General features: G+C 34.3%; 8 protein-coding genes across 11 annotated transcripts in view; 3 read left to right on the forward strand and 5 right to left on the reverse strand.

Annotated features, from left to right (window-relative positions):
• Positions 1-2,418: 2,418 nt before the first annotated feature.
• On the reverse strand, positions 2,419-5,736 carry LOC116014074 (GDSL esterase/lipase At2g31540-like). The gene is made up of 3 exons (XM_031254062.1): positions 5,110-5,736; positions 4,584-4,839; positions 2,419-2,752 (listed from the first exon to the last, which is right to left on the reverse strand). Exons 1-3 carry the CDS (start codon positions 5,722-5,724, stop codon positions 2,547-2,549), a joined length of 1,077 nt encoding a protein of 358 aa, XP_031109922.1. The 5' UTR covers positions 5,725-5,736; the 3' UTR covers positions 2,419-2,546.
• A 4,427-nt stretch (positions 5,737-10,163) lies between these two features.
• Positions 10,164-11,989, reverse strand: LOC116013183 (tetraspanin-15-like). Its single transcript, XM_031252831.1, has 2 exons — positions 11,336-11,989; positions 10,164-10,472 (listed from the first exon to the last, which is right to left on the reverse strand). Exons 1-2 carry the CDS (start codon positions 11,987-11,989, stop codon positions 10,164-10,166), a joined length of 963 nt encoding a protein of 320 aa, XP_031108691.1.
• A 7,624-nt stretch (positions 11,990-19,613) lies between these two features.
• On the forward strand, positions 19,614-22,244 carry LOC116013893 (tetraspanin-8-like). Its single transcript, XM_031253855.1, has 2 exons — positions 19,614-20,318; positions 21,751-22,244. The coding sequence occupies exons 1-2, from the start codon at positions 19,818-19,820 to the stop codon at positions 22,051-22,053; spliced, it is 804 nt and encodes a 267-aa protein (XP_031109715.1). The 5' UTR covers positions 19,614-19,817; the 3' UTR covers positions 22,054-22,244.
• Positions 22,245-24,108: 1,864 nt separating this feature from the next.
• On the forward strand, positions 24,109-30,613 carry LOC116012609 (N-acetylglucosaminyl-phosphatidylinositol biosynthetic protein gpi1-like). 2 transcript variants are annotated; one of them, XM_031252187.1, is made up of 10 exons: positions 24,109-24,475; positions 25,023-25,223; positions 25,816-26,202; positions 26,298-26,435; positions 26,512-26,615; positions 26,707-26,928; positions 28,663-29,157; positions 29,329-29,738; positions 30,050-30,143; positions 30,249-30,613. In XM_031252187.1, the coding sequence occupies exons 2-10, from the start codon at positions 25,032-25,034 to the stop codon at positions 30,361-30,363; spliced, it is 2,157 nt and encodes a 718-aa protein (XP_031108047.1). In that variant the 5' UTR covers positions 24,109-24,475; positions 25,023-25,031; the 3' UTR covers positions 30,364-30,613. The 2 variants fall into 2 exon arrangements, with proteins under 2 accessions (XP_031108047.1, XP_031108048.1); XM_031252188.1 differs by lacking the exon at positions 26,707-26,928 and having other exon boundaries at positions 24,109-25,223.
• Positions 30,614-31,616: 1,003 nt separating this feature from the next.
• Positions 31,617-36,356, reverse strand: LOC116013954 (WAT1-related protein At4g30420). Its single transcript, XM_031253923.1, has 7 exons — positions 36,167-36,356; positions 35,541-35,609; positions 35,279-35,395; positions 34,750-34,990; positions 33,836-33,997; positions 33,029-33,177; positions 31,617-31,867 (listed from the first exon to the last, which is right to left on the reverse strand). Exons 1-7 carry the CDS (start codon positions 36,343-36,345, stop codon positions 31,693-31,695), a joined length of 1,092 nt encoding a protein of 363 aa, XP_031109783.1. The 5' UTR covers positions 36,346-36,356; the 3' UTR covers positions 31,617-31,692.
• Positions 36,357-42,763: 6,407 nt separating this feature from the next.
• LOC116014144 (actin-related protein 6) lies at positions 42,764-47,335 on the reverse strand. Of its 2 annotated transcripts, none has more exons than XM_031254148.1 (9): positions 47,000-47,335; positions 45,519-46,213; positions 44,438-44,669; positions 44,295-44,358; positions 43,932-44,016; positions 43,798-43,848; positions 43,629-43,691; positions 43,280-43,538; positions 42,764-43,190 (listed from the first exon to the last, which is right to left on the reverse strand). In XM_031254148.1, exons 2-8 carry the CDS (start codon positions 46,208-46,210, stop codon positions 43,409-43,411), a joined length of 1,317 nt encoding a protein of 438 aa, XP_031110008.1. In that variant the 5' UTR covers positions 46,211-46,213; positions 47,000-47,335; the 3' UTR covers positions 42,764-43,190; positions 43,280-43,408. The 2 variants fall into 2 exon arrangements, with proteins under 2 accessions (XP_031110008.1, XP_031110007.1); XM_031254147.1 differs by having other exon boundaries at positions 42,764-43,193.
• A 15,912-nt stretch (positions 47,336-63,247) lies between these two features.
• On the forward strand, positions 63,248-65,500 carry LOC116014257 (VAN3-binding protein). Its single transcript, XM_031254279.1, has 8 exons — positions 63,248-63,598; positions 63,671-63,742; positions 63,840-63,908; positions 63,986-64,334; positions 64,415-64,582; positions 64,822-64,871; positions 65,039-65,096; positions 65,205-65,500. The coding sequence occupies exons 1-8, from the start codon at positions 63,413-63,415 to the stop codon at positions 65,402-65,404; spliced, it is 1,152 nt and encodes a 383-aa protein (XP_031110139.1). The 5' UTR covers positions 63,248-63,412; the 3' UTR covers positions 65,405-65,500.
• A 4,919-nt stretch (positions 65,501-70,419) lies between these two features.
• Positions 70,420-71,088, reverse strand: part of LOC116013876 (probable E3 ubiquitin-protein ligase XBOS32) — a 5,951-nt gene continuing 5,282 nt past the window's right edge. For both annotated transcript variants that reach the window (XM_031253833.1, XM_031253834.1), the window contains exon 12: positions 70,420-71,088. This exon is cut by the window's right edge and continues 200 nt beyond it. In XM_031253833.1, the coding sequence (XP_031109693.1) occupies positions 70,771-71,088 (318 nt within the window). In that variant the 3' untranslated portion in view covers positions 70,420-70,770.

Consider the following 71,088-nt stretch of genomic DNA (forward strand, 5'->3'; position numbering starts at 1 on the left):
ATTAAGAAAATTTCATTTTAAAATCTACCAAACTTATACTTAGGGATGTCAATGGGGCGGGGGCGGGGAATGGGGTCCCCGTCCCCGTCCCCGAAATCCCTCCCCATTCCCCGAACTCGCCCCGTTCCCCGTCCCCGTGGGGATTTTTCGGGGACGGGGAATCCCCGCGGGGATTTTTTTAAATGATGTAAATTTAAAAAAAAACTAATATTATAAAAATAAAAAAACTAATCATTGAATCCTTAAACAAAGGTCAAATTCAACATACATAAATCAATAAAATTAAAATATCCAAACTCTAAAATTACTATAAATATCCAAAGTTTCAAACTTTCAAACAAAAATACATAATCATAAAATGCCCAAACACTTTAAATTGTTTCAAAGTCCAAATATAAGCACATAACAAAACAAAAGGATTTTAACTTTTAATTTCTTATATACTTTATATATAAATAATATAATAATATACAGGGAATCGGGGCGGGGAGCGGGGATCGGGGGGTCGGGCGGGGAATACCCTCCCCGTCCCCATCCCCGTTCCCCGCGGGGATTAGGAATTTTTCCCCACCCCCGCCCCCGTTCCCCGAAATAATTTCCCGAACTCGCCTCCGTCGGGGCGGCGATCGATTTTCCCCGTCGGGGGCGGGTTGAATTGTCATCCCTGCTTATATTAGCTCTTAATTAGAAATTTATAAACATTTAGAAATCTATATAAATACATACGTACCATATAGTTAGGGACTACGTACATTAGCCTATACAAAATTTAAAAAATTAAATTCTTTTAATTTCTAAATGCAATTACATTAATTATAATTATGTCAATATGAAATATAATTAAGAAAATAAAATTATAAAATATTCATAAATATTTTGAAATGTTCTTAAATACATACCTATGCTTATGTACTATATTAATCATACATAATTAAAATGCTAAATTTTTTTGAAAACAAATGCTAATTTAGTTATGTATTTCTAAATGTATCTTTATTATAAATATAGGAATATAAATTATAGTTAGAAAAACTATATTACAAAATTTGTCTAAATACATATTAATAAATATTATGTGCATATACAATGCATTATACAATCATATAAGAAAATACGTCCAGTTATGGGTTAAATCTAATCATACAAAATTTAAAATATACATCTTTTGACTTCTAAAGCTAATACCCTTAATTATTATTCACATTGGAAATTGTTTGAAGTATAGTATGTTATATAATATGTGCGAACGGAAGAGATAAGGAATGTCGAACCAGAGTGCTTTTAATATAGGTTGCGTTTGAGTAAGTATGAAAGAAGATTTATTCTGTGACGTGTTTATTTGTAACACTGCCTTAAAGGCATTATACGACCAGGGTATCGTAAGCTTTCGACAGACAAACACAGAATTTGAACCAGAATGATATGATTATGCTCAGACATTGTGCATGTATCAAAGAAGAAGACGAGATATATGTTGTTCGTGTGTTTTAGAACTGGAAAGGGTTGCTATTTATAGTAATGAATATAACAACCCCTACTTTATCAGCCACAAACTGAGCGTGAGAATCGCAAATAGGAAGGGAAATATGGACACGTTACAGCATGTTGCTACTTCATGTGGACAAGGTGGTCAAATGATGATCCACAAAATTAGGCTGAAAAATTAATGATGGAGGCTAAAAAATTAACCACACCACACACGTGTGCACTTGGTTCCCCTTTATTTCCTCTCCATAACTCTTCAAACCCATGAGAAAGTGTTAAGCTTTAAAAGGAAAGAAAGAATGAGATACACAAGCAATGTGGGACAAGTAAATAAAGGAAAACAAATACCTTTTTTATTTACTGTTTCCCAACATAGTATATATAAAAACAATTAAAAATAAATTTATTTAATTATGAAAATTTTGTTTATAAAGTAATCTAAATATGTACTCCCTCCGTCCCATTTTATGTGTCTGGTTCGGTTAACGAGGCTTGACTGAAACTATTTTTAATTCAAAATTTCATAATATTAAGTGTAGTATCAATGTACAAAATTTATATATTTAGAAACTACACTAAAAGTACTACTAAACACACAAAATCAAATTTAAAAATAAGTAAAAAAAATAATAAAGAAAATAAATAAAGAAGAAAGAGTTAGTTTGATCAATGAATAGTAAGTATGACTGATAAAATGGGACAGAGGCCGGGAGTACTTGATTAGGAATTATATTAGACCTGCTAAACTTTAATTTTAATTCTATATGTTATGAAAATACATACTTGACCAAATATATGGAAGTCCAACTATATTATTATATTTTGCATTTTAACATCTTTTCATTTTTTATAATTTTATTTGAATTTATGATATTATAATTTCTTCTATGCATCGCACGGGTAAAATAATAATAATAATAATAATAATAATAATAATAATAATAATAATAATAGGCTTAGAATTAATTGGCAAATTAAATAGGAATGATATATAACTATGTACAAGGGGGTAACAAGGATGCATAATTAACGAGTTGTAAACATGAATATGCAAAGATTGATCAACGGCTCTCATTGTCGGAGAGCTTGCGCAAGAGATCCTCAATCAAATACTCGGTGATTTGGAGGTACGCTGATTCGGTGAGATGAATGCTGTCGAAATATACGTACTCTGAAGGGTTTGTACACACATGGGAGTTGGTATTGCACAGTGGTCCCACTTCAACCAATCCACTTCCACAACACCCTTTCTTTGTTTCCACGAAACCTATATATACGTATAGTAATACAACTTGTCAAACCTCCTATGTTTTTTTTTAATTTATTTATAACGTATACGTAAATGTGTAATTTAACTGTCAGTTTAATAAATTCTTAGTTGAAACTTGAGATGAAATACATGTTTTAATTTAATTACAAATTAAAATTCATCTCATGTCAAAAGACAAAAGTCATGAGTCCAAATAGAATATTATGGGCCACAGTGTTGTTTGGAGCACACAACTATTGTCTGCAATCATTATTGTGTGGACCATGGTCCACACAGCTGTGTGGACCATACTATTAAATAATGCACATTTAATATAAAAATAATGTACATTCAGTATAAAAATAATGTACATTATATTCAGGGGATGTACATTATTTGTGTAATGAATGTACATTATTTTATAGTATATAAAAATAATGTACATTCAGTACAAAAATAATGTACATTTAGTACATTAAAAATGTACATTTGATTATGATCCACATAGCTGTGTGGAATAATTTGCCTATTGCTTGAACAAGGCAAATTGCATGGACCATGGTCTACACAACTGTGTGGACCAAAAATAAAAAGTACATTTTTATTATATTAAAAGTACATTATTTTTGTACTGTGCGTACATTATTTGGTAGTATATATCAAATAATGTATCTTCAGTACAAAAATAGTGTACTCTATGTACAAAAATAATGTATTTTTAATATATTAAAAATGCATTTTTTATTTATGGTCCATGCAATAATGATTGTATTAATAAATCATGATAGTATAGGTAGCTGAGATCATTCCTCAAATTTTAAGGATCATATTCTCATTTAATCCTACCATTATATATATCGTTCTAATAATTTATGTCCATTTAAATTACTTTAGAAAACATGTTATATTATTATTGCAACTATGTTGGGAGTAGGAAATGAGAAAGGATGGTGGTTAAATGCATGTAACAAGCGTGTGCACGCAATACATACTGTGAATGGCAAATTACATTGCAACATTTGTAACAGATCAAGTTTAGTTACAATTAAATGATTATGCTAAAAAAAAAGTATAATTTTAAATTTATAATTAATATATGATACCATGATTTTGAAAATGAAAGTTGTTCAATGTATGTATATCAATCTCCCAATAACTTGTACTACAGTATTTTTTTTTTTCTTTTCCTTTTGTTCTTCCATGTGTTCCAAGTGGTTTTCCATGTTTACCCTTATCAATTTTATTTATATATATATTTGTTGTCTAAATCTATTAACATATCAACAAAAATTACACTATCACTTAGCAAATAATAGAGGGACAAAAAATAGGCACAAAACAATTGAGGAATTAAATATATACATAATACATAACTCAAGGACCAAATATGTAATTTTCTTTTTTTAAAATTAACATATAATTTTTTGTCAAAGTTAAGTGATTGAATCTCTTTTATTTCTTTTAGTACTACTAACTCTATTACAATGTAATATTGGTTCATAACTACTTTCTCTGTTTATTGAAGCACAAAGAGTCAATACTGCTTCATCCACTAGACACTAGTACATGCACTAATGGAAAATGGAAACGAATGTATTCATCATCTACAAAAACTATTAATCATCTTTTAGTACACTCTAACCTACTAATAGTATTTGAGACTTCCTTAAAGAAAGTAACAGTGGTGTTATCAGACTACAATATATTACTGTTGTATTTATTTATTAGATGAGTTATGTATTATTCCTCCGTCCCATTTTATTTGTTGGTTTGACTAACTAGTCAAGATTGGAATTATTTTTAATTTAAATTTTCAATCTATCTGGGATGGAGAATGGGGTAGCTTTACCATTTTCTTGTGGATTATTGATGAGGTTAAGCAAAGGAGTGTAGGTATCGGCATACAAAAGCTTGCTCCCTGGAAGCGTTTCTTGCAGCGCCGCCAACATATGTTGAAGCTTTGCGTTATAAGATTGAGCATCGGAGTTCTCGTTTTCAACACAGTTTCTGAGCACCGGCGACTTTGCGGTCAACTGGATCGGAAGACACCCAATTGGAGGGACTCCACTCACAATAATCTTACGACACCCAACATCATACACCTCCTGCATGCATCGGATTTCATATTCAAATTATTCATTACAAAAAGTGTCAAATTGACCCCTTAAATCGGGTGGTGGATAGTGCAATTAGGTCTCCTAACTGAAAAAAGTTCCATTCAAACTTGATAAAATTGTTCAATTAAGTCCAAATTGATTTGTTTATCAGGTAAAATTTAATTAGACGTCTAATTGCACTAACCACCCGTTTCCTTATTCATTCAATTCAAATGCAAATATTATTTAGAAACAAAAGCGGAAATTAATTAGTCTGACCTTGACAAAAGCTTGGAGCTTCTCCAACAGGAAATCTTGGTACTTACCAATGCTAAATTCAAGCCTTCTAGTGGGCACATCATAGAAGTTAAGAACAAAGTCATTAGTACCGCCACTCACAATCACAAGACCACCTTTCACTATCCTCTCACCCTCTCTCTCCCCAACGCTCTTCTTCACCCTCTTTATATACTCCTTCAAATACTCCATCTGTTTCCTCATCGAGATGGCCCCGGAGAGAGCCGTGGTGAGGTCATCGAACCCCGAACCCGCCGACGCAAAGCTCACGCCGCTCCTCAGCTCCGCGTCGGATATGTTTGGTTGGAGATACGGAGGGACGCCCTTCTGTTTCAGCCCCAGCAACTGCGCCAACACGTCGGGGACAAGTTGGCCGTCCGAGAAACGCCCCGTGGGTATGCCGTTTGTGTAGTCTAGGCCGTATGGGGGATGGTTGGCTCTGAAGATTGTGGGGATGTAATTGTTGTTGCCTGTGTCCACTGTGGAGTCTCCGAACACAAGAATGGAGGTGAATGTTGGAATTGATGATGATTGGGTTTTAGCATAGTGAAAAAGCCCTACAAAAATAATGAAGAATGCTCTTATTATTCGTTCCATGGTAAAAGAAACATAAATTTTATTAATTAAACTCCATCTTTCAGTAGTGCATGGGCTTATATATATATATAGTTTGAGTATCTGAACTCATGAACATATGTGATGTGATGTGGTGACGAGTTGAGAAGAGTGCTAAGAAATGAGAAAAGTTTTGAGTGTAAAGTTACGGGAATGTGTAAGGAAAAGCAAATTAAAGCTCGTTTGGGATTCCTTGATTTTACTGGCTTAAAGTATTTCCAATAAGTGTAGTTTTTGAGAAACTTTTATAGATGTGAAAAAAAAATGTAAATTTTTGTGAGTGGGTTCGAGATTTGTGCTTCACCCGTTGTAAGGCACATATCTTATCCTTACGGTGGGACTCACTTCACTATCAAAAATCTAATATTTTCTCTCTCTTTACTCTCTCCACTCCACATGGACATTCAAACCTGTAAAAATCATTGTAAAATCATAGATGGAAATGCTCTTATTGTATTCAGAATTGTCGGAACCTGGAAACATGTGTCAGAGCTGAGGTTAAGCAGAGTGTAGTGGCCTCCAAGAATACTTGCTTGTGATTAAGAGTGTTTAGTAAAGATGTGGAATCATTGCCTAACTTTCTTTGTAAGGCAATCTGGGTACTATTCATGTTTTCTACTCATCCTATAGAATTTGTTTTACTTACAAGTTACTATCAGGAATTTATGTATGTTGTATCTATACATCAATCATCTTACAATGGAGTATGGTCCACACAGGACCATGTAATATGCTACAAATATGTATATTGTCAAATGAATCAATAGTATTATATAGTACAATTAAAAATGAGACTGAATAGTAGAGGCCTATAGCTTATACAGATATGCATATTGTCAAATAAATCTCTATTAAAATTAAAATAATATTATATTGTTGCTATAACAAACTTATTGTAGGTATAAAATGAAATTACATAGCAAATTTCATACATATATGTATATTGTCAAATGAGCATGTTTTAGAATGATTAAAATAATATTTTAGTGTTGCTATAACGAACATATTATGTCAAATATATGAAGTGCATTAAAATAGTATTTCAGCCTTACTAAAATGAAACTAGTGTGTGTGGAAAAAATGAAACAAAAATAGAGTTCACTTCACGATCCATATTGCTTCATGGGGCAAATTATGCTGTGGACCCAGGTCCACCTTGCAAGGTGGACCTGGGTCCAAAACTATGTCGTTTTTGTCTTCTTCTTCTTCTTTTTTTTTTTTAAAAAAAAATTAGTAAACATATTACTGAATATAGAGTTGTCAAAAAATGTGTGAGTGTAAAGGTTTCAAAGTGTGAATGTAGAGTATAGAAATCGTGAATGTAGATTTATGATTGTGTGAATGTAGAGTTGCCCAGAAATGTGTGAATGTGGAGGTTTCAAATTGTGAATATGGAGTATAGAAATCGTGAATGTAGAGTTATGCATGTGTGAATCTGTAATAGAGTTAAGAAGTTCTAGTAACTTGTAGCCCTGTAATGTGTGAATGTGGAGTTCTCAAGTTGTAAATGTGGAGTATAGGACCTGTGAATATAGAGTTTTGAATGTGTGAATGTAGAGTTTACAAATTGTGAATGTAGAGTATAGTGTATGTGAATGTAGAGTATAGTTACTAAACATATAATCCTATAATGTGTGAATGTGGAGTTTACAAATTGTGAATGTAGAGTATAGTGTATGTGAATGTAGGCACAGGTCCACCTTGCAAGGTGGACCTGGGTCCACGGCATACCCGCTTCATGGACCATGGTCCACTAAGAAATTTGCCTCTATACATAATACATTATTACTTTTGATGTTTTTGTTTTTTTTTTTGAAAGCAGTTTTTGTTTTTTTTTTTTGAAAGCAATTATTTTTGAAGTTATGATAACAAAAACAACATTAAATCATTCGGATTTGACCCAATAATACAAGATCTATTCAAAAAAAAAAAAAAAAAAATCAATTCAATTGGCCCACATAGAAGTTGGCCCTTTTCAAACCAAAACCCCAGTGTCTTACGATCTCATCATAACCTCCAATCTCGATTGCCACCACCGACATTCACATTCATAATCAGGATTAACATATAGGTCCTCGTTTAAGTCGATCCCTAATTTTATTGAATTCAATTGGATGATTCCAATTCAAATTCGAAACAAAAACAAACCTCCATGAGTTTGGGAGGGTAGTTGACTTAATTTTTTTTATGGTATTATAGGACTCACGTCTATCATAAATCAAGTAAGAACATAAAGAATGGATTAGAAATTAATAATAATAACATTGAACAAGAAGTTAGCTAGACCCAAAAGAATATGTACAATGACCCTAAATAACGGCTCAAGGAATAAATCAATAATAAATAAAGGAGCTCAAATAATGTGTTAGGACTAGTGTGAACTTGTAAAGAATCAAACCCCAATCTTTGAGTTGAAAGTATGAACAAGACACCACCAGATTAGGAATGATGTTGTACGTAGTGACTAAACCGTGGCCCTTTAATAGTATCAAGGCCCCCTCTCTTGTTGCCAAGTATGTTATCCATGTTTATTCTTCATTTCCTCCACCTGCGTGTCTCATCTTCCATGTCCATGTCATGCCCATTATATTCCTCCACTACCTCACATTCCTTCCTTGCCCAGTTACCCCCTCCTTCACCCCTTTTTGACGTACTCTCTTCACCACCTCTATTGCCAAGAGCGACACCAGTGTGCTAGGGGTGCTCAACCCTCGCTGGCCACACCTTGGCCCGGAAGTCTAGCGGGCACTCTCGTCGGTCAAATGCCACCCGATTGGTGGTCAGTCATGAATTTTATCCTTTGTTGTCAACGCCCTTCAACTGAATATCTATAGTACATATTATACATAAGATGTGAAGTAGCTTGATTGATTGGTACTTGTTCAATTACCTAACAAGCCACACCCCAACATGGAGATTCCAGCGAGCCCTTTCGTCGGTTGGCCGGTGGTCATGATCCCTTCTTGTGGACTTACCTACTTCTAAGCGCACCACCCCCCCCCCCATCTTGTGAGCTTACATACCCCACATTCCAAGCCCAATACCTCCCCCCTCCTTTTGGGCTAAGCTTGCTAATCTAATGGCCCCATGACCCCATCAATTTTCATAATCTAACTTGAAAAGGTCTTACCAGATAGAATAAAAGAGAATTTTTGTATAAACATTATTTACAAAGTAAAAATGTATTTACACTAGTAGAAAGGAGAATTCAAGTCTATTTTGACTCAATCCAAATTGAGAATGCACCCCATATAAAACATTACTTAAAAATAACCACTTTAAATTTTATTTATTTATTTTTTTTTTGCAAATTCTCAATCACTTAGCAATTAAAGTTGTCTTCCTTCATCTCCAATGCATGTTATGAGCCTTTAGAGGATGTATGTGTTGTACTTGTCTTGAATATTAATTATCCTGGTAAAATGACAATCTTGATCAAGATTACATATTTATAATTTTCAATCACCGTAACATCATTGTCCGTAAACAACCATCTCAAGGCCACATTTTTTCACATTTAATTTTTTCCAACCAAGTCATTGAAAATTGATGTTCCTATTTTAATTTTAATAAAACTCTCAACACTAATTCATCCAAAACTGTCATCTGAATTTCATTATTTATTTTGTTATAGTAAAAAATTAAATAAGATGAAGTTGATAGATGAATCTCCTATAATATATTTATTTGAACTCTAGGGGTTTATCCGCCCTCTAAATTTAGAGGAATGTTCGTAACTAAGCATTAGCCATGCAATTAAGACTATATTGTTGATGCATGTACACATCACCACCTAGCTAGCACCACATATATAGATTGTGCATGGCCTTGAATTGCTTAAAGAATGCCAACTCACTATCCAAAGCCGGCAATCGAAAGAAATGAATGGTAACCTGTTATTAGGTGAAATTGCATATATTTGGGGTGTTCAGTTGTCAATTGTATTTTTTTCGTTCAGTGATCTAATTAGGTTAGGTTCAGGTCAATTTGAACTTTATCATATAAATATTGATGTGTATGAAATTAGAAATTAGAAATGTAATAGCAAGACAAAAATGGGAATTGGACTCCAAATTAAATTTATTAATTATACGAAAAGCAGCAAATTGAAGAACAAAAAAACTAACGCAAATAAATCAACAACCAATTAACTAGATCGAACTAGAACTGCAATCCTGGCTAGCTAAGCTAGCTAGCTTCTAATTAAGAAAAACAAGCTAATTAATTTATGTTATTCCAAAAAAAGCTAATTAATTATAGGCTAGCTGGTGAAATGAAGAGGAACTGAAAGCAAGCATGCTGCAGATCGAAATAAAAGATCAGAGCAAACAAAACCCTGCTGGGGCCGGGCCAATAATGCAATCTGGAAATTGCATTTTATATATATATTGCCAATTCAATTCAATTTAATTCAATTCAATCTAGTTAGGCTCCATTCCATATTGATCCCACATTGTAGCGACAAAGAGCAAGAGATGCGCGGTGGCGAGTAGCAGAGAAATGGTGATGAGGAAAGTGCCGAGACGCAGCCATTTCTCCTCCAAGGTTCTGAAATAGCCATCTTTGCACGCGTTGCAGTTGTAGCACAAAACGCTTTCTTTGTTCCGCCACAGATTGCAGTCGCTGATGTACATATCGCTGCTCTCCTGCGTTGCATTCGCCGGAATCCTCCAGTAGGTCACGTTCACGTACTCCATGTCGCAGATCGGCGGCGGAACGCAGCAACCCGACTGCAAAAATCAAATTCAATATAATCACCCCACATTTTACAATTTAATTCACATGTCTTTTATAAAAGCATTCAAATGCAAACCGTCTTTGACCTTCGAACCTACAAACTACTAAATGATTGCACAACAATTCTCATACACGATGCAGTAGTGCAATTTTTCAGTAGTTCTGTTCATACCAGAACATGACCCTATATATATATATATATATATATATATATATATATATATATATATATATATGCATTCAGATGCTGCAATGCAAACCTACGAACTATTAAATGATTGCACCACAACGACTCTCATACATGCCTGGAAGACTTTGTGGTGCAACTAGATCTGGTGCGGTGCAATCCTTCAATAGTTCGCAGTTTGGTAACGTGACCCTAGGTATATATATAATTACATCAATGAATGAGAGCTTATTGGGTGTGAAATCATAGGTTTTATATACACATATAAGCATTCAGATGCTGCGAACTAGCCTTAACCTGCTAACCTGCGAACCTACAAACTATTAAATGATTGCATTCCAACGACTCTCATACATGCCTGGAAGACAGCGCAATGAAATCGGTTTGATGCGGTGCAATCGTTCAATAGTTCGCAGTCTGATTCGCACCTGAATGTGACCCTAGTATATATAGGTACCTCAATGAATGAGAGCTTATTGGGCGTGAAATCATAGGTTATATATATAAAAGCATTCAAATGCTGCAAACCAGCTTTAACCTTCAAACCTACGAACTATTAAATGATTGCATCTCAAGACTTTGCGATGAAATTGGGTCTGATGGAGTGCAATCCTTCAATAGTTCGCAGTCTGATTTGCACCTGAATGTGACCCTAGTATATATAGTTACCTCAATGAATGAGAGCTTATTGGGCGTGAAATCATAGGGTTTGAGAAGGTAAGATCTGGAGATCAAATCCTTGCATGTTCTGGTTTCATATATGCAAGACTTGATCCCGGACCATTCATCGTCATCGTGCATCCTGGATTTGAGCCAAGGAGGGGAGCCAGGGATCTTGCGGGACTCCACTTTGTAGGCTCCCACGAGGCCAAGCCCCACCACCAGGATGATGAGCAATGGGACCATCACCGCCAGTACTCCGATCATGGGAGTTTTGGATCTGAAGTAGACCACCAGGTTGCTCACCACGAACACCAGCGCCAAGAAAACGGCTATGGCGTATTGTAGCCTGGGCAGGCTCAGTAGATTCTCGCACTCGTACCGCCCGATGTACACTAAATATATCACTATGAACATGATTGGAATGGACAGAATGAACGCGAATATGGCTACCACATTCACAATGTTTCTCAAATGAAAAATTTTGCCAAAGTCCTTCTTCTGCTTCCCCGCCGGCGGCTGAGACTGAGCCTCTGGATCTTCTTGTGGAGCCGGCGGCGGAACGGCTTTTGCGTCGGCGATTGCCACTGTCCCCGGCGGCGCGTGTTCTGTCGTCTCTGCGCCCTCGGGAGGATTAGAATCGGCAGTACTATCATCAGCCATGTTACGTTTATGCCTTGCCTAGATAGATAGATAGGAGATTGATATATATGTTTTTTTTTTGCATGTAATAATGATAATGATCTAATGTAATGATAGATCCTTGAAATAGTACAGTGATGGATTGTGTATATATATGGGTTTCAAAATGAGGATGATATACTTAGTCTTTAGTTAATTTCACTCTTTTCGGAGTAAATTACTAAATCCTACAATTTCTCTATAATGGATCAGAGATGCTTTAGGATAGTTTGTTAGAGAATAAGCTGAAAACTAGACTAATATATAGACTGCATCATATCCATTTTTGTTTGCCATTTACTTGCTTATCTCATCTGCCAACACTCAACTTACCACACCAATTATATATATTGTAACAATTAATGCCATAGTGTTTGTATTGTATGTTTCAATTCAACCTTAGCTTCAAATGGCATCATCATCATCATGCCAATCATGAATTTATTATAATTTTAATTTTATTATTTTTTTGTGTAACCTAAGATTTTTACCGTCAAATACAGTGACTAATTCGCTCACTGAATTATAGGCATCTCTAAACGATGGATAGATAGCCTAGAAATGTATTACTTTAATATATATGTGACGAGAGGCGTTTACAAATCACATGCAATCGAGCAATAATTTTAGCTAAGCTAGTCGCAGGTACCCATACTTGCATATGTTATTCTTCATACATGCAAGCTAAGCATATTCATAAATTAAATGAAGGCTAGGCTAGATGGATATTTCATTATACACTACTTACAACACTACTAAATAATGGGGGAGTTTCCTATGAGACCGTCAAACGGGTCGGGTGTCAAAATGGAAATGTAGTACATACTACTTATGACCGAAAATATAATAGTAATTATGAATGAATTGCTTGTTAATTATAAGGAAAAAGTGTAATACTTCTGAGAAAAAATGTAATACTTTTAATCGAATAGCGCAATTGAGTCCACTAAATAAAAATAAATAAATACATTAAAATTCCTTAAACTCGCTAAAATGTTCAATTAAGTTCAAAATTACCTGATTAGCGAGTTAGTGCATCAGGAGGAGGCTGATACGTGTCCTTTTTTAAATTTTTAATGACTTTTGTTACTTTTGTTTTATTAAAAATAATTTACTTAAAGTATTTTTATTATTATTAAATAGACATCGGCGGAGACTGTCTCCTTCCATGGACAATCGCAACTGTCTTGCAACAGCCACTACTGTCCAAAAACAACGGCCATGCCTGTCCGCCTAGGGGATAACATGCAAATATTAGAGGAGCGTGCCCCGTATTGCCAATACCGTCGGAACGGCTCGCACTCGATTGAGGAATGCAAAGTGATACAAACTCAGCTTGAAAAGCTAATCCAGCAGGCCCGGCCGGTCGGTCAACCAGTGGTGTCGTCCTGATCCACTAGCGGCGAGACAATGCTCCTCAGCCGACTGAAAAAGAGATAGACAAGAGCAAGCAGCCCATGGTAGAAGGGGAGAGTAGTAAAGACTAGAAGGGCAAGCCAGTCTTCAACATGATCATGGGGGGCCTAGAAGGAGGAGATACAGCAGGTGCCCAGAAGGCATGGGACATGAAATTGTACGTTGGGGCAGTGGCCACTCAAGAATCCGACAAGAAAAGACTGTGCCGAGAGCCCATCATATTCACCAATGATGACTTGCCACAAGGTTCGACTCCACACCGTGACACATTGGTCATCGCAATGGACGTCTAGGTTACAGTGGTTCGAAGGGTACTGGTCGATACAGGCAGCAATGTGAACTTCATGTATCTAGCCACGTACAAAAAGCTCGGGCTGCCTATAGAACGACTACGCCCTATCAAGACTTCGCCGGCTGGCTTCACCAGCGATTTAATTGATCCCGAGGGGTCTACCTCGTTGATAGTCGAACTAGGGACCTAGCCAAATGTGAAGAAGATGGATATGGAATTCGTGGTCGTCAGCTTAGTATGCGCACATAATATTATCCTTGGTCGGCCAGGCTTAGAGGATTTGAGAGCGCTAATCTCAATCAAACATCTATGCATGAAATTTCGCACACCGACGGGAGTCGCGCGTAGTGCGATATGATCAAAAGGTGGCTAGGAGCTGTTATGTACAAGCCTATTGGCGAGTAGGAGAAAAGGATTTGCGGATAAATACCATCACTCAGCAAGCGAAGGAGAAGCTTGTTGATCGCTTAGAGCCGGCGGTCGACTTAGAAGAGGTCATTTTAGACCTAGACCGACCAGAGAGGAAGGTTAAGATTGAAGTCGGGCTTCCCGAGGAAATCAGGAAGGCAGTCATTCAAGTGCTGAGGGACTTCAAAGAAATATTCACTTGGGGACCCGAGGATATGCCGGGAGTTGACCGAGCTATCATCACTCATAGATTAACTGTCGACCCAGTACTCAGGCTTATGGCTCAAAAAAGGCGATATCTGTCGAATGACCGTTGGGACTTTGTTAAGAAAGAAGTTGACATGCTACTAGCAACCGGTCATATATGAGAGGTCAAATACCCAGGCTGGTTGGCCAATATAGTGTGGGTGCCAAAACCATCGGCTTGGCGGATATGTGTCGATTACATGGACTTAAACAAGGTGTGCCCTAAAGATCCATTTCCGTTGCCATGAATTGACCAACTAGTAGATGGGACGGCTGGCTGCACACTGTTAAGTTTCATGGATGCCTTTCACGTATACCATCATATCTTTATGCATACAGAAGACGAAGAGAAAACTGTCTTTATTACGCCATATAGTATTTATTGTTATCAAGTAATGCCCTTTGGGTTGAAGAATTCATGAGCCACATATACCCGCATGGTGGCTAGGTTGTTCAAAAGCCTAATTGGCAAGTCTATGGACGCGTACGTGGATGACATGCTGGTCAAGAGTAAGGAGGAAGAGGAGCATGTGAAAGATCTAACTGACTGCTTTAGTATAATGAGAAGATACAAACTGAGGCTAAATGCAAAGAAGTGCGCCTTCGTAGTCAGAGGATGAAAGTTCTTAGGATACATGGTTACTCGATGCGCGATTGAGTCCAATCCCGAGAAGGTCAAGGCCATCCAGGGCATGTAGCCTCCTAAAAATCTAAAAGAAATGCAGCGCTTGACTGGACTGTTGGCAGCTTTCAATCGATTCCTGTCCAAGTCAGTTGATCGCACCTTACTATTTTTGAGGCTATGAAGAAACGAGAAGGGTTTCAATGGATGGAAGAATGCTAGACTGGCTTTGAAGATTTAAAGTAGTACCTGCTAACACCTCCCTTTTTATCTAAGCCCAAGGATGGAGAAACGTTGTTTCTATGTTTAGCCGCCTCTTAGAAAGCGGTCATATCAATTTTAGTACGCAAAGAGGACAAAACGCAACACTTGGTCTATTATGTGGGACGAACACTCAAAGGCGCGGAAATCAGGTACTCGCCGCTGGAGAAAGTAGTTTTTGCACTGATCATGACTGTCCGAAAATTGGTGCCCTACTTCCAGGCATATCATGTCAGAGTCTTGACTGACTGGCCTCTAGCTAGTATCTTGCGTAGCCCGAATTCATCTTGCAGACTAATCAAGTGGGCAGTCGAGCTCACCCAATATGGCCTTGAGTACCTTCCCCGACCTTCTATTAAAGCCCAGGCATTAGTAGATTTTTATAGTGGAGACCTCAGCGCAGACCGAGGAAACCTACACCAACGAAGAGCCCGACGATACAGAATAGTGGGAAATTCAGATAGACGACTCTGCCAGCACACGCCACTGTGGCGGAGGAGTCAAGATCACTACCCCAGAAGGTTTCCATTTGTATTACGCCTTGTAGTACCGATTTCGCACCTCGAACAACGAGGCCGAGTACGAGGCAGTCATCAGGGGTTTACGATTTCTTCAAGCCTTGAAAGCTACCCGAGTGAGGATTAAAACCGACTCTCGATTGGTAGTCGGCTAGTTGATAAACGAGAGTGAAACTCGTGAAGAAAGACTGAAGATGTACAAAGACGTGACTGAGGGACTTCTGGGAAAGCTGATTGCCTATGTAGTCATCCATGTTCCACGAGCTAAGAATGTGGAGGCCGATTTCTTGTCAAAGGTGACAGTCAGCGAGCTACCCGATCACCTGGCACAAGTCTGCAGGATTGAGATCGTAGAACGACCAAGCACTAAAAGCTTGTTGGTATGTCCCATCGCCGAGATGCCTTCTCCGTACCCCGTCACACAGCTTGAATGGTTTTGGATAGCCAAAATCACTGAGGGAATAGTGATGGATACCCCGATTGGGGTACCCGACCCGAGAAAATCGGTATTTGGAGTCCGTTGACTGACCAGTTTGATGAACATGTAGCCCGAGTTGCACAACTCATGTGGCTCAATTCATGCAGGCAGTCGGGAGGCGGCGCCCGACCGGGTGCGCCCTAAAAGGTGATTACCGCGCAGAATTAGGAATCTTGGGCGAAATTCAGAGAATCTCATCTGCATTGGAATTTGGTAACTTCTATGACGGTTAGGCAGCTCCAAATTACTTCCCTAAGTTATATTTGTTAAGAATTCCATTGATTTCCTTGTGTAGGCCCAGTATTCGTGTATAAATATTCCCTTGAGGTCACATTGTAAGGGATCGTGATTTGAAAGCGAGTATAATTATTCTCCAAATTAAGCTTGTACTTGTTTCCTTGATATTCTTCTTAAGTTCTAAGGTAGTGTTGGTCACCCGAGACGGTTGTCGCGCAACCGTAAAACCAAGATGTATATATTGCAAAGTAATCTTGACTTGGTCAAAAACTTGCAAAAACTAAAATATTAAAATAAAATGAGATTTGTTTTACTAGATGACCATGATGCCAATCTGAATTGAATGGTATGGTTGGTATAGCGTATTAATGTAGCCGTGTAGACGTGTTGCTAATTCGGTCAATTTGAAGCGAAAATAATAAACCAATTATGCCCTATGACATTGATTTAAAAAATGAAAAAAATGTGTTTAAAAATTTTTCTGATCGTAGTTGGGTGTTTAATTTTTGTCACAAATATGAAAAAGTTTGAGTTTGAGTTGAATTTCTTATACATAAAAATGTAAATTTTAATATTTAGTTTTAAAATTATAGATTTAAAGTAACATAATTTACTTTCTCAAAAATCTAGGGAAGAGTATATGGAGTCAGAAATCAGGAGAATGAGAGAAAAAAAAAAAAAAGAAAAGAAATAAAACACTACTGCACTTGGGTAAAATGAAGAATCGTTGTGCGCATTTCCTGCACGATACGCGGACCTGAACAAAATCTGGTCGCAATCGAAGGACCACACTCGCACCCACGTGGATTCCTTCTACTCTAAGCCTTAGAAGAAATATGTTATTTTCTTTATTACAATTATTACATAATGTCTACTTTTTATGTGATAATCTTTAAGAAAGATTTTTAAAAAAAAAATTATTGGCTATTCATTTACTAATTAATCACGTTTACACCGGCCAAGCACCTTGTACTTAGATGACATGTAATGACTATCCTATATGAGATGTTATGAGATCAAGTTTTAGTGGAGGCGATATTGACTCTAAAAAAATCACGTTTACGCCTTAGATGATACAAAATTCATCTAATAAACAAATATTTGGTACAATACCACCATCGGTATTTGATTATAAATGAAAATACATATAATGTAAATATTTTTAAGTACTATTTATTATATTACAAGATAATATTTGTCTTATACTTTTTCTATTTGTTATAGACCAAATAGTCAATACGTCATAATTGGAATTTGATTCAGTAACCTTCCCTTAAAGAAAGTCAAAAGTGTTATCTGAGTACAATGTACCTTGCTAAACTTAGGGTGTTCGCACATGGGAATCGGAATGGGAATGTGTATCAAATATTTGGTAATGGTAATAGGTCTTGGTAAAGTATTTTGCATGTTTGGCAGTATGGTAGAATGAAAATGATTATTAATAGTTGGGGAAGTGAAGGAGAAAGGGAAATGAAACTCTTATTTTATTATGGGATGTGTTTTGCAATTAATGGGGTAATCAAAAATTTATAGTAGTGTTATAAAAATCTGTCAACCAAATAACAATAATGACTTTGATACTCATTCTTAATAGCTAAACATGTCAATCAAACACACCCTTAGGGGGCGTTTGGTTCACGGAATCTTGAATTACCCCAGGTAATAGGATTACCTCCAGGAAGGTAATGTGAGATTTTGGGAATGTAAGATTACCTGATGTGTTTGGTTTGGATTGTGGAATATAATATTACTTTGTTTGGTTAAGGGTTATATTTTAGATTATGTGGGACAATTTACTATAATGTCCTTATATATATATATATTTATTTATTTATTTATCTGTGTGCCTTTATTGTGTGTATTTTTATTTATTTATATGTATGAATGTATTGATGCTTAATATTAAAAAAATAAATATATAAATCTACACACATGTATATTTGATTATATAAACATATATTTATTTTATATATGTTATTGTGTTAGTATTATTATTATTATTATTACTATTATTATTATTATTATTATTATTATTATATAAGGATTAGTTAACAAGGGCAAAGTCGGAATAATCCAAGGTAATCTTAGATTACCTAAAAAAACGGGGGTAATGACATTACCTTGAAACATTACCGCCACATCAGCTTTGAGGTAATATAACATTACTAGGTAATCTCATAACTTGAAACAAACAAGGTAATATAACATTACCAGACTCAGATTACCTAGGTAATCTCAGATGACCCGAACCAAACGGCCCCTTAGTATTTATAGACATTACAGTTTATAAATTAATTCAAATCTAATAATCTGTCCTTCCCCTAAATTAATGAGCCCATGGGAAATGAGGAAATTCTGAAGTCTTAACGACACGCAGTAAAATATCCAAATTCGAGTGGGTCCCACTGTCCTCATGACTATTTCGTTTCACTAACGTAAGCGAAGGGAAAAGGCGCGTAGACTTTTCTCACGTTCTAACTTCGCCGTTTCGCTCAAGTTGTACTCATAAACTGATAAACATGCTATACTCTCCTTTAACAATAATATTTTTTCCGTATTCATCAATTTATTATTTGACTTTAATGTAATCTTCAAATATGTAAATTTAAAAATAATAAAGATATGGAATAAATAAGTTCAAAATTTCATTTTTTTTTTACTACTGACTCTATTTGTTCATAGCTACTTTCTCAACCTACTGAAGCAGTACAACGAGTCAACAGTTGCCTCCACTGAAGCTCGAATCCACTCTCATCATCCATGTGGGAGTGTTAATCGGGACACCGGATGCAACTTGACCACAAGGTCTTTGGCAAATTTCATATTTTTTTATTACTATATAAATATATAAAAAAATATGGTATTTAATTATTATGTGTCTATTATATATTTAATTAATACAATTCAGTGCCCAACAGAAGAATATATTATATTAATCATGTAATTTAACGTAATTGATTCGTCATCTGATTTAAAAATTATGACTTGAAGCCACAACGTGAAAGTTTGAAATTTAAATTACTTGTATAGAAAAAATACTCAAAATATTAAATTTGATCAAGAACTAGGATTTAATCAGTGAACTAATTACGCAACAAAACTGATCACACACTGCACCACTCCCCACCCCACGCGTTTCTTTCAGCAACTTCTTTCCTTCTTCCCTGTCCATATTCAATCCAATCCTCTCACTTGGCTATATTTAATTATCCTCTATTTCGAAAAAACAAAAAATTATCCTCAACAACCTGCTGATTATCTGATTCCTCCTATCGGGTCTAGTAGTTCCGTAGTCCAAGTGTTAATTTGGTAAGAAAGATCATCGATTTCCGATGGTGAGGGTGAGCAACAACCTGCTGGGAATTCTCAACATACTCACATTCTTAATCTCAATCCCGATCATCGGCGGCGGGATATGGCTGTCCAGGCAGGCCAACACGGAGTGCGAGCGTTTCCTGGACAAACCTGTGATAGCCCTAGGGGTTTTCATCATGCTGCTCTCAATCGCAGGCCTCGTCGGCGCGTGTTGCCGAGTCACCTGGCTCTTGTGGATATACCTCTTCGTCATGTTCCTCCTCATCCTCCTCCTCTTCTGCTTCACTATCTTTGCCTTTGTGGTCACCAACAAGGGCGCCGGCGAGGCCATCTCCGGGAAAGGCTACAAGGAGTATAGGCTTGGCGACTACTCCAATTGGCTTCAGAAGAGAGTCAATGGAAACTGGCGGAGGATTCGGAGCTGCATCCAGGACAGTAAAGTCTGCAAGAGTTTGATTGATCAAGGATCTGAAACTCCGGTTCAAAGTTTCTACAATCAACATCTCTCTGCCCTTCAGGTATCGTCTATATATATGCTCGCCGTTGATTTCTTTAGTATTTATGGAATTATATGTGGCGTAGATTTATGGAGCCCTTCAATTTGTGTTGGAATTCTGTGTTTTGTTTTGAATTTTGGTTTTTGATTTTGTTTTTGGGGTGTGGAACTCAACTGTGTGTGTGATGGATGCTTGCTTCGTTTCTCTCTATTTCAGTTGACTTTTGGATTTATGATTAAAAAATTGCTGCTTCTTCTTCTTCTTTAATTCTCGGAGTTACCAATCTTACTTTTGCCTATCATTTGTTGAATTCATTGATGTGATCCAAAAGTTTGTACCTCAAAACAGTAAAAAGTATATATATATATATATATATATATATATATATATAAGATGTGCTTCTTTTTTTGTTACATGATGCTATAAAGTTGTGGCTTTTCAAATGTTGGGATGTCGCTGAATTATTTTAATGATGATAATAATAATTATTATTATTATTTATATTAATATAAAATTATAAATAAAAATTTATAATAGTTATAAAAAGTAATAATAATTATAATAAAAAGATGTGGGTTATGTAGATTTTTTGAGCTTAAAATGTTTGAAAAAGTATAAAACAGATAATACATTGTAAAGAATTACGAGTATTTTAAAAAATAATAGTAATAATTTTTAACTTGTAATTTATTATACTAAAATACATAAATTGATTAATATAATAATTTTAAATTAAAGAAATTGAAAAAAATTTATTTTTTTGTGATGTAGATCGGGCTAGCCCAAGATGTGTAGGTTATGAGTTGGGCTCAGTCAAGATTTTTGTTGGTTAGTTCAATTTGTTTAAACTCATATTGACTAGCTCAAATAATAATTATATAGATGGCGGGTCAACTTTCTTATTTGATACCCATCAAAGGGAGAGAGAACTGAGCTGTAAGATAGAAATTTGGAAAGTTTTTTGCAATATGCATGGTTGTCTCCATTTAACAAAATGTGTGAATTAAATTCCCTTGGTGGCCCTTGCCCACATAGATAGCAGTTTGGCATTGATGCACTTCTTTTTAAGCTGCACTTTTTGTTTTTATCTGTCATTAAAAAGTTGGTTGGTAGGTATCAAATATATATATATATATATATATATATATATATATATATATATATATATATATATATATTCATGATCAAATAAGTTCATGAATACATGTGGGTGGATTTAGGCCATTGAATATTTAAGATCAATGATTTAAATTTTGCAAACTGTGCAACTATACACTTCACTTGTACAGTTATATAGTTGACGAAATTTATATTATTAATCTCAAGTATTTAATGACACAGATTTGTTCGGATTCATAAGAATCATGAAAAAGACTGAACTCACCTACAAAAAGGCTTATATATATACACACACACATATATGATTTGATTATATGTGTGAATTTTTGTGCAGTCTGGTTGCTGCAAGCCGTCGGATGACTGTAAATTCTCGTACGTGAGCCCGACCAACTGGACTAGTACTTCAACCTCATCGTCTACCAATTCGGACTGTAGTCGTTGGAGCAATGAGCCCAACATACTGTGCTACAACTGTGAGTCCTGCAAAGCTGGCCTTATCGACAACGTTAAGAGTGACTGGAAGAAGGTAGCCATAATCAACATCATTTTCATCGTCTTCCTCATCATCGTATACACTGTTGGATGCTGCGCCTTTAGAAACAACAGGGCCGATAATTCTTGGAAGCGCTACCCCTGACCCCGCCCATAATACTTGCCTACACTTTGCTGTACAGCTTCACTTTTGACTATATATAGATATTGGATTATTAATGCATGCATTTAGTGTGTAGGTGAATTTTCGCATTATATTATCTTCTTATTTTGTATAATAAGAGAATAAGGGATTATTTGATATATATATATGATTTCTCTTTCGAGGACTTGTTATTCTCTGTTTTCTCTTCTGCTATACTTTCTCTGCCATACCCCCTCTTCTTCTGTAAAAATATAGAAACATGAATAGGAAAAGGAACCACGATGGGATTTGGACACATGAAGCCTCAATTGTTATACGAATCGGGTCGGTCCAAAAATGATGTGTCTGCTTAATATATTATGCACATATAGTTAACAATATACATAACAGGGTAATTACAGATACATAATATGAATAATATATTGACTGCATAATATGAATATATCAAATGCAGACACATAATCTGAAGATTATTTTGAACCAAGGTCCACAATGCAACTTAGATGGTCTATGGTATAATTTACCTAGGATTTGACTAATGGGCTGATTATGCAACTATTGAGTTACTTTTGCAATGACTCTAAACTTAAGATCACATGAAATTAAGATTAATCTGGCAGAATCGGATCATCAAAGTATTAAAAAAATAGAAACAATACCAACGAATATCCGGAACTCCCTCAATTCTCTACTGTTTTTATTACAAAGGGCCAAGCAAAAACATAATAATGACCAATTGACTGTATATAATAATAATAATAATAATAATAATAATTGTTCGAAGTAGCCAGCGCTCAACCGATTATAGGAGTGAAGTGTTAAAAACAAAAATCAAGAAGGGTTACCATGATTTACCAGCTGCATTGATTAAAAAAATATGAAGGGAAGTGGAAGTGTAATTCCATGGAAAAGTAGTTATTAGGAAAATGAATTCTATTCTTTGGTTGGTGGAAAAGAAATTACTGAGAATATGAATTCTATTGTTTGGTTGGGTATAAAAGTGTAAGGAAAAATATGTATAAAAGACCAATATGCCCTTATATATATTAATAATTATAATAAAATGAAGGGAAAATGGCATCTTTAGTCCCTAAGTTATAGGGGTAGTGTAGACTCAGTCCCTAAGTTATGGCTGTATGAGAGTTTAGTCCCTCAGTTATTCACAAAGTGGCGAGTTTAGTCCCTGAACATTAAATTAGACGAAAAAATTAAAAAATATTCAAAATTTGAGGGGTAAAATAGGAAATTCACATTTTATTATTCTTCTTATATCAAAACCACTTTTACAACATTATTTTTTCACTTCTTAGCCTAATTATTTTCAATATTTTTCATTTTTAAAAGCATTTTAATAACTTTCAAATGACTTGTTAGGAACCTGACTCTCGTATAACACACTTAAAACTTAGCACAAATAAAGAAATGCATGATCATTGTATTTAGGTGTATGAAACACACTGTCCTAACAAGTTTTTATTTTTTTACTAAGCAACAAATGTAATAAAATTAAACTTTTGAGATAGGATAGTGTGTAAAAAAATCTCAAAAGTTTTAATTGTATTACATTTGTTGCTTAGTAAAAAAATAAAAACTTGTTAGGATAGTGTGTTTCATACACCTAAATACAATGATCATGCATTTCTTTATTTGTGCTAAGTTTTAAGTGTGTTATACGAGAGTCAGGTTCCTAACAAGTCATTTGAAAGTTATTAAAATGCTTTTAAAAATGAAAAATCTTGAAAATAATTAGGCTAAGAAGTGAAAAATAATGTTGTAAAAGTGGTTTTGATATAAGAAGAATAATAAAATGTGAATTTCCTATTTTACCCCTCAAATTTGAATATTTTTTAATTTTTTCGTCAAATTTAATGTCCAGGGACTAAACTCGCCACTTTGTGAATAACTGAGGGACTAAACTCGCATACAGCCATAACTTAGGGACTGAGTCTACACTACCCCTATAACTCAGGGACTAAAGATGTCATTTTCCCTAAAATGAATAATAAATATTGTTTCAAATTGGGGCCAATTAGTATGTTTTTGAAAGATGATTGGGCCAAGCCTTTTAGGTTTTCTTCTTCTTTTTCCCGTCTCCACCATCCCGTCTCCCTTGTGTTGCGCCTTTCTCCAGTCGGCAGAAACCAGAGGGCCGCCGGAGGCGACGATCGAGCAGAAGCAGAGGATCGCCGGCCAGAGGCGGCGTTGCTGTCCATCAGAAACCAGAGGGCCGCCTAGGGCTCGTGGCGGAGGCAGAGGCGGAAGCTGTCGGCAGATCAAGAGAGGCTGAGGCGGCGTCGGCGGCGTGGACTCTCGGCGGAGGCTGCGTCGGCGTCGTGGACTCGCGACGGAGGCGGATGCAGAGGCGGCTACTGGGGAGTTGCAAACAGTTGGCAGCGAGCAGAGGAGGAAGAAGAAATTAAGGGTAAAATAGTCTTCATAACTCAATTTTTCTCCCCAAAAGCACCGGAAAACAAAATCCTAGGGTGTAGCTCGGATTTTGTTTTCCTCCAAAATGAAGAATTGTAGTTCCAATGGAAAACAAGTTCTAATGAACCAAACATCAGAAAATTGCAATTTGGGAACCTACTTCACGTGGAAGTGCACTTCCTGCCAACCAAACATGGCCTAATGGATGTAAGGCGCAGTCTCGCAGACGCTGGATACATAACCCCGCCACAAGCCACAAGCCCTAGCTCAATCCCAGCCGAAGTACACCTTCCCTTCCTGCCTTTCTGTATTCAAACAATCAAACCCTAAACTTCACCTCACAGAATTGCACAAATCAGAGTTGTGTTCTAATTTCTAAAATTTTCCCTCTGGGTTATTAGTATTCAAATTTTCACATTTAAAAAATTGTTCCTCTCTTCTTCACTGGGAGCACAAGTAGCAATCAACATTAGCTGGTAGTAGAAATCGGTATTACGATGTTACTACTCTCTATCTCACGCTCAATTCAATGACTTGAAAAGGGTTTGGCAATGGGAGCTGCTAAAAAATGCAGGATTTGGTGGCCGGACCATCTTAGTTCAACCTCTCAATTGAGTTCACATCCTTGTCATTTCCTGTTCGGCTGGTTCATCTCATCCTCTGAAGCTTCTCTTGACATTGTTATCGCGTTCTCTTGCAGCGAGCCTACTCTAAATTCTTCAGCGAGTTGCTTGGATCTTCAGGTTAAGTTTTACTGAATAAGTTATGATCCTTGTATTTTATATTACGAATGGACGCATAGTTTTTAATTTTTGTTTTCTTGTGCTTTAATCACGGAAGAGATGTGGAATGGTTATACTGGATTGATCTCCATTATATTATTTCATCAATAGAAGCAACAGCTCTGTTTGTGCAGTCTTGGCTAATCTTCAAGTTTTTTGTCCTCCTATTTTCATAGCTAGGCATTGTTAAGCTCAATTCAGCAGTCAAGTAGTGATGATTATGCAGAATTAACATTGCACAAAAACCTCTCATCCTAACTTTAAAATTTTAGAGTTAGGTTAAGAGTAGGTCTTTATTTGAGCTCACTTCAACTTGATTATCTTTTTCATTTGATTGAATCTGCTCTGGTGGAGTTGTGAAACTTTGATCTCTTATAATGCTTAAGTTTGTGATTGTTGGCTACAACCTCTCTCTCTCTGTCTCTCTAGTCAGGAGATGGTGGATTGATGGGTTCTCTAGCGGTGATCTCTTTCCTTTTTCCTAGAAAAAATTACTACTGTTATTACTGGTTTCTGATACTTGAATGGTTGCACGAATTTTGTCATTAACCAGGGGATTCTTCATGAGATAAATAAAAACATGCCTATGTTTCCGCAAGATGATTGCAAGTTATCTTTACTTGGTTGTTATGTGGCCGATGGTGGTGATTGCCAATTGATAAATGTTGGAGCTGAAGCAGTTGTGAATTCCAGTGGTCAGAGGATTTATTTTTCTGGTGACTCTGATGGCCAAGATACTAGTGGAAGGATGAATGGAAAGTTAAGCTATGGGTGTCACAAGTTTGATGTTTTAGCGTTGCAATATAGTTCACCTGCAGAAATCAACTGGATCCAGCTTGCCTATGATCGTTCGGTAATACATGGTAGAAACATAGCACTAATTCCTAACTTGCTATGCTTAAAATGGAAGGGGTTGGTTATAACTCAGTTAGATGTCCATGTATGTAAGTCATGATTACTCATTCTAGTATTTTTATCTTGCCATACTGCTTTGTAGTATCTTATATCCTTCTAACTTTGTTTAAGTAAATTCAGGTCATAGTTTATGAGACCCCTCTATTTGGAAGTCATTACTATTCACTGGGTTATTGTCCATCTGAGCAAGTAACAGCCCATTCCAAGAAACCAATGTGGGTTGAGGATCTTTACCAAATGAAGCTGCAAACTGACTTGGTAATATTAGCTTATTAAGATGGTGTTATTGTGTGGTTTTCTGGTTACTAACTTCTGTTTTGTTCTCTGAAGGCAGAATATTGTGATTCAGGCAATTAACACCGCAAATGCTACTAAGGTGCTTTTTGAGTCATATTTTCCTGCCAAAAGATCCACTACTTCATTTCATGTTTTTTCCATGTAAGATCTTCAAAATCTTGAACTCCCTTTCCTCTTACCCTGTCCTTCTCTTTACCTATTTGCTGTAATAGTTGGAGTTGTCACATTTCAGGTTTACAAACTTTGCATGGCCCTTATTTGCCATATTTCTCGCGTTGTTGTCAACAATCTTGTTCATCATTCTTCAGTGTTTCCATGTTGTTTGGAGCTATGTATCACGGTCTTATATATACACCATGTTGGTTAATATATTTTGTAAGACCTGCAAAAATATTAAGCTCTGCTTTTCCCAGCTATTGTATTGGCCAGTTTTTCTTCAAGATTCCGGTCTCAGGTATTATGTTGGCCCATTTTTCTGTTCCATTGTAAATGTGATCGCTGATCAAATTAAATTTGACATTACACAGTTTCTATCTCTAGTTCATTTCTCTTTCCAGTTCTATTTCTTGAAACTATATTGCGAGGATCAAATATAACATATTGTAGTTAAGTCTGGAGAGGTCTCAGTAATACATGGGGATTTTGCAAGCCTTCAACTCTCCAATGCATCAACTTTTGTTGGACATAAAACAAAGTTGATCTTATCCTTACACCTCTGTATTTGTTCATCTGAAAAGATAATTGCATTGAGGTCTACTGTGTGTTGAAATGTGAACTACTTGCGCGCTAAATGTGATTGCTTAGTTCTCAAACTGATCAGCATTTAGGCTGGCAATTGAATTCATTGAACTTTTATCGGCTAATTTGAGCATTGTCTTACTCATAGTGGAAGGGAGCAATGTAGTCTTTAATAGGCTATAAGAAAGGAATTATATAATAGAGGCTACTGTTGTATGTTTTTGGCTTTGTTGTTGATGTTCTAGTTTTTTTTACATTTAGCATGCTTCTGTTTTGTTTCTTGGAACATTTTCATCCTAATGGATAGAATTACAATGGCTAGTGGGGGATTCATATTTTTGGTACCAAGGCATGTTACTCATGAAAATGCTTGCAGTGTGCATGTAGTTGATTTGGACTAGTAGCATAATTTAGACCATTTGACAAGGTTGTAGAAGGCGCTAGGCGCTAGTCGGGCTGTCGGGGGTGCCTAGGCGGCCGAGTAAAATAACAATAATAATGTGTAGTTGCCCTAAACCCTAAAAAAATAAATTAAAAAAAAAAAACACTTGGCCGAGAGGCGCCTAGGTCGAGCTTTACAACACTGCCATTTGAGAATTGTCTGGAAAGAGGAGATGCAATTAACCTCTTGTTGGGGATAATATACCCCCAGTCCATTGGGTCAAAGGGCCCAAGCCTAGGCATAGGCCCAATGGGTAATACAGGATGCCCAAGAAGTAGACCTGGGTGACATGATTGAGGGGTTTGATGACTCAACTCATGATGGCAGGCCAATTTTCAATTGGGTGAATCACTCAGTTGCTTGGGTGAGCCATGCCTGGGCAACAATGCTTGGGCAGGCAGGAAGTATGAATTATGAATTACGGTACAATCAAGGGTCTTTTTATCCTCCATTCTATCACATTGCCATGCCCATGCTGTGGGGTTCATTTCACTTTATTTAAATATGAAAACTTAGGATTGGAGGGGGACTTTTCAGATCCTTTTATTCTTCTATCACTAGATGGTTAGGTACCCTGATGAACTTGTAACCTCCAATACTTGCACTAAACTTTACTAGAGAAATAAGAGAAAACATCCCTTATATCTTCTTTGTGCTATTGAGCCTCATATAATCCCAATCATTAGTGATAAGTTCTTTGAAACACACCTACTTAAATCTCAAAAGGGGGGAAGGGGAGAGGGGGGAAGGGGGAGGATAACCGCATATGTTGGGCAACTCCAACGCCTCTCATTCATCAGTAAGATCTTAACTCTTAAGGAGTTTACATCCATTCAAGAGTTGAAACCTTTTACTTTTCTACATGTTATTTACTTTTTAACAATCAAATCTTATTTTCAATTGATAAAGGGAATCTCATTTTACTGCAATTCTCCCCTTTCTTGATTTTCTAATCCTTGTATTTTCAGTTTTGGAAATTTTGTAATTTTTAATTTTCTTACTGTATAGGTGTCAATCTTGTGTTGAGTATGCTGAGATGGCGGCATTACGTAGGCATTCCATGTGGTCAAGTATTGTGGTTGATCTTCTTCTAGGAAACTTGCTTAGCATTCTATTGTATTCTCGAGCAGAAGCTGCTTGCTTGTTCGTTTTGAATTCTGCTGATGGCATAACTAACCATATTCTGCGTACTGGTTGTGTGTGGCTGATGGGAAACCCAGCTGGTTTCAAGTTGAATGCCGAGCTAGCTGGTCTCCTTGGAATGGTTTCTCTTAATGCTATTCAGATATGGTCCACACTTTGGTTATTTCTGAATTTCTTCTTGGCTTATCTTATGAAAATGATTGCTGTATCTGGTAGTCTTTTTGGTCTGACTACTGCTGCTGCTTTGACCATTGACATAATCTCATTAGCAACTATGCACTTGTCTGCTCTTCATTGGTTACTTTCACTAATCTATTCATGGCAGATACAGGCAATATCAGCTTTGTGGCGTCTTTTCAGGTAGTTACTTCACAATGTTATGCCTTGGTATTACTTTGAGGAGGGTTACTGTTTCTTCTACTTCTGTTTTTGGCGCCCTCTTAGTGGTTTCCGTAGGATGTTTTATTACCTGTGTTAGTTTTATTTTTGCAGATGATTGTATTCTTTTCTGACTTGTTGAACTGGATACAGGGGCAGAAAATGGAATCCTCTTCGGCAGAGATTAGATAGCTATGGTTACACAGTGGAGCAACATGTTGTTGGCTCACTTCTATTTACTCCTCTGTTGCTTCTACTCCCAACGGTTTCTGCATTCTATATTTTCTTCACAATTTTGAATGCAACTATAAGCTTGATATGCATAGTTATTGAACTTGGGATATTAGTTATTCATGCCACACCATATACTAAAGTTGCTGTTTGGTTGGTGAGGAAGAAAAGATTCCCTTCTGGGATATGGTTTGAAATTGTGTCTAGTCAATGTGATGTTACCAATTCTTCATACACTGGGTCTGCGGCTGAAATTAATCTGGAACCTAGTGCACATTGCTTCAAATCATTGGCTGTGGTTTCATTTTTGCGTGGCAACTATCTGAGCTTAAGTAAGTGGGGAGCTTAGCACATCATTGAAAATTTGTGACATTAATATAAAGGAAATGACTAATGGTACTAAACAAATTGATGTCTTGATCGCCTAATGATCAAACTGGTAGATACTTTTTGCATTTAACCTAAAGTTGCCTTCTTGACAAGAACTTGTTTCGTTTGCCTGATAATTTAAATTTCTATTATGCTGTACCTCAGGATTTCCACTGTTCAACTATAAATCTGCATGATGTTTGTTTCTTGCGGGTAATGTTTAGTGGTTAAGCATAAATTGCCCATTTACCCTAATGCATGTAAGTTTACTCAGGAGAAGTTGTTTCACCCCACTATGGATGCGTGTTTTCAGCAGTTTCAAGGTCCTCGATGGCATTGTCAGCTTATGGAATTCTTACGGGGAAAAGGTTAACATTCATTTGGCTTCCTAGGTGTTCATTTTGTGATGGTGGTTATCATAACTCGAATTTGTCCTCGTGTTTTCCTTATTGCTTTTACTCTTGACTCTGCAGTATTTCATATACTCTGGGCAGTGGGCAACACATGAAGTTGCCGTGGATGGTCATCCCATGCAAAGCCTATTGGCGTCTTTGTCGTGATGCAATCCTTGCTAGAAGGGAAGACTGATTGCAGCTTGTGGCATTAAGCAGATAAATGTTTGATTCTTGTGGTGGCCTATCTTGACATCTTTTATCCAGTGCCTTCAAATTGTTTTCTCAGGTTAATGCAGTTTCAGTTTTACTTTACTTTTTGTTATACTGGCAACCAAAGCATCCATATTTTGTACTTAGATAATGCAATTTATATTGATGACCCTGACAGACAATTGGTTTAGTTGACAGACCAAAAGAATTGTATAGCCAAACTTTTTCCGGCTGCACCCACCCTAATACCCTCTCAATCTCATCTATCTCCATATTGTCCCTCCAGCCCACCATCACATCTCAATTCAATTTGGAGTAATATTCAAATAGTCCACCCAATTGCACACAAATATAATTGGGCCCACTCATCTAATTAGGAGTGAGCATCAGTCGGTTATGGTTAATAATCGACCGATAAACGAATAATCGATGGGATTTTTTAATACTTTCTAACTTCTCTAACATACAGATGTAACCGAATAATCGATAGTGAGTAATTAATAATTTCATATTTCATATTTAATACGGAGTACTTAATATGATTCACAATAAATGGTTCATGCATTAATACTTCACACCGACACACTATTCACACTACACATTAAGCACAAAGTGTGAACTTCATAGTTCATACTTAATAATCGTATATATATAGTGTCGGTTATTCGGTGATTGTGGCTTTTAATGGTTTATAACCGATAAAATAAGTGAATAACCGAATAATTGATTTTTTTTGTCCTATAATTGACCGATAACTGAAATTTTCGATCGGTTTGGTTATTGGTTATCGATTTTCATCAGTTTTTTTTTCTAATTATGCTCACCCTTACATCCAACATGAAAGAAACTGCAATTAAGTACATCCAACATGAAAGAAACTGCAATTAAGTTTCTGAATGGTCCAAAATTATGCAATTAAACCAACATGAGACAAAGGTGTGTTTCTGTCTATTTTATTTAAAATTTGTAAAATAAATTTTAAAAAATAATGTTTTAATAGAGTGATCGACATATAGTAACGGGATGAACATGTCAATTTTGATTTAATTGCATAAGTTTATGACTCAATTGAATTTCCTGTGTAATTTGATAGTTTATTTGAGCATTATTTCTAACAATTTCTAGTTAAAATGAGCTCACCAAATGTAAAAAAATTGTGAAGTTAATATTATCAACTCCAAAATACAAATTTAAATCAATAAAGAAGTCCAGATGCAAACTACGACCAGGTACGGCTGGCAAATGAATTTTCAACTTTATTCAAAATTTTATCTAAAAACAAATAATATTTTAAAATGATTTTCCCTATTAATTATTTGTTAGCCAAAAGGGATTGATTCAAGTCAATATTACAATTTTCCAAATCTGAAGATTCACAAATTGTAATTGCTTTTTGGTCATTCTGTAATTTATTTGCAGCATGGTCCTCGGCTTTTCCCCAGAGTACCACATATAGCCCAACTATTACAGCAACCGCTCCCGCCATGCTGTCAAAGAAAATAAAAATCCTTGACTTCACAATTTAGAGGAAAAAAGTTAATGTCATATCCGCTTTTCTAAGTATATTAATTTTGTCACGTTTAGTTCTAAACTTTCAATTGATCACCCGTAGTCTTTCGACTTTCAAATTGTTATCATTCGTGGTCCAAGTTAACCACTCATGGTCCCTCAACTTTCAAAATGTGACCAGTCGTGGTCCTCATAGAAGAACCACTAATGGTTAAAATTTCGTAGTTGAAGGACTATTGATGGTTGATTTGGACCACAGATAGTAACAATTAGAAAGCCAAAGGATCACATGTGGTCATTTTGAAAATTTAGGACTAAACATTGCAAAATCACTATACTCAGAGAACCATAGATGATATTATTTCGGAAAAAAATTTATATATTTTCAATTTTGTACCATCAATTTTGTGAACTATTTTTTAATATAATTAACTCATGGTAAAATCTACTAGTATACAAGTAAATAATAAATAAAAAAGTTTTAAAAATAGAGAGTGATCCAAAGAATGAAAATATACAAGTACTAGCAATGATATACACTAGTGCGTTTAGAAGAATAGAATCTGAATTGAAACTTTATGAAATCTTAAATACTAAAATAATTTCAAGATGAAAAAAATGTAGGGATAAACTACAAATAATCCACCATACAATTTGAGAACAAGCAATTAAGTCATCGAATTCAAATAACCCCAAATAAGCTACTGAACTCGGAATAACAAAGCAATTAAGCCACTAAAATCGGAAAAAAGAGTAATTAACTCATTTTTAACAGGTCATTTGAATTTTTTAGTCACCGGCGACATTTTCCGATGACTGAGTCGTCGCAGGTCGCCATCTCAAGCGAGGGCAACCATTTTTTGTCGCGGAGAAGACAACTGGTGGCGAATCGGTTGTTGCCGGTTGCCGAAAAACATGGCCGGAAAATTCAAATGACCTGTTAAAAATGGATTAATTGTTTTTTTTTTTTAAAGATTTTAGTGGCTTAATTACTTTATTATTTCAAGTTCAGTGGCTTATTTGTGGGTTATTCGAGTTCGATAGCTTAATTGTTTGTTCCCAAATAGTAGGATGGTTTATTTGTAGTTTATCCCAAAAAATATTATAAATAGATTTTTTTTAGAGTTATATAATATTACCTGCCAGCGTACATTTCTTCGTGCATAAAGAGAGAGGCGTAGACAGTTACAATGACGGTGCACAAAGGATTGAACATTGCTGAGAAGAGTGGGCCCCTTCTTGATATGCACCATGCTTGCCCAAAGAATGATACGGCTGATGAAAATCCCTGCAGTTTATTTTACAAATAGAGGTGTTTGGTAAATAATTTAATTGATTTAGTTAATAAATTTCACTAATTGATAATATTAATTGATTGTAAAAAATATTTAATAGATTAACTGATAAGTTAATTATGTTACCAAACAAAAGTCAATATAATAATTTCCCAAACTATATAATTCTGTGGGTCATTATTATTATTATTGTACCATCGTCATATCATTTAGTAATCATGGGGGGATTTCAATTTTGGTCATTTATTTATAAGATGCTATTATTTTATTTAAATTAAATTATCAACATTTTACATTATCCTACATATTTTAAATAATTATATAAAAAATGCCAATGTAAATTAACAATTAATAATAACCATATAATTATCAAACTAATAATTAATTAAAACAGTAATAATGAATTTTTAAAGGAAAAATTTTCTTCAAGTGGTCTCTCGCTATGAATGTTGTGTACTATGTAAATTAAACGAGTCTATACCCTTGTTGATCCGAATAGTCAAAGCTTGACACTCCGTTCGATTTAAAGATTAAAGGTCGAACTCTAATTTTTTGACAAATCATAAACTACAAGAGAGTAATTAAAAAATAATTGTGTTGAGAAAATAAAGGTAAGATTGAAATATTTGTTAAAGTGGATTAATTACTTACCGTGTAGAGACAGGAAATAAGTTGAAGATTTGAATCTAATTTCCAAACACTGGCAATATCAGGTTCTATGAAGAATGTGAGAATTGCAGATTGCACTGCTGCAATCAAGCATAGCCAGGCTGTTAAAGATAGATGATCTGGGTAGCATTTTGAAGCTGCCACCTGTTTCATATTCGACCATATGCCCATAATTAATTTACATAATTTAATTAACGTCTAAAAATGAGTTAATACTCAAAATAGTCCTCTGTTGTGGTGGTTACGTTTTTCTCGATTTCGTTCTAAACGACTTTTGTTACCCAATGTAGTTTCAAACTTGTGTGTTTTGTTCAATGTAGTTTTCTGTTTATTATTCCGTCCAATTGGTGTTAAATAGAAGGACAATTTGGTAATCGCAATGCTTGCCTCTCATTTACTCTCCCAAACTAACATGGAAAACCCCATCTTTTGCAAAGGATTAACATTTGCTAGTAGAGAATAGTTTAAAGAAGCTATAGAGAATTATGACATTAAGAATGAGAAAGATCTGATATTTAAAAAAAAATGACAAATTGAAGAGGGTGAAAGACGGTAAATGAGAAGCAAATATTGGAATTACCAAATTGCCCCTCTATTTAACACCAATTGGAAGGAATAACAAATGGAAGACTACATTGAGCAAAAACTTACAAGTCTAGGATTGCATTAGATCACAAAAGCCGTTTAGGACGAAATCAATAAAAATCACAATAGGACGATTTTGAGTATTAACTCTCTAATAATTGATATTAAGATCTAAGGTAATCCTATATATTAGTAAGGAAAATTTATGAATGAAAGAGGGAATTGAATTAGAAATTCCATATCCCCAAGCCTTTTAGGAAAATTGATTGGATTAAATTAATGGAATATATTTGTGATAATGATAATAATACCTGCAAAACAAGCCAAAATGACCAGCAAATTGTGCTTGCAAAGAGCAATAAACAACCAAGCAACCAGGAACTCCATTTCTCATCACCTCCTCCCATCATCCCACCAAATGTTACTATCAATTCTGCATTCAATAGCTTTGGCCCTTTCACTAATGCCATGCCAATTGCTCCAACTACACATATCACTGTGCCAAACATCTTTGCCATGCTTCTCACACTTCTCATATGCACTTTCTCTAATCTAATACATATATAATCACAAATTTAATAATACTACTTAACAGTACCACAACTATAGCTTACCACTGCGCCAAAAGCTATAGGTCACAGCGAATGCGTAACTTTAATTTATTTCCTTAGATACTGTTACATTTTCAAGAGGCAAGATGCTGGACTTGGCCTTTTACCGGCCTCCGCCTAACATAAATTGTGTTTGATTGGTTATATCTATTCAAAAAGTCTTATAATTTAACCCTATTCCAAATTCAACTTAAAAGTAAATATGGTAATTAGATGCTAAAATGCTTACCCTATGGCCCATGCCATTAGGAAGGTGACAGCAGGAACAAGGTTTCCTGTTGCACTTGCGGTTGAGGATGAGGCCAAGTATATACCCTCAAAATAAATGTTCTGATTGATTGTTACACTGCCAAAATTTCATATTAATCAAATTAATATTGAATTTATTTGACAGTAAGTCGAGAAAAAAGAAATATATATATATATATATATATATATATATATATATATATATATATATATATATATTATGAATTAATTTACATACTTACCCTATGAGTGCCAACAAAAAAATTAACCAAAAGCTCTTCCATCCCATGCAACAAGAACTTGTGTTCCTCCTGTATCGAATATATAGAGACAATTAACAAAATTGTTCAGTATCATTTTAATTACCTCTTGGTGTTTAGAAATGCAAGCAAGTAAAATCCCCATCTTGAATGATATGATACAATTCAACATAAAAGTAGTATACTTGGGTTTAAATCCGAAACCTAGGGCCCCTCACCCTTACCCTAGGAGGGATTGGTAGGGTCTCAGTTCTTACTTTTTGCCTCAAAGTTGAGTTCCTTCTCTAATGAGGATTTGAACTTGGGTATTTGTTGGGTCACTACACTGACACTTAACCTTTCGACCTCTGAGTTATGTCCTGGGGCACAATAGTAGTATACTTTTTGTGGTGATGAGGGAAACCTACGACCACTACTTGAGAGTACTATGCACTGGGTAAACTCTGCCTTGTGACCTGGCCTAGCCAGCAAAGAACTACAAAGAGGTAAACCAATCTTAGCTGACCGACTCAAATAAAAAAAGGTTGAGATTCAAACTCGTGACCTTGTAGTTACAAGTTTGTATACTGTGATACTATTCTCATGCATATTAGTACGTCACACTATACCTTGAAGAAACATATGCAACAGGAGCAATGAGCAAGAAGGCTATGGTTTGCCTATAAACCACAAAGACCCTAGAGCTCATCCCTTGTAAAAGTGAAGCTCTAATGGAGAGAGTCACCCCTGCATACATGCATTGCATGCCAACCATGGCAATTGTAGGCTTGTGATTTTCCAAACCCATTTAATTTGCCTTTTCCCTTTGGATGATTGAATTGGACTACCTCATGGTCTCTCTCTATATATATATATATACATGTCGACCTTAATTATATGCATTATATTAATATTTGTATTTTATTGACAAGCGCAGCTGTCCCTAGCTCGGATAGATCCAATTCAGCCGAGACGTGTTTGTGATTATCTACATGATGCAACTCCAACTCTTACATATATTTTTAAATACCAAAGTATTTAACTTTATACCAATTCAGCAGCTTCTAAGAAGGAAAAATAATCTTTTTTTTTTTTTAAATATAGTTACACACTTATTATTACGTAAATATAGAGATCGTTGAATATCACCCATCATTATTCCATGGATCAGGGTCCACACAACCATTAATAATAAGTACATTTTTAATATACTAAAAGTACATTATTTTAATGTTAAAAAGTAGATGAATAAAAATGTAATGAGTTTTATAATTACTATAAAGGATTCAATTCTAATAATAAAATAACAAAAGTCGACAAACAAACATAATAATAGGTATCAAAATTCATAATATATACAAAATTCCACAACCAAACACCACTTCAATTTATACAAATATTATATTTTCTATGAATATATCGTATCCCACCGCAATAATTTGAAGTTCAATCAAGTGATAAAGCTCTAGTACTGAAGCTTCCGGCGGCTACTACTGAGGTGTAATACCAAATACTCCCATTGTTTTCAAGGTGGCACGCGAGTCCTAATAATTGTATAGGATATATATGTTATATCGATTTTAATATAATTTTTATGCATATAATAATTTAATGTTATTCTCAACTTTGGCAAAGACAGCCGTTCTTAGTTCTTACTATGTAAGTCAATTCAAATCATATTAATTTTTAAAATTATGTTAAAGAAATAATTAAAAGTGTACAAATATTTCAATTTTCGTATTAAATTATCAATTTTAAATGATTTGGACATAATTGGCACATCCCTCAAAGGTTTGAGGTTCCCCCCTAGGGGTGTCAAGGTGGACTGAAACTCGCGGGCCAGTCCTAAATTGCTCTGCGGTGGAACGAGTTAGAGCCTAGAGATTTTAGCCTACGAAAATGTGAGCCTTGTTTGCTTGACCCTCACGGGTTGGCGGGCTAGCCCGACGGCTTCCCTCTCTCTCTCTCCCTATATATATATATATATAAATTCACATATACACAATATTAAAATTTTAAGAAAATGTAATTAAATTTGTTTAAAATTTTAAACACTGCAAAATTTAATATTATTTAGGTTAAATTATTTGAATATAAAATAGTAAAATAGTAACACAAGTGCATGCCTCCCACTTATAAGGGCAAATATAATACTTTTGAGGAAAAATGTAATACTTTTAAATCGAAATGTAAAAGTATTCTATTTTCCTTTAAAAATATTACATTTACCCTAATAAGTAACAAAAATTTTATTCCTGATTAGTATTACATTTGAGCATATAAGTATGGCATTTGTGCATATAATGTTACATTTGCATCTAGACCCGACCCGACCCGTCTCATGGCGAGATGGTCGCACACAAGTTTTAATAGGTGACTAATGGGCTTGAGCTCTTATATAAATAGACTAGTTAAGTTTAATGAACCGATAATACAAACTTGAATACCAATCTAAAATGTGTTAATATAACACGACACAACACGATAGAATAATGAGTTACAAATTACGTACATGGATTAACATGACTTGAATAGATATGGTAATCTATTAACTTGAATTGAATTCTTTTAACTAAGAGAAATTTGAAACTTTTATTTTGTGATGTAGAAAAAAGGGGTTTTTTTAGGTCTTACATGACCATGAAGACTTGATTTTATCTCAAAAGAAAAAGAATATGGAAGGCATTCTTCTCAATTTTAATATATTTTAGGGTTTGTATTCCTATTAGAATGTATACATACTCCTTATATATACCTTGGACATATCATTGCATAATCAATACACATAAAATCTCATTCTGCATATTCTCATAGAGTATAATTCTCCTACATGAAAGTCACAAATTCAATTCTTTTAGACAATCTCTCAGCCAAAATCAATATACATGATTTTCTAACTACAATTTATCTCACTGTCAAATAATAGGACTGAAGTTTCCCTCATCGCTTAAAAAACATTATTTAAAAGAAAAAAACAGGTTCACAATAACACTTAGTAACATATTTTTATAAAACTTTTGACCATTAACATTTAAATTTGAGAAATATTTATGCTTTATAAATTGAATATATTCATGTCACGAAGTGAATTTGTTTGTTTGTTTGTTTGTTTATATATTTGCTTTGGTAGATATGAAGAATCTGTTTGATTGGGGAAGTGTATCCAGTCCAACTAACATTGGCATCGAATCTTTAATTTGTTGGTTTATTGCATATATTCATGATATGTCTTAACGGCATAAATCATTGAATTTTTGTTTTTTTCTTGGATATAATAATATATAGCATCACATGATATGATGCATGCAAGCTAAGGCTCAAAAACATACGGCGTTTGCAGCAAACATGTTGCACAGGGCTTTCATGTGGACTCGCTGTTTCCTGCCACTCACACCAGAAATTGCTAAACTGTATCTTCTCTCATAAAGTTGAATCTCCAATTCTAAAAGTCATTCACAATTCCAATCTTACCGAACATTTGAGAGAATATAAATAACGATAACTCAATGATTCAGCAAACATGTACACAAGAAATCTGCCCGCTTTAAGCAGATCATGTATGTACTTCGAGGCTGTACTAAATACTAATAATGTAAACTTTAATATTTATTTATTTTTTGTGTTATAAATTTATTTTTAATAAATACACTATAGTTTATATAAATATTTTAATGTATTATAAGTTTATTTTTAATGTATTATAAATCAAGATAAAATATGCATAATATATTAAAAATAAACTTACAATATATTATGTGAACCTAGTACACAATATAAACAACGGCAAAAACTGTGGTGGCTCCATCACATTAATCCACGAAAATTATGTTACGAACTCATTTAATTTGGCGTATCCAACTTATTTTGATCATATTCAAATTAAATATGAAAAAGTACCAATTTGATTCTAATGTTACATTTTTTTTTACCTGTATTTTTCTTTAAAAAAATAATAAATTGATACAATTTCATTCTTTTATTTTGAGTACGCCCAGAGGCTCAAATCCATGACCTTCCATTTAAGATAATCCATTTTACCACAAGGTCTTTGGCTATAATTTCATTCAATATAATTCTTTCGACTAAAAATTATTTTATTATATCTTGTTTTTACCCGATCGAAACGAATCAATCAATAACCCACTTTAGCTTGTAAGCTATATGGAATCAAAATTTTTTTTTTAAAAAATGCCATTCTCATGCATTAAATATGAAATTTTAATATATATATATATATAATTGTATATTTTTATATATTTATTATTTTTATTTTAATTAATTATTTATTTCTTTACTCAATATTTATTTTGATTCCAATTCCTATTTACAACCAAATAAAGAGAACCATTCTGCATGCCAAAGGCCTTGTGGTCTAGTGGCATCCCGTGTCTCGGTTAATATTCTCACATGGATGATGAGATACTACATTCTAACAGAGTCAGTAGTACTCAAAAAAAAAAAAAAAGAAGAGAACCAAATTCACAATGTTACAAGTTCATTTTCAAAATTGTAATGCAACTACTACATTATAATAATGAATCTCAAATAGATTCATTAATAAATGCTACATGTTCATTTTCACAATACTAAATATTCATTTTTACAATAATAATACAACTACATCATAATATGATAAACTTAAAAATATATATGTCCATTAAAAGAATACTAGAAGTTCATTTTCACAATGCAAAATGTTTGTTTTATCAATATTGCAAATCCATCAATAAACAACAAAGATTCAAAATATATTAATATAAGTATCATTCAAAAGATTTCAGTGAGAATTTTAATAATATATTTTGTAAGATGATTTTATTTATACAAAAAATAAAGAATAATATGTGTGAATGATAAAATATAAATTGATGTCATTTTAATCCATCTATGATTTTGTTATAATGAACCCACAATATTATAATAATAAACTATAATCAATAATACTTTTCAATATTATAATAATAAACTATAATCAATAATACTTTTTTAATGAACTTATATAATATTATACGGAGTAATATACTGTGATCCATAATGCTAGATGGATCCTAGTCTATAATATGATTTGACTAGGACCTTCCACTGGGCTTTCACATATGATGCCATGTTTCACTGTCGTTAAGTTGCCAACTCTATACATTTGTCATTACTTGAACTCGCATTATTCGACCATGGAGGAAGTGTGTAGACGGATTAATTATTTAAATCTATCGCGGTATATTCAATCACGATTTTTATAGATTTTTAAAGTCTTTTAAAATGATAGATTTTAATAAATTTGTATTGATTTTCATAGAATCGTTCTAAGCTTTTGTAAACTTTATAAGAGTCTATAAAAGTCTATATAAAAAATATTTTTGGCTAAGTACCTTGTGCTCAGATGGCATGTAGTGACCTCCTCCATATGGGTAATGGGAGGTCATGAGTTTGAACCTCAATGGAGGTGACTCTTTGTGCTTCAACATGTTGAGAAAGTATGAATATTCTTATATTAAAAAGTTTACAAAAGTCATTAAAATTCTAAATTAAATACAATCTTGCAAACTTTCAACTTCGATTTTTATTATTCATAATTTTCATACAAAAAATGTTATAATATAGGGAAAAGGGTCAAATAAGCCCTCCAATATTACCTAAGGAGTCAATTAGGCCCCTGAACATTTTAAAGTAGCAATTAAACCCTTAAACATTGTATTCTGATGCAAAAAAGCCCATAAACCTGTTAATGACCTGTGATCACAGGTCATTAGAATTCCGGCCAAATTTCCGGCACACTCCGACCATATTCCGGCACAAAAGTCACCGGCGACCATCGAACGGTCGCCGGTGACTCACTGGAGAAGGCAACCACTGGGTTGCCTTCTCCGGTGAGAGAAGGCAACCCGCCGGTTGCCTTCTCACTGGGAAGGCGACCACTGGGTCGCCTTCTCCGGTGAGAAGGCGACCCAGATGGTCGCCTTCTCACTGTGAGAGAAGGCGACCCAGAAGGTCGCCTCCTCACCGGAGAAGGCGACCTTCTGTGTCGCCTTCTCTCACCGGAGAAGGCAACCCAGTGAGTCACCGGCGACCGTTCGATGGTAGCCGGTGACTTTTGTGCCGGAATATGGCCGGAGTGTGCCGGAATATGGCCGGAGTGTGCTGGAAATTTGGCCGGAATTCTAATGACCTGCGATCACAGGTCATTAACAGGTTTATGGGCTTTTTTTCATCAAAATACAATGTTTAAGGGTTTAATTGCTACTTTAAAATGTTCAGGGCCTAATTGACTCTTTAGGTAATGTTGGAGGGCTTATTTGACTCTTTTCCCTATAATATATATCATAAGATTCTTCCTCAATTTGCTATTGGGAGCAACAATCTGTTGTTAACAAAAAGAAAAAAAAATCCATTAGAAATATAAACATAAAAAGAATAAAAATCATAATATATAAGTATTTACACGAATATTATGAAACATATAAATTTGATGATGATATATGAAAAACATTTAAAAATTGGTAGCACTCAGAAATGGAGAAAAACATTTAAACTCTATATTTATTTAAACTCTATAATTTCTCTTTATTTAAAACATCTAAACTTTTAAATGTTTTTCTCTTTAATTTCTCTAAAAAATGGAGAAAAACATTTAAAAATTTAGAATATCCAAATTAAGAATGACTAGTACGAACAAATTTAAACTGAAAAAATTATTAAAGCACTCAAAATAATATAATTACACACTACAAAAATCTCATGACATTATTTAAAAACATAATAAGTCTCAATCCTTGTTATACCCCTACTTTAAATGTGATACACTTTAATTTTATTGGACAAAATTATTTCTTTGACGTTTTTGTTAGATAAAACTACTCTTATACCGTTATAACTCCATTAGTATTTAATTTTGAATGTATAAAGGATGGTTAGTGTTATTACAATTTAAAGAATATTGTTGAAAGAAACCTTATAGAGAAAATGATGACTTTAAAAAGAGTAGAAGATTGTTAGAAGAAATAAAAAGATTGTTAGAAGAAATATTAGGAGAAGATTTAAAAGAAACATGCCTTCCTCAAAGTAGTTTTTCCTTTTATAACTTTTCCCAATTTGGGATCCCGAGGCAATAAGAGTCTCCAATGATTCGCATGTCTTATGTCTATCTATGCCTTTTTAAATGGCTAGCTTCTTACATAACAGATTAACAGCTATAGAATACCACTTATACCATAAAGAAGAATGGCAAGGAGAAGCAAGTATACATATTTAATAAATATGCAAAAAAATATGATTAGATCCAATACTTTCTACTTAAAATCACAAACTTATGCAACAACTATTAAGTCTTTGGAAGTAGAAACGACATTTCCAAGCTTGAGGGTATCTGCAATTGTACACCTGTACAGATGAAAAAGGGCAAATGATCTCTTCCAAAGTATGACTATACAAGCCACTCCAGCCCCTCTATTCACACAACTCATAATCTGATTACTGGAGCAAATATGCAACAACTAAAAAAGTTACTAACACCCCTATTGTCAACAGACCCCAAAGGGCCGTCTCCTTAGCTCCTTTCTGACTCCGTACATTACCAAAGCATCCAAGAGATTGCATCGGAGAGACTGAACTAATCAATTTTTGCACGGGAGTACTTTGACCACTGAACACTCCTCTCTGCTGTTCAAAATTGATAACAGAATCTTACATGATGAAGGTGGTGCCTATTTCAAAGCAAGAATAATTAGGCAATGCAAGAAACTTACTGTGGTTGAGCATGGTGATATATTTGTAGACCAAATTTCACCTTCACCGCTCAGGAAATTTCGGAAGACCAGATGGTAGGTAGGTAGGGCAACCACCTCAAACTAGTATTTTCAAGTAATAAACGCAATCTAGTGAAAGAATCTCTGACGACAGCGTGCGGATCCGAGTTCTTCATACTCAGCCTTGGTTACACACATCATTTCAAAATCAGGACTTGATGCCAAAAGTGATCCACCACGCCATACACCAAGTATAGGACTATATAAGCAAAGAAAAAAAAGAGTAATGTTAGTTGCAGAAGCAAAAATGCTTGTCTATAGTCTTTGTTTTAAGGGGAGAAGAATTTACTCTTCTTGTGTTGTAATCTTCACATGATATTTATCAGGGACAAGAGGGCGAAGGTCATTTTCTCTACAATTAAATAAAGCATTTAAATCAAGTCCCAAAAAAAGCAACAAATCAGATAAATTTATTTTTTATTTAAAAAAAAAAAACCTGCAAAGAGAGCAAAACTTACAGTCTTTCAGCAAATCGAGGAAATAGTGTATTTCCACCGGTCAAAATGATGCTATTCAAACCGAAGACACTAACAGTCAGAGACAATAAATTCACAATACTACCAGCTTTAAAATGCTAGGACATGAACATTACCTCTCATAGAGCACAGGGTGAAGATAAGGATGACAGGAATTGACAGCTCGAACAATGCACTCTGCAAGTCCAGTCTGGTTCATTCCTGCAAATGACCAGAACCTTTAGGTATTAAAGAATTTAAACATAGTAGTTGAAACAACCCCCAATGGAACATTTCTTGACACACTCATTTGCTAAACCACAAAACCAATGCAAAACTACACTTCACAAAGCCTTCCAACTAGGACTTAAAATAATGACACAACAAAACCTCAACCATTTATAAATTTCTTAGAAGATAAATTTGACTATTGAAGTAAATGCTTCCCATTTAAATTCAATAGTTCAACAAAAGTTTAAAATATAGATTTTTATACACACCCAAGTCTGCTGGACGGAAAATCATCTCAGGGACAAGGAATCGCTCATTTGTCAAGCTAAATTCCTGTTTAAAGAATAAAGAGAAAAATCATTAATAAGTTCAAATATCAAGACACAAACAAATTCATGATACCAAATATTACATTTTTTGTCAAGTCAACTTTTGACACATCAATCCTTTTTCGACTATCAGGGTCATCATTATTCTTTCCATGTTCCACACTATTTTGGGTTTCTGTTGCTTGAAGTGGACTTGGATCATAGAGGCTCATATATCTTTTTGCTTCCTCTGGTTCTTTTACGAAACCCTTTGTAAATGTAACACCATCAGGGAGTACATACGTGCATCTGAACAAATTATCCCTGCCTGGCTTCCTGTAGGATTGATGGGAATAACCATTAACTATTTAAGTCTAAGATCGAGCAAAATGCAACTATATTTGCAAGAAAAATATCAGCCACATGCTAAGGAAGAAAAAAAAACATCTATAAAATTGGTTATTTGCAGCCAGCTATTAAGAGAGGAAAACCAATCAGCCCAACCATAAATGATTATGATGGCATACAATGCATCCTTCAAAGTTCAATATCACCATTACCCATTTTACCTCATTAGTGTAATTTATTCAGGACTCCAGAACACCATGACTCAGAAAGATTTTGTTTCGTTCCTCCTTTAAAGCGGGCAAGGCAAAATTAATATTAATATCTGGTCTGATGTCTCCTTAATGTACTTTCAAAAACACATTTTGCCTCTGGTTCTTACCAGTTCTTAAACTTGTGCAAGTTTAGTTACAGACTACTCAGCTAAAATGTATAAAAATTACTTCGTAATAAACCATACAAAACCCTTCTCCTTTTGGAAACTACATGACCAATGCAACAAGGATAGAAACTACAGAATTCAACAGCTTTATTTTTTTTTCAGTCCAATATTTTGTAAAACTTAATTCATTAAATGAATATTAAAAAAAAAACTCCATATGTGTACATGCTATGCAACTAATATAAATATAAACACTAAGAAACTTAAAAAGTTTAATCAAGTAATTCCAATTCTCTTGTTCAATCCCACCCCCCACCCCCAGGGAAACATGAATCATTTTTGTTCCTTAATCCTTACCATTTCATAGAAAGTATTAACCCTTAACTAATTGAAGAAACTTTTTTTTTTTTTATATATTATTATATAATAACAAAAATAAAAGTTTTAGAAAGGCAAACCTAGCAATTTGCAAATCTCTGGCAACATTCAAAGAAACAAAGCAGAGCTTCTCTTTAACATCATCCATAAGAAAGCTTTCATCCATGAGATTCACACTTCTATAACTCACCAGCTCCTTCAAGTAATTACTCAGAGCCTTCCCCCCAAGATCCAACCTTTTAACCCCATAGTTGAGAGTGAAGTTCTGGAAAACTGGAGCAGCATGGGTGAAGGAGAACCCAGAGTCCACAACAAGGCTACATTGGGCCTTCGAAACAAGACCATAGGGTCTACGGGAGGCCTCATAGAGATGGACCAAAGAAGGAGAATCTGCCACAAATAGTCCCCGGAAGTTGAACTCTTCAAAGATAATTTCATCGATGGAGCGTTGGATAGATGGAAGGGTGAATAGGGGTTCAGTGAGGAGGAGGGAAGATTGTGAGGGGGTGACTTTGAGGAGGGTGGTAAAGATGTGGGACCAGATTGAGGATTGGAGGTCAGGGTTAATTACATGGCCACGGTCAATTGGACGGCGGGCAGTGGCCGAGGTGAGATCAGCATCTGGGCCGAGGAGTTGGTCTGCGATGAGCCACTTCTTCGATGAAAGTGGGCGGCCCATGCAGTTAGGAACTACAGCAGCAGGGTCTCTCTCGCCACCAATTCCTGCCTTGATTAGGCCACCACCATTGTCTACAACCACAACGTTCGACATGACCTGCACAGAATGAGATATAGACCTGAATGAACCTTTTGGGTGTGAGAGACTAATTTATGAACATTTTTTAACTATGGATGGAAATATGAAAAACTACAATGATTTTACTGTTTCTAGTCAAAAAAGGACTTCACTTCCCACTTTATGTATTCCCAAGAAATAAATAAGGGTGTGTTTGGTTCGTACATGGGAATCGAAATCGGTATGGGTATCAAATACTTACAAGGGTAATGGATTTTGGTGAAAGTATTTTGCATGTTTGGTAGTAGAGTGGAATGGGAATGATTATTAATAGTTGGGGAAGAAAGGAGGAAGGGAAATGAAGGTAGTATTCTAAACCCATAGTAGTATTCTAAACCCATGGTAGTATTCTAAAAACCTCTCAACCAAACAATAACAATCATTTTGATACACGTCCTTTATACCAAAACCTGTCACGAAACACACCCTAAATTGACATATTTCGATTCCGTATACAAGAAAAACAATGCTTATACTACTGATTTCTATTAAAACAGTAGTACAAGTACCGTTTTTATGCTCATTTATACAAGGTACTTTAAATTGAAATAGCAGACCCTCTCATCAGTATAATGAATTGAAAGAAAACAACCATCTATTTTTAATGTAACCTTTAATCACAGCATACGACTAACAATTAATAAAAAAAAATCAATAGTTCATTATAAATGTAGCTTTTAATTACAATTGGATAAAAAAAATACAATGGCACTACAACTATACTTTTTTTCATATTAAAACACCCACAAATGGAAGAGGAAATACCGTTTTTTATCGTGCCGTCGGTTCACCGTCAATTGGCCAAACTAACAAAACTTGTTGGCCGAGGGAAACGCCATCCAGTCACCGCGCCGGTAAGCTGTCAACGAATCGCCGTAGAACAACGCCGACGCTGTCGTTACGAGAACAAAGCTGCCGGCGTTGATACGAGAGCAAAGCTACCGCCGTCAAAGAAGAGAGGAGAGAAGATGAAAGGAAAGGACGCTGCCGAACGCCGTCGAAGAAGAGAGGAGCGGAAAGGAAAGCGGTCGGTGTCACGGTGGTGTGAGAGTGGAGGGTTAGGGTTTTTGATTTTGGTCAAAAAGATGAATGAAGTTGAAATGTTTCTGGGTAAAGAATTAAGGTGTGAAACAGTAAGCCCCTTACCCTAAAATAAGTGACCCGATCCAATTATTTACCATCAATGCCCACGTGAAGTTTGAACATGTGAATAGGGATGTCAATCGGGCAAATTCTGTCGGTTTCGGACTAGCTCTGTCGGGTTGCCGGAATCACCAAATTTGGACTGTCAATTAATTATTATTTTATTCTCAGATTCGGGCTAGCCCTAACCCTAAACCTCGGGTTGTCGGATTAATCGGACGGGCTAAATCATCTTAACTAAAACCAAAAATTTCGATAAAACGAGTCAAAGATCAATCGGATCCGAATTCGATAGAACGAGTCAAGTGATCAACTGGATCCAAATTCAAATTCGATAAATTAATAACATTGCTAGTTACTACTTAAGTTAGTTAAGTACTTAGTAGCAACCGTTATATCGTGGACCGCGGTCCACAATGCATTGTGGACCGTGGTCCCAAAACGACGTCGTTTCAGTAAGTGGGAGACGATGCCCATAATTGACACTACAGTTCATCTCAAAAGATACTGCCTTACATTTGTTTTGATATTATCGAATGAAACTGTAGTTATATCGAAATGTAACTGTAGTTGTGTTGAAATGTAACTGCAGTGTATATGAACTGATATTGAATAACAGTTTCACATTTGTGTTTTATATTATCGAATGAAACTGTAATTATATCGAAATGTAACTGTAGTTGTGTTGAAATGTAACTGCAGTGTATATGAACTGATACTGAATAACAGTTTCACATTTGTGTTTTTATATTATCGAATGAAACTGTAGTTATATCAAAATGTAACTGTAGTTGTGTTGAAATGTAACTGCAGCTGTGTTGAAATGTAATTGAAGTTGTGTTGAAATGTAACTGCAGTGTATATGAACTGAAAGTGAGTGGCGCAAATTCATCTGTCTGTTTTCATTAATCAAAACGACGTCGTTTTGATGCGCGGTCCACGATATAATTTACGACTTAGTAGTTAGTACTTACTGCTTAAATTTCAATTTCTTGTCATATGTACCCACACAAGGATAATATAAATAAATAAATATTGGAAATGAGTTGATAGTGAATTGTGGGATTAGAAAGACATTTCTTTTATATCTAAAAATACGTTACATGTATATCAAGTTCATTCACACTTTGAAAAGATATTTCTTCTATACCTAAAAATATATAGTAATTCACTAATTAAACATACAAATTTATAAGATATTTATAGATATTAACTTACAAATATTACAAATTAAAAAGTAAAGAATATTAATCTCCTAAATCCAATTATTCATGTTAGAGTCTCACAGATTGCATAATTCAATCAATACACTATACACATTCACAATTTAAAGCATTCAAAATTTCAAGTTTGATACCCACAGGCGGTTTAGCCGGAGAAAGTACCCATGGGTGATTTAGCCGGCCAAATTAATAAGAAAAAAAAAGAAGCTAAAGAAAATAGAAGTGAACTTACCTACTGCCCGACGGCCTACTCCGTCAACTGTGCTTCGTGGAGACTAGAGTTTGACTCCTGGACAGCTGCTGACCTGCTGCTTGCTGGAAGTGGAGACACTAACAAATCAGAAATTTTAATTCAGGAAGTAAGCATACATTATGTAGTTTGAAGAATTAAAGTTCACTAGCCTTGTAATAAATTAATACTCTGCTTATGTAGAAATTAGAATGTAGCAACTAGCAAGGCCAAGAAGAAAACCTCTTATTGCTAGTTTAATAATTGAAAAATTTCCAATGAAAAAAAGTAATGACACACACATATAAAGGTTAAAAAATATGATGATTATGATGACAAGTATGATGATGATTATGATGACAAGTATAATGATGATTATGATGAAAGGATTTCTCCCGTATTATTATGAAAATGATTATTTTCTTATGATGATAATATTGATCCCAAAGAAAGTTTTTAGAAAATTTATCTATACTTTGGCCACAACTTGTATTTTACTCTTGATATTTATTATGTTGAAAATACTATTATGATATAAGAATACCGTTTACTTACCTTGGTGGTATTAATAATTTCATTACGATTTACTAGTCTTTTCATGTCATTAAACTCCTTTTTACTCAAAGTATTAAACCCCTTTTCTACCTACATTCATAAACATGTGAGCATGAAATATTTATTTTATAAACGAGTATATCTATATATGTTCCTCCGCATTAAGTGTGTTATCTTCTATTGTATATATGTTCTATATGCTACTTGATGATGTATAATGTGCTTATGTGTATCAAACCTACCTATTTTCTGATCTATATATGTATAAACTATTTTATAGGGTGGAGTGATTTATACTTTATACTTAGCCCTTTATGCTAACATGTTGTTTTCTACTTGTTTTATTAACCCCTTTCAGGTTTGGATTAATGCATGACGAGAGTACGGTTAGAAGCTTCTGTTTGGATAGTGTTTATTGTTTTAGTTTGATTTTAGTTAGTAGCTTTTGGGACTGTTATTATTTAATAGTGATGTGAGTTATGATTATAGACTCGAATAGATTTTATTGAAGTTAACCTTTATATTGTTTAGTATTGATGAATGGTTTGATGTTTATATATCTGGTTTGTAGAGTCCTTTATTTACCTTTTTGTAAGCATGCAAATGTTATTTGGAAGCTTTAGCCTTAGCAACTATCTGGGTATGGGTAGTTGTGGCGGTAACATTTCTCGATGTAGGCTTTGGATTCTGCTGCAAGTGTTATATTCATACTAGGCTCAAATGTTAAAAAATTGGGGGTGTTACAAGTTGGTATCAGAGCCCTAGGTTGAAGTCCTAGGGAGTGTTAAGGATTGACTTTATGAGCCTAGGAGTGACCATAAGATATAAGAGTTAACTATATAAGTTTAAGTTATGACTTAAGAATCAAATAAGCTTTGAGAATCTAAGTATAGAAATCTAAGTTTGAGGCTTTAAGGTTTCGAAATATCTTTAATGCTTTATGATTTCCTTTAGGATTGCTAATATCTTTAGGAATCGCGGTGAGATTGTGGGTTCTATGTGCATGCTTATTTTTATTATGTGTTGTGTTTTGTTTTGTTTGCTTAGAATTGTGGCTATTGCAGCCTAATGGTGTGCATCTCTCTCGTAAGTTCCTGTTTCTTGGTTAAGTGATTACTCGTTTTGGATTTCTTAAACCTGATAAAGAAGGCTACTTGCGTTTAGGAGTCAGCCATAGTAGTCCTCGTTCGAAAGAATCGGTGTCTTCCCTCGTGCGGTATCATCTGCAAGATTTATGCTAATCACAAGAGTTGAAGATTATCTTCATGTAAAAGGAATGGAACGGAAACAAAGAAGCTGATTGGATCTTAAGACATGAAGATTTTCAGTCGCGAAGAAAAGACAAGTAAAGATGTTGGTACACCAAGGAGAAGACAAATCACGCCAAGTGGATGCTTTTGGATCGATGGTGAAGTAATTTTCAAAGATTAAACTCGGATATTTAAAGTTAAACTTAGAGTATGAAGGATTGGGACTTAAGGTTGGATTATACAAATGTGGAGGTGGTTCAATTTACCCTTGAAGAGATAAGGAATGGATGAGTTAGGAGATGTGGACTTGAAGAGAATAAAGTCTAAGATGATGGGTGGAAACCTTGGATCTTTTTGGTATGGACGAAGATGTGAGTATTCGTTATAAAGATAAAGGGTGAGCAGTGAGTTGGCAGTAAGCGGTGAAGCTTGAGGATTAAATAAGATGATGATAAGGTAAGGTGCGATTATTGTTGTTGTTATTGATGGAGATTAATTGTTAATGAAGGCATTAGATCATTTAAGAAATCAAGAAGTTAATAATGAAGTTGTTAATAATGGTGATGATTGGAATGTTGTTAATGATGGAATATGATGATTAATTATCTAATGGAGCTCGATTAGGGATTTAATGATAGTTGTGAGTTGATGATGGTAGAATATTGGTTTATGGACTAATGATAAGGAAGTGATAATGTCTTGATAGGATTAAACAATGAATAATGGGATGAATATGATTATGATGTTAATGTGATCAATGGATTATGGTGATTAGTTGGTGACTAGGATAATGATTGAATAACGATGGTAATGATGTGATGAAGCATGATGATGGTGAAATAATAAAGAAGATGGATTCTTATTAAGGTAATGAGAGATTGAGGATTATTGATGTTGCGATAATTAGAGTGTCAATGATGGCTAGATGACCAATTGATGATTATAGGTTATCAAATGAGTAAATATGAAGTAATGATTGGGTTAATGTTATTAATGGAGATTAGGTAATGATTAAAGTATGATTATGAAGAGTAGAGGATAATAACGATTAGGGAATATTATTGATAGATTATGATATAGGGGTGAAGTTGTGATGTTATTAAGGATGACAATGATGTGGTCTAATGATTATGTATAATGTTGATGAAGATTAGAAGTAATGGTGGACTAATGATAATTATTGGTTTAATGATGGATAATGGAAATAATAAGGCGATTGATATAAATAATGTTAGGAAGCTTGATGGGGGTAGGACTATAATATGATGATGAAGCTTAAGGATAGGAATTTGTGTTAATGATGATGGGACTAGCTAATGTTGTTGTTGAGGATGAAGTTTGTTAATGTTGATGAATAGTAATATCGGTGCTAAGGATTGAGAAGAGACTTATAAGTTAGCGTTGCTAACTAAATTGGACAAGGACTTAAAGTGTACTAAAGAAGAATGTTCGTGATTTGTCATGCGTGATTTCTCCTGAAGTAAGATGATTGAGGCTTTAACCCATACAGAAAGACCGATAAAGATCTTCGATTTAAGACATACAAGAATAAAAAGATAGCTATCAATTCGTCAAAGCGTTGTGATCGTATCGTTAAACCGAAGAAGCTACTTGAACCCCAATAAGTTGGAAAAATGGATTGACCTGCAACTGAGAGAAGTTATCATGCATGATGAGGAAGATTGTTATGCTATTAATTAATGATGAGGATTGGTGATAATGATGATTAAAGAATTATAAGTGATACTATTAATAAAGGTTCTAAGATGATTAGGATTTAATGAAGGAGATTATGAATTAATGATGGGGTTATCATGAGTTGAAAATGATTAGTGTATTGATGTTGAAGTGATGATTGAAATATGATGATGCTAGGATAATGGAAGTAGTAATGGCGAAGTTATTACTATTGAATGATAAAGGATGATGGTGATCAATGACAATCCCGATATGTTCATATGCTAATGGTTAAATGGTGGGTGATTATTGATGGAATTTAATATGATGAAGTTTGTTGGTGATAATGATTACGAGTCTGTTATTGATGTTGGATTGATAATTAAGTGATGGATTAATGGACGATTAAGAAATGATGAAGTGTTGATGATGATGGAACTTAGAGTTATTGATGTCAAAGCTTTTTATTTATGTTGATGAAGTGAATATAATGGTGTTATGGAAATTGAATTTTTACTACATGAATATATCAGTGATGGGTAAGAGTGGTAAACGTCTTCAAGGACAACACTTGATGCTCTGAACAAGAGATATTATGATTTATATCGGACGAACAATTGTGAGTATTATACCTTGAGGAGATTAGCGAGTTGCTAGTGGATGAGAGGAAAGTTTTTGAGGATCGCCATTAGATTCCGTGTAAGAAATCTAAGAGTTTGGGTGTTGAGATCAATGAAAGTGGTGAGGACAGTAAAGATGAGAAAGGTTATGAGATGTGGGATTCCAGCTATGCTCCTGCGAACGACGACCAAGGTTGAAAGAAACAAAAACAAAGAAAGGTTAAGACCAAGAACCCACGTTATAAACAATGGAGGTACTACAAAGGAGTGTGGAGTTAGGATTCTCCACACTAAGTGCAAGAATGGATCAAGGTTTCTCTCAACTTCACAAAAGGATGTCAAGTGTTGAATCTAGATTTGGAAATAAGGTTCCTTCAGAAGTGGCCATCAGAGGCAAGACCGAGTTTTGGTTTTCAAGGTGGTGCACCGTGGGACTTTGGACCAGACAATCGTTTAAGCTTTCCCTAAGTTGTAGCAAATTCCACTTAGTAGATGGAATTTAGTTTGTGCTTAGAATTTTAATTGCTTGCATGATAATCCTTACCCTTAATTTTCCAAACCCTTCTTGGATCTTTTCAAATCAATCGCTATTCTTGCAATATTCATAACCTCATCCAATCTCGCATCTCATGGCAATGTTTAGAAAATTCTATTTTCAAAACCTAACCCAAACCTTTCTGTGCTACCCTGGCCTAAGCTTCGGGGACGAAGCTTGTTTAAGGGGTGTAGAATGTGAGACCCCAAAATACTTTTCTACCAAAACTCCTATTTATTCAAGTTTCAAAATAAAGCTATGTATAATTTTTACTCCTACAATTATTTTGTCTAATGAGCTTATAAATAAAATATTTTAAACTCTTTATTTCAAATGATTTATTACAAAATATTTATATAAATGTTTATGATTTTAAAAGCCTTATTTAATTGATATATTTATTTATCAAAATCTTGACCCAAAAGTCTATTTGAGACGAACCTGTGAACCTGATAGCCTTGTTTTTAACCCAAACTTGATTTTAAAACAAACCTATCATATTCCTATATTTATTATGTTATATTTTTACCTAAACTTGACCCAGTATTTGATCCAAAAATTATAATCCAAAGTTTAGAGTTAAATTCCCATTTTGCCTTCCTACTTAGTCGTTCATCTCATGGAGGCCTAGGGTTTTGTGCCGCTATAAATACTACACTATTCCATTGTTCTTCCTGCAGCCCTTCCATTTGCCTTTTCTTCATTTCTCCTTCAACTCCTTCAAGAGATTATAGATTCAAGCTAGCAGTAGAATGAGGAGTACGGTTCCTTCTCTCTTTTCTCCTTTTTCTTCATTCTTCTTCCATTTCCTCTTCCCTATTTCCTAATGTTGTGCGTATGTTTATATGTGTATGAATGTTGTTGTTGAGGCTTGGTGTTGGATTTTAGAAGAAGGTGAAGGAGAAGTTATAGCTTGAGGATTATAAGCAAGACTCTTGAGGTTAAAGCTAGTAAGTTTCGGTATAACCATGGACTCTAATAATAATGAATTGAAAATTTGAAAAAAATAATAATAATAATTTATTTTTAAAAACTAAAACAACATTGTTTTAGACTAGGGTCTATGTTGCAAAATACATTGTAGTATTCTGTAAGATATAATTTGTCCAAGTATAATGCTAACATGGTCTATGTTGCAAAATAAATTGTAGTATTGTGTAAGATATAATTTGTCCAAGTATAATGCTTTAGGCCTGATCTCATAAAACAGGAGCTCATACGATATTTGTTGGAATATTTTGCATAAAATGTCATGTAAGTGGTTATTTTGTGATAAAAATATATGTGGGCTCCACTTTTAATTTGGGTCATGTCAAAATGGATTCGCACTCTTCATAGTGAGACGAAGAAATCAATATATTGTACGCTCAAAACGAATAATGAGTGAATGATAAATTGATTATCAAAGTAGATCCATTTGAGTTGGAAAATGAAGGTGGAAAGGCTTTGAAAAAAACACTTGTCCTACATTGGTTTGGGAAGTAGATTCGCACCACTATATATATAAGAGACTTTTAGAAATAGACTGAATTGTATAGCATAGAAATTAAATTCTCTCTTGCATGTAAGGGAAGTACTCTTGTTTTGTAAATAGCTAGCTTGGTGTTAGGGAGATTTCTGATTTTAGTCCGCTATCTACTCCCATTGCATTTTAAGGAAAGCGTGTGTTACACACGACTTGGATCATTATCTCGTTTCTTGTGTTGGATTTATATTCTAATTTATAAAACCCTATTTTTATATTTATTTATTTTATATAAATAAATTTTGGTTTCTTATCAAACTCTTTGGTTGGAATTAATTTTTTCTAAAATTAAATTATATTTCTCGTGTGTGTGCACGCGCGCGCGTATGCGTGCGTGCGTGCGCGTGTGTGTGTGTGTGTGTGTGTGTGTGTGTGTGTGTGTGTGTGTATGGAAGGGTTTAGGTGTGGGGAAGGGTTCCCATGCAGTTGTGTGGTGATCTATTATTTTAAAAAAAAAAGTTAAACTGATGCACCTTAAACTTCTAATCTATGTACCTTAAGCTGGATTAACATAAATATGGCTTTGTAGAGAAAATCTTATAAATAATACTGTTTGTGTTTTAGAATTGCAAAAAAAAACGCATCTTAAGAAGGAAAACAACGCACCTTAAGAACGAAAACCACTGCACATACCTAAAGCCTTAGGCCGACGCACCTTAAGAAGGAAAATCACACACCTAAAACTTTAGACCGACGCACTTAAGTTTCAACAACTAACGCACCTTAAGCTCAAAACCACGCATCTTAAGCATAAAAACCATGCACCTTAAGAAGGAAAACCATGAACCTAAAGCTTTAGACCGACGTACTTAAGTTTCAACAACTAACACACCTTAAGCTCAAACCACGTATCTTAAGCACAAAAACCACACACCTTAAGAAGAAAAGCCACACACATTAAGTTTGACCTATATGAAAAATAATATAATCAAATTTCCACCGTGTTTTTTTTAAACATTGTTAATCCTTAACGTTATTTTGACAAAATCAATGGCTCTCCTCTCCGCACAATCGCACCTGAGCACCCCAATCGGATTTGAAATGTGTGTGTGTGTGTGTGTGTGTGTGTGTGTGTATATAGTTATGATCATATGAGATCACTTGTTTAGGTAAGATCGTGAGATCAAATCTTGTGCATCCATGTAATATTTTAATGGTCTAGATTTATTTAAGATTCTATGTTGAAGTGTGTGCGAACGGTGATTAAATGTGTGCAAATGGTGATTAAATGTGTGCCAACGGTGATTAAGTGTGTGCGAACGGAGTGTGTGTGTCAAACAATCTAGACCATTAAAATTTTTTAGTTTGATGTACAAGATTTGATCTCAAAATTTTTTAATGGTCTAGATTGATTAAGATTCCAAGTTAAAGTGTGTGCGAACGGTGATTAAATGTGTGCGAAAGGAGTGTGTGTGTCAATTAATCTAGATCATTAAAAAAATACTACATGAATGCACAAGATCTAGTTTCACAATCTTACTTAAACAAATGGTCTCATTAGAACCCTACTATATATGTGTGTGTATGTTTTTCGACTTATTCACAAATCACAACTAACAATATCAATAGCAATCTTGTACGTTCTTAATCATTTTATGTGATTAAGCATTGAAAAGTGTTCTTCCCACATGAGGCTAATAATAACTCCATTAACTAAATCTCCTTTAGTGTCTAATAAACAAACTCCATTTCCTTTTCTCCACCAACTCAAAAGCCATAAAGTTGTATATTGATCCTATAAAGACGTGTAAAACATAAAAGCTTACAATTTAGTTTAATCATTCTAGTAGAAAAAACTTATTATTATTATTATTATTTGTAAAATTTCTTACAATAAGGTGGAGTTTGGTTCGCCGAAAAGACAAAGAATAAAATAAAGTCCCATAAACTCTTTGGACTGCAACAAATAAAGAAAGTATAAACTAAAATAGATACTACTTTCTACAATGCCAAAAATAACATTACATATGTTATTTATATCTCTTTATTTATTTTAAATAGTTAAATACAAATATATAATATTTATTAATTAATATTTTATTTTTTGAAATGAATTAATATTTTATTTATTTATTTATTTAGATATATGCATAAACATGTATGTATACACACACACAAAAGAACACACACACACACACACACATATATATATATATTGGGATTAAATGGTAATAAGACTTTACAAGAAAATTAAGAACTAACCAATTTCAATCCTATAAACTTGAAAAATTAAATGGATCAAATCAAATTAATTTTTTTTTTAAATGCTTGACATTTTCGTAATTATCATTTATCATCAACTTTACTATGCAATCTAGAACACTATACTCTACACTTCTCAAAAAATTTCAGGAACGCATATTTGAGTAAGAACACTATACTCTACACTTCTCAACCTACTGAAGCACAAGAGTCAACGCCCACAATGGGGTTTGAACTTGAGACCTCTCATTTGAGAAGCCACAACTATATCGCTCGACCACATGACCTTTGGCTTAAGGAACACACATTTAGTTGTTACAAACTTACAAAGTGCACATTTAGTATTAAAACATTGCAGTGACAAAATTACAAAAGTGCAATGCATGAGTTTGGATTTTAGAGTTTATGAATGAGCTTTTTGATTTTATTTGGTCTAGGGGTTCACTTTTTATTACTTAAAATTTATCATTTACGATTCAGATTTAAATTTAAATTTTTTTTTTCATTGACTTTTAAAAGTTATCAAGAAAATGCACATTTAGTTGTTACAAAGTGCACTATATAGTGTTTTAAGTTGCAAAGTTGGCGATAATTACAAAAGTATCACTAATTTTTTTTTTTATAAAAAAATTGATATGATCCTTTCGATTTTTACATATGTAAGGCTGAGATTAGTTCTTAGTTTTCTCTTAGGAGTGTATTATCATGGGATCCTAAGCATACACACAGACACACACACACACACACACTCTCTCTCTCTTGCATTCAATTGAGAACCACTTGCATTAGGTGAGAATATGCGAACTACTACATGAATGCACACAATATAATATTCCAGGCACAAATCAGAATGCACACAATCTACCCTGTACTAGCATGCATGCATCGTGACATAAGCATTATTTTAATAAATATTATTTTACTTTATATTTGAAATTATATACTCCGTATATACTCAAATTAACAGCCGTTCTCGTGCGAATTGAAGGAATGCACTGCAATTACTATCCAAATTGTCTTGCCTAATTCTAATCACAGTCAAATTGTCCTGCCTAATTCTATTCATATATACTCACATTAACAACTTCTATCCTTGCTTAGTTCGATGCTTTCAAATGATTAGACCCCAATTTTCAGGTAAAATTATTTTATAAAAGTTCATACTATATCTAGTATAAATATATTCTCTCTCTTTTTTTATTTTTTATTTTTCTTTTTACTTTACAGTTGGGCCCCCAAAATTTTGGGGGCCCTGTGCAGTGGTCGTGGGAGAATATGCCTAGGACTAGAAAAAACAATTAACTGTTGATGCGTAATGTGTTAACTGAAGGTATATAATTTTTGTATTAGGGTTCAGAATGCAATATAAATCCTAGTCCATGGTATAACAATTGGCCAATTGCTTACTCAACTTATAACAAAAAAAAATAAAAATAAAAATATTCCCATTATTTTTATTTTGAAAATACCTTTTTATTTTTACCTACATCACTACATGATTGCAAATTTTACTTATATTTCATCATACAAAATAATAACATAAAGCTTTTTTAATACGTCAACTTTTGAAAAGTAGGTCTGTAAGCGCATGCGGAGCTATAATGCTTCGTATTTGTTGGGAAAAATCCCACCTCCTGTGACAATCAAAATCACAGACCCGACACGGTACACGAATACGAGATAATACACAATAGCCCAAAAATAAATATGAACACAAGGAACACAAGATTTACGTGGAAAACCCCAAAACCACGGGGAAAAACCACGGGCCACCAACAACAAACAATTTCCACTATCACAAATCTTGGGTACAAAGTTTTAGGCTACCACATGAGCCATACATCCACAAATCATCAAATATAACAACTCCTAGGCCAAAACATTCTTATAATATTCACAGGCTAAAAGGAATAATATCTCGTACTCAAAATATTCAACTACCACGAACAAGGTAAAATGAATACAAATATTACGAGATTATCCAAATAGATGCCTGGAATAAATACAAGCTGACCTCAAATATTTGATGAAGATAGTACCCAAAAGTTTCAGCAAATCCACGACAAAGTTGCACCAAAATGAAGAAGAAAGAAGAATAGGTGATTTTCTTTCTCCCTTGCTGCTGCCTACTGCCGAAAAATGGAATGAATGGGAATTGAGTGGTGGAATGCTGATGAGTGGAGTGTAGTTGGTGGAATATTTCAACACCAACAAAGACATAGGGAAACAAACAAAATAGGTGGAATCCTCTTTTTTTTTTTTTTTTTTTTTTTNTTTTTTTTTTTTTTTTTTTTTTTCTTGTCTGCCAACATGCTTCAACTTTTCTTATTTTCCACCTAGGATGGACCCAACAGTATTATCATTATTATCATCACTAATGAATTCCAGCAACACCCCACCCCCTCCTCCAGTCCCCTGCAAAATAATAATAATAATAATAAATAAATAAAAAGAGTAAATAATATTGGCCCTAAACTAAACTTGCACACCCTTCTAAATTTAATCCCTACTTAATAAAATTCCACAATTTCATCAATTGCAAATGCCTAATAATGGTCGGTCTAATCATCATTCATGGAATTTTCAGTAGCTTCTCATTGATTGTGTGCCCAAGCCATAAACAAAATTGGGAATGCGTGCACCTTTGAAGAATAAACTTGTATCAGATCAAAAGCCAAAACTTTATATAAGAAACTTAAAGCTTAATTAACCTCAACGTTGTAGATCACGTTATATATAGATATTTAAAATTTAATCTCACTTTTTTTTATTAGATATATAAAAATTATTATGGATTAACAAATAAAATTGGAATAAAACTTTTCTAGAGGACTAAATTTTAAATTAGAATATATTATAAATTTGTAATTTTATTTTCTTTACAACATGTTTTGTTGGCGAAATCCGAAATAGATCAAGAATAAGATATAAATCTTAAAAGCCGATGTTTGTTTTGACTTTCTATTATAAACATCATATACACAATTACACATGCATGCACGAAAGCACACATATGCATTATTCGAAACATTAAAATACGATTCTCTTTACAATTCTATTGTGTAATCCCTATGCATGTGAACCAATTAATAAAATAGAAATTATTCTATTGCCTCTTTGTTCCATTTCTTATATAATAATAATATTTCTATTCCCAGTATTTTTATTGGACAACCTAAACATAACATAGTATAAGATTATATTATTGACAAATTCTCTTGTAAAACTATCTCACGGTATGTGAGATGGGTTAAGAGGATTCGGGTCTTATGGTATATAAACTTAGTAATATTATTTACTGCAAACTGTCTATTACAGTTTTACGATAAAGTATTACATTTATGTTATAAAATATTATATATAAGACTTAAAATATTGATTATATATGCAATTCTGTTATGTAATGACATTATTCCCGACTTTAAGGCATTTAATGCGCCTTATATAAGGGTCTTGAGGGGGCACATGCCAAGTGCACAACATGTTAACCACGTGTCTCTCATGCACAGGTCATGACGAAGGTGACTCCAATAGGTCCACGTGCAATGAGATCTCTGACATCTTCCTTATTATGAAGTGATTGGTCAATGTGATCGAGTTATTTTAATTCGTTAATAATAAGGGTTAGGTGCTTGGGATAAGATTCCCGACCACACATGATTTGGAAGCTCATCCCGGGATAATTGAGCCTTTTACTAACCTACAAAAACCATCTTTTGACTGGGCTTGGGTCGGAGAAAACACACTTAATCAGACATGCTCGGGAAATAATGGTCCTTCCGATCCCCTTTGCCCAAATACCGAACACGTGTAAAAGTATACATATAGAGTATAATCCCTATCAACATTAATACTATAAAGTATTCTACAATTATGTTATGTTATTACTTTATTTTTTTTTGAAAACCAACAAGAACTTTCATTAAATAAATTGTTGAATACAAGGAGGAATGATATTAAACCAAAAGGCAGGAACAGGTTGAGAACGAGCTGCCCTAGCCAAAGCATGCGCAGCCTGATTCACTATTCTTGAGATAAACTTAACAGACACCACTTCAAAGTGTCGACGAAGATCTCGACAATCACTAATGACACAGCCAGCCAACGTAAGATCAGGTAATGAACAATTAAGAAAATTACAAACCATCTGGCAATCCGAATACACAATAACCTTTGCAAAACCCCTTTCCTTAACCCACGAAAGAGCTTCTTTTACTGTCATCGCCTCAGCCAAATGCGCATTACCCAAACAACGTAAAGGGCCATTATTACTTTATTATTTATTACAAAATGTGTATTACATTTATGCTATAAAGTAAAGTATTATATATAAAACTTAAAGTATTGATTATATATGCAATTCTATTATGTTATTACATTTTTTTTTCATCAAATTGTTTATTACAATTTTGCTATAAAGAATTATATTTATGCTATAAAATATAAATAAAGTTTAAAGTTGATTATACCTTCGGGTATGTATAATTACTTTATTTATTGCAAATTGTCTATTAGAGTTTTGTTATAAAGTACTACATTTATTGTATAAAGTATTTTATATAAGGCTTAATTATATCTGCAATTTGGATATGTTATTACTTTATTTCTTGCAAATTGTATATTACATCTTTGAATTAATTCCATTTTTTGGTCATACATTTATAGGTGATAATCCACTTTTAGTTCTTTTTTTTTTTCTTTTTTTTCTGAACATTCTCCTTTGGTCCTAGTATTATTGTGGCATGACCATTTTTGTCATTCGTCAACAAAATCATTGAAATTTTGTAAAATACAAAGACGTTTACTTCATTTTTCTGTTTTTCCATTTCTAATTTTCCATTTCTCTAGTTTTCCAATTTTCCTTCTCCATTTCTCTTATTTCTTTAATTTTAGTACATAGTTTGACTACAAAACAAAACACTCAAACCTTCATTTAATACAATCATCCCCATATAACATTTGTATATTTATACAACAAAGATAATAATAATAATAATAATAATAATAATATGGAGCAATACAAGTTACGTATATAGTTTTAGTACATAATAATAAAAATTAATAATAATAGTAATTAAAGGAAAAATAATAATAATAATAATGGAGTGGGGAATGAAATTGAAAAAATAAATTTAGTAAACAACTTCTCCAATTTCTTTTTTCCACTTTAATTCTTCATTTTTTTTAAAAAACATTCTCCATTTTTCCAAGTTGCTGAATGACCCATAATATTTTCTCTTTCTTTCCTTTAATCTCCACCAGTCCACAACGGGAGATGCCTGAGTTTGTTAATGAAGTGGGCCAGGGTGGTATTTTCATTCAAAAATTCATGATGGTGTCAATGCATGGTGTTGATTTAAAGCTAAGAAAGAAAAGGCAAGGGACCAAACTCTTGTATTTGGCATTTCACTTGGTAGATTTATATGCCCTCATAATGCTTAGCATGTTCTCTATCAACTTCTTTCCCCAATCAAAATCTACTTATCTGCAAGAGCCTCATGGTCCCCTCTTGCTTCAATGTCCATTATTATTATTACGCATAAAATATCACAAACTAAAGTTGGGTTTTTCACTGTTTTTCCAACTGTAGCATCTCTTTCTTTTTCTTATTATTATTGTTTTCAGTATTTGCAATATTTTGGGACCCAAGGACACTAGGACAGGACATAAAAGAAGCTTCACTGTACTCATTAGCCATGGTTTCCATGTTCACACTTTCACACATCAATGAGAGAAATGGGAGCAAACATATATATTGTTGGGCGTCGGCAGGTTGGCCGAGTTCAGCCCCTGCTCGATTCGAGACGTGTCGATGTGACTTACCATGGAGGGGTGTGGTTAAATGGTTAATATCCGTCTACTTATCACCAATTGGGTTTAAGTAGGATATGACAACCAGATAACCAAAGAACTCTGTAGTTAAGCGTGCTAGAATAATGCAGCGCTGTGATCCAACGTATATAAACTAAAATAGTATTAGTATATATCTTGAGTGGGGGCTAACCAACCAAGCTTAATGATGCATGGAGGCTGGGTTTGTTCCCCAGCTCAGTCTATATAGGATTAGGCAGCACACTATAACACAGAATAAAAGGGTGATCAATACCACAGAAGCTCTAGATTGAATTACACACACAAACACATACATTTTTCCGGCCTGCATATATATATATATTGAATCTTAAACTGATCAAACTTACCAGCCGGCCTGCCTGCGCAATGGATCTTGAAGCGAAGCCAACGCTTTCACAAGCACATCCCGAGACAATGGACTTCCTTTCGCACGCCTGGTGCAACTTCGCGGTTCAAGCCTTCCAGCCAGAAATGCAAGATCTAGCGCTAACTGTCCATGATAGCTCAATCAAGAAATTCAGTGATGACATCAAGAATAAGCCTTCTTTGCAGGTAAGATAATATAGATGGATGTTAATCTATCAGGGATATGATGCACAATCAACCGGTTTTTTGTCCTTGTAGAAAATGGATAAAAGCATGAAGATGGATGATACAGATAAGTCTATACCTCCTTGGACATCCAATGATGTGAAGGTAAATAAACTATATATGCAACAGATCAAAACTTTTGCAATTATCATATATGTAACTCCAGTTCTTTAAATTGAATCTTTTTTTTGGTTTCTTTTAGTCTTGGATATGGATGCAACAAGCAATGCATCCAGAATTGAATTACCACAGCTATCTTAGAAAGAAATGGGTAAGCTAAATACAAATAGCTATACCTACTCTTAGACTAATTGTGTTCGTAGCTAAAACGAACATGTGTTTGTGCAGATTCCATGGAAGATAGCGCCACTAAAGAACTTCTCAATCAAGAAATGGCTTAAAGAAATGAAGCAGAAGAGGAAAGAAGAAAACAGATTACAAAAGGCAGAAGTGCACGCAGCCATATCGGTTGCAGGGGTTGCAGCAGCACTAGCAGCCATAGCAGCAGAAAACTCGAATCGCGATGACAGCAAGGAGTCAGCCGTGGCATCTGCAGCTGCATTAGTAGCCGCACAGTGTGCAAAAGTGGCAGAAGCCATGGGAGCAAAGAAGGAGCAACTCAGCAGCGTAATTGGCTCGGCCATGAGTGGCACGAGTGCAAGCGACATTGTTACACTCACAGCTGCAGCCACAACATGTAACAACCAATCTCTACTAAATGCACACCGAGACCAACAGTTTTAATTTTCTCGACTTAAAATTCATTTTTTGTTTCAGCACTAAGAGGAGCAGCAACACTTAAAGCAAGAAGAGAGTGTAAGAGTATACTAAATGGCAGTACACCAGTACTCCCTATAGAAGATGGCAAGGATTTTGAGTTGGAGTATGAATCCTGTAGATCAGTGCTTTCAAAGGGTGCAGAGCTCAACCTTGAAACGTCAGATGGTATGATCGAATAATGTGATATAGCTAGTGCTTTCTCACATCAACTGAAGATTGATCAAACAACAGATTAAAGTTGCTAATTAAGCTACTAATCAACACAAAATGTGAGACCAACTTAAATACCTAATTACAAAACAGATCGAAAATCACACTGCAACGAACTTTCTCTCGTCTCCTACTAGACTTACCAAAACAAATTATCAATTCCTTTCTGATTATATATATCTGTTCATAAACAGGGAGATACATGCTAAGGTCAGTTACCATCATCTTTAACCCTGAAGCCAAGGTGAGAAAAGATCATTTCCATCCTCTTATTTCCTTTATATTGTATGCTAGCAATGATATTATCTACCTGGGGTATTGATAGCAGCTAAACACGAAACCAAAATTTCTTTCTCAAGGATTACAGAATAGTTTTCCTGTAATTTACCAAACTCCCTTTCTTAATTACAGGTTATTCTCAGGACAAGGAAGCTTAATATATTGAATCCATTCACAGGACACAAAGAAAGTATGTTCTTTTATGTTTCAGTGCTTCTTTGTCTTTCAATTTATAAGAAAAGATTCAACATCTTTACAATATATATATAACATAATTCCATGATGGAATTCATTGTAGGTATCATACTAGATCTGCACGCAGAGTTGTACAAGGATTCTGAAGGAGAGGAAATGGATACTTGCTATCTCATTGTATTAACTACAAACAAGGGAATAATGAAGCTAGACATGATGGATGATTATCAACGTTATAGAATGTGGTCAAAGACTATTAAACACATGTTGACACTTTCTACTTCATTGACAAGATATATATGAGCTCCAATTTTACAAAAGCTCAAGTCTACCATTGTTGAGTGAGAATATTTGTATTCTAAGTTTTTTCTTTTATATTTATTAAATTTATTGCAAATATTTATATCATCGAGTTACAACCTATATTTTTATATTTGCTAATAATAATCACATGTTGATCAATGGCATGCAATGCATATATCATTACCGAAGCCCGAAAAGCCTACCCTTAATCCTTAATTTTCAATGCTGCATAGGAAACTGAAACCATACAGTTAACCTCAGATCTGATCTAATGGGTAGATGAAGGCATGGGAGAAACTTTTCTCATAAGTGTGCTTTCAATAATGAGAATAAGAAAGGACAAATTAAGTGGCAGGGGCAAGAGATTTACCCAAGAAAGCATTGTAAACTACTCCAAACAATGGGAAATTACATTTCCTTTGTTTTCCCCCCCTAAAAGCATTGTAAACTCCAAACAATTCTAAAAGAATTTGTGGTCAAGCAGCAAATTGGGAGGTCACAGGGTTATACTACATTGCAACAGAATCAATAGTACTCAACAAGTAAAAAAAGAAAACTAAAATTCTGAATCACGTATGAGCTTTAACATAAATCTCCGAGTGAAGTACCGCTGGCATACATGACACTTGAACTTCAGAAAATATAGGTACAAAGACACTGACTTGAGGTGATTAAATTAAAGAAGCAATTTTTCACTTTGAAATTTGAATATCCACCAAGGACATATCAAGAAACAAGAAGTAAAACCTAGAAATGAATAATGAAAACTGAATTAATATTATCGAGCAAACCACATAAAGATTGATCGACATAAAATGATAAAATTGCAGATGGAGAATCTGATTTCGGTTCAGATTCTATTCCAGTTATCAATCGATTAAAATGCAGATTAATATTGTATGTTCACAAAAATGACATACATTAATCAGTTTTTTTTTAGATATATTATTTCATATTTCTTTTTGTATGAATAAGATCAATGTACAAAAAATTATATCACTGACACATGTATTGATATATTTTTTAAAAATATTATTTTAGTAATTGTGTGGCATAATTAACTTGCAATAGTAATTTTATGAATTTATAGTAGTGACTTTATGGACCTATAATAGTAATTTAGTGAATATGTAGTACTAACTTTATTGCTACCCGGTCCCAAAATAATTGTCTGGTTCGTTTAACGAGACTTGATTGAAGTAATTTTGAATCCAATTTTTCATAATATTAAGTTTAGCATTAATATATGAAATTTATATATTTAGAAACTACATTAAAAGTACTATTAAACACAAAAAATTAAATTTAAAAATAATAAAAAATTACTAAAGAAAATAAGCAAAGAAGAAAGAGTTGGTTTGACCAATGAATGGTAAATAGGACATGTAAAATGGGACAGAGGGAGTAGTTTGCAGTGGTTGATTTTCGAAGTCTACAATAGTGATTTTGTGAATCTAAGTAGTGGTTTTATGAATATGTAACAACAACTTAATGAACTTTATAAATTACTTTATGAATATGTAGTGGTTATTTTATAAACTTACAAAGTGTCTATATAAACTTATAAATTTATTTAAAAATTTTGAGGAAAAAAAAAAGTATCAGTAGGAACGTCATTTAAAATATTTCAAGTAAAAATTTTTAATGATATAATATTTATGAGTGTGAGTTCATGCCTACATCCAGCAGGCGCATTTCGTTAACGTGTTCGTTGAGCACCTCAAAGTGGTTGCCAGCAAATAATCACTCTGAATTAATTAATCTTAAAAACAAAAATTGGCCGTTGATGCTTCTTGTTTCCTTAAAATATTTTTTAATTTAATTTTTATAACATAAATTTTAAATTTTCATTGCCAATTTTTTTATTTAATTTTTTAATTTAATATTGTTATTAAATTAATAATTATCAATTAAATTAAGTTTTGACATGCTTAATTTAAATCTAAATAATAATTATAATTACAATTATAATTTTTAGAATGATAATAAATAAATAAATAACTAAAATATAGTTTGTGTAAATTGGTAGGTCTACAAAAATTTGGACAAAAAATTATTGGGAAGAAAATTTTTTGAGATTGAGTGAGATAGTAGAAGATGAGGTGGATGTTGAGGCCCACAAAAATTAGAGGAAAAAACTTTGTTGATGAGGTTGCTCTTATGTAAAATTGTTCGAACACCTTGTACTATGATAGGAACAAGTGATAGATAGATTTTGATGATACCAAATATATTTTAAAAGTTAGGTTCCCAATTGTTTTTTTTTTCTAGACTTCGGAATTTTCGCATTGTAAATCCGAAAGGTTCACTTAGAGAATGGACTTTACCAACGAGAAAGTTAAAAACCAGAAAATAAACTAAGTTTGAGAAGTAACCTCAAGATAGTTAAGTCTTCGAAGATTAGAATAGTAACTTCCAAAAGGTCATCTTCGAGAAGTCAAGTTTCATAAAGCTGAAGATACGAGAAGTTGAAGACTTATGAAGACTAGAAAGCTGAAGATTAGACTTTGAAGACGAAGAGTTAAAGACCAGAAATTTCAATGCCTGAAAAGTAGAAAGGTCAACCTTAACTAGAAAGTTGGGGAACAGAAAGTTAACTAAAGCGAATAGTTAATTAACCTCCGAATAGTAAAGGACTGACTAAGGAAAGTCAAATCCGAAAGGTTACTGAGCTATGATACAAAAGGTTAACTCCAAGAAAATGTTAGCTGTTCGGATATTCTTTAAACAAACCGTAAACAACCTCAAAGCTAGTTATTGCACAACAAATGTTGCCAAAGAGGAGTCATAATAGGTACATTTTCAAAAAAGATTTTCCAAAAAAATCAAGACAAAAGGTGCAAATCAGAAAGCAAAAAAGCAAGCACCAAAAGTAGAGACAAAGGCTGAAAATCTAAGCAAAAGCAACCTGTGCAATACAAACTGGTCATTACTCAATGGGTAATATATAGTTCAATTTGTTCCATCCAACGGACATATTCAAATGAGTCTATAAATACCTCAATTCAAATTAAAGCTGAATGAGGGGCTTGCTGGTTAATTGAAAATTGCTATGCGAGAAAAACATACAAGTTTACAAACCCACGACCAGTGAGAGAGAAATCTCAAGAGCTAACAGGTCAAAATCAAGCTCAAGACTTCACTTATCATCAAGAAGATCTAAAGCCAAGTCTTCATCAGTTGGAGAGAACAAATTTTGTGTGATCAAGCAACAATCTCTACTTGGAGAAGTAGAAAGAGGCAGAGTAACAAGTGGTTTACACTTGTGAAAAACCTAAGACTTGAGACCGGCTTTATGATCAAGGCTCAATTGCTCTATATTGTACTAAGTGATAATAGTGCAATCATCCTAGGAGTTTTAGGTGAAAAGTGGAGTAGACCAACCAAACATAAATATTTACAAGACAAAAAACATGCAAGATAATTAAAAAAAAAAAAGATTAATAAATTTCCGATGCGTACTTTGTCTTTAAAACGTTAATCTAGGTTCAAGTTTTCTTAAAAAAATTTGAAAAACTTTTAAAAGTATACAGGTCTATTCACCCATTCTAGACTTGTAATCCAACTTCTCCGGACCAACATACTATAACTCATTTTCTATAGTAAATTTGCGTTTCACTTTAAGGTGTATTGCCTTGCAGTTGCAGACTAGGACCTTTGTCTGAATTGCGTTAAAATTGTGTATTAAGTGCCTTTCATTTTAATGTGTTGGATTGCGTGTTAGAGCACAGGTGTGTTCCTCCTGAGAAAACTTTCTGTTTGTGCATATTCTGGGAACTGAATTAGAGAAAAATAAATAAATTCAACTAATAATAATCTCATGTCATTCATGTGAAATGTATTAAACTCTTATAACTAAATGTATTACTTATACATTTATTAAATTTCAGGTAAAAAATTAATATCTTATTATTTTATAAATGATTGTGTTAGCATAGTAATCTAAACTTCAATAATACTGTATTAAAATACTATTCAAAAAGTGGTTGAAACAATATGTCAATATGCTAATCTCTCCCAAATGTATCAATCAAGAAATACATGTAACGTGGCCAATTGTTATACCGTGAGCTAGGATCCACCATGCATGATCTAAAATGACATTCAAATTATGTATCTATTATAATCACCCGCGCTCACTCCGATAGGCACGGGAGCTGATCCAAGGGAAATCATCACTTGTGGAAATCAAACCCGAGTTCTCCCGGAAGAGGTTCTCCCAAAATTCTTCCCCACAAAGAGACATCACTTACCACTTGAACTATCCCATTGATTTACCAATTATGTACCTATTAATCAAGTCATTTTGGACTAAGGTCCACGGTGCATTGTGAATTCTAATTTACAGTATAATTTGCCATGATGTGGGTATGCCAACCACATAACAACTTGACCAAGTCCAAAAGTCCACTAAAACTATCTTCTTTCTTTTCAATTCCCAACTACTATGCCAGCATGAATCTGATACTTACGGTAGATGTTTGGTCAGCCGCCACTACTCTTTATTACATAACCTAAATCTATATATGCAACTATTTGGTACAAAATTCAAAATAAGTAATCACACCACAAGAAATATGATATATAGTAGCAAATGAAGAAAAGCAAGAATTACCACAAACCAGCTTACAAGAGCTAAGAACTTTATACACAGACATAAAAATTATTCTACCAAACCACAATGCAAAAACAGACACATTTCAAGGTTATCTAAAAGTAAAACCAGAAGCATATTCTCAAGAAAAGGTTTACATACATTTCTGAAAACAGTCATCACATTTTTATTTTTGAGTGACGTAAGAAACCTGCAACTACTACTTGAAGGTGTATGTATGGTAAACCCCACCTTGTGACCTAGCTGGCAAAGAACAATAAACCAACCTAGATTGCCATATCTGACTGGCTAAAACCAAGAAGGCTGAAATTCGAACTCGTGATCTTGTAATTACAAATTTTTATACTTAGCCATCTTAGCTGGGATTACCCCAACGGTCATCACGCTTGAGCAACAAATATTATGCAAACAAATGGCTTTCAAAATAAGAAACCAATAAGTTTCCCACTGTATGTTATTTACTTGTACATATCATGGAGGTGAAGAACCCCCAAAACTAAAGATTAAAAAAAAAAAAATCTCTTACAAAGAGATAAATGACTGAAAATTTTTAATACACAATCCAGCCCACATGTTTTTCTTGTTACTTTACAGAAGCCCTCATTTACATCTGGTATCCACAAAGCAGTTGAATTTATATTATGCAGACAGTAAGGTGTATGAATTTATGGACGCTAAATATAATTGAAAAAGTTAATAATACCGGTGGGGCGAGTACTGGAAAACACACAAACCTAAATGCCAAATATTTTCAGCATCTGCTGTTTCCAGTTTCAACGGATTGGCTAAATGAGCATAACCAGCGCCTTCGTTCAGTATTTGAACGGCGAAAGCTGGATCTTGAACACCTAGTCAAATTGTTATCCACGCTTCTTCGATCATTGCTCGAGACTAAAGATGGACTAGTTTCTTGAACTCCCATACACAGTCCGGGGGTGAATTTAGCCAGTGGAAACTTTTGGAAGCTTGATGAGCGAAAGGACGAACTGGGAGAAACCCGGGCACAATAAAAATCGGGCTTGGAAAATGCAATGTCTATTGGATCAAGTTCTTGACCATCAGCTGAGCA

This window comes from Ipomoea triloba, chromosome 3, assembly GCF_003576645.1.
Source record: "Ipomoea triloba cultivar NCNSP0323 chromosome 3, ASM357664v1".
NCBI lineage: Eukaryota > Viridiplantae > Streptophyta > Magnoliopsida > Solanales > Convolvulaceae > Ipomoea > Ipomoea triloba.

Excerpts from the sequence above, each read along its gene's own strand:
- LOC116014074 (XM_031254062.1), bottom strand. The coding sequence starts at position 5,724 with ATGGAACGAATAATAAGAGCATTCTTCATTATTTTTGTAGGGCTTTTT. Across the intron at positions 4,840-5,109 it reads AGCTCCAAGCTTTTGTCAAG|GAGGTGTATGATGTTGGGTG; the intron begins GTCAGACTAATT and ends CGATGCATGCAG. Across the intron at positions 2,753-4,583 it reads CAATAATCCACAAGAAAATG|GTTTCGTGGAAACAAAGAAA; the intron begins GTAAAGCTACCC and ends ACGTATATATAG.
- LOC116013183 (XM_031252831.1), bottom strand. The coding sequence starts at position 11,989 with ATGGCTGATGATAGTACTGCCGATTCTAATCCTCCCGAGGGCGCAGAG. Across the intron at positions 10,473-11,335 it reads ATAAGCTCTCATTCATTGAG|TCGGGTTGCTGCGTTCCGCC; the intron begins GTAACTATATAT and ends TGATTTTTGCAG.
- LOC116013893 (XM_031253855.1), top strand. The coding sequence starts at position 19,818 with ATGGTGAGGGTGAGCAACAACCTGCTGGGAATTCTCAACATACTCACA. Across the intron at positions 20,319-21,750 it reads AACATCTCTCTGCCCTTCAG|TCTGGTTGCTGCAAGCCGTC; the intron begins GTATCGTCTATA and ends ATTTTTGTGCAG.
- LOC116012609 (XM_031252187.1), top strand. The coding sequence starts at position 25,032 with ATGGGAGCTGCTAAAAAATGCAGGATTTGGTGGCCGGACCATCTTAGT. Across the intron at positions 26,436-26,511 it reads TGAAGCTGCAAACTGACTTG|AATATTGTGATTCAGGCAAT; the intron begins GTAATATTAGCT and ends CTCTGAAGGCAG. Across the intron at positions 26,929-28,662 it reads CTTCAAGATTCCGGTCTCAG|GTGTCAATCTTGTGTTGAGT; the intron begins GTATTATGTTGG and ends CTTACTGTATAG.
- LOC116013954 (XM_031253923.1), bottom strand. The coding sequence starts at position 36,345 with ATGGGTTTGGAAAATCACAAGCCTACAATTGCCATGGTTGGCATGCAA. Across the intron at positions 33,998-34,749 it reads CATTTTGGCTTGTTTTGCAG|GTGGCAGCTTCAAAATGCTA; the intron begins GTATTATTATCA and ends AATATGAAACAG. Across the intron at positions 31,868-33,028 it reads GAAGAAATGTACGCTGGCAG|CATGGCGGGAGCGGTTGCTG; the intron begins GTAATATTATAT and ends TTTCTTTGACAG.
- LOC116014144 (XM_031254148.1), bottom strand. The coding sequence starts at position 46,210 with ATGTCGAACGTTGTGGTTGTAGACAATGGTGGTGGCCTAATCAAGGCA. Across the intron at positions 44,017-44,294 it reads TTTCCGTCCAGCAGACTTGG|GAATGAACCAGACTGGACTT; the intron begins GTGTGTATAAAA and ends GGTCATTTGCAG. Across the intron at positions 43,849-43,931 it reads CACCCTGTGCTCTATGAGAG|CATCATTTTGACCGGTGGAA; the intron begins GTAATGTTCATG and ends CGGTTTGAATAG.
- LOC116014257 (XM_031254279.1), top strand. The coding sequence starts at position 63,413 with ATGGATCTTGAAGCGAAGCCAACGCTTTCACAAGCACATCCCGAGACA. Across the intron at positions 63,909-63,985 it reads GCTATCTTAGAAAGAAATGG|ATTCCATGGAAGATAGCGCC; the intron begins GTAAGCTAAATA and ends GTGTTTGTGCAG. Across the intron at positions 64,583-64,821 it reads CAACCTTGAAACGTCAGATG|GGAGATACATGCTAAGGTCA; the intron begins GTATGATCGAAT and ends GTTCATAAACAG.